Genomic DNA, 72,089 nt, shown 5'->3' on the forward strand with positions numbered 1-72,089 from the left:
GGAGGTAAGGAACACTTTTACCAGAAACATGAGGTATTCCTACATACTTTTGTTCACCATGTGGCATCCCTTTGTAGGTTTTACTGAGGGTACACATGGCACTGGACAGACCTTTTGTCTGATTAAGTGTAATTCTCAAGTTTTTCTTAAGTGCATTTAAGTGTCTTGTTTCACAGTTGTTTTCATCCTTGAATTTTGAGTTCAGTTTGGTAGATAGGGTTTTTTAGGTATCTGTCGGCTGCAAACCTGTCCTGAGACTCCAAAACTATAATGGTATTGTGTCTGGTGGCTACATTGAATGTTTATATGTAAAGTATTTTCCATGGTGTTTTGATTTCCAGGGGGAACAGGGGGAAGAAATTGTGGGTGTACAGCTTAAGAGGTCATTGAAAATAATGCCAGAATCCCTGTCATACACCTGCTGCTCAATCAGTAGATGTCTTTGGTCTCTGTTTTTTTTTTTTCAGTAGATGTTCAAAAAAGCTTCAGAATCACCAAAACTAGATGTTCGTTCCTTGAATTGGTTCCAATGAAATCATATTGATGTCTTCCATCCACCAAACAGATATTTGCTATCAATGTCAAACAGCACGAGCCATTAAAGACTGAATTTCTAAGCCACAAGGCATTCATTCTGACAGAATGTGGGGACAGATTTGGTTTAAGTTATAAAAATATGCGTTATAGATAGGAAGTTCTATTACACTGGTGGCACCTCACATTTGGCTTAGAAAAGACATGAGTAGCTCCAGCAAAATTGAGGAATTAACTCAACCTGTTTAATCTAGAATGTTTGCCTGTCTTTATTTTTTATGTTTTGCATTTTTACTCCAGGATTTGTAAATCTTCTCAGAGATCATTTGTTTGGCACAGCTGTGGCATGCTTCTACTCAATGCTCTCTTCATAAAACTGCCTTTGAACTGGGCTGGTGATATAATGCTTGGGAGTTTACATCTTGCCATCAGAATTTTATGCCTCAGACAAAGAGTATCTAATAAATGGCATCCATACATTTTAAAGTAAGTAGAGATCCTGTTACTTTTTTGAAATGAATTAAGTTTGATGCTATTTTGTTGACATAGATTCAGAGGTTGAATAATAGGTTGTCATGCAGTCCTTTTGAGGGGCTCTTACTCCTTGCTGTAGCAGAGATTCCCAAAAGATTCACCTCTTATCTATCTTTTGCAGGGAAACTTTTACTCTACAAAAGGAGCAATATGGAAAAGTTCTGTTTACACAGCAATCATTTCTGGGCTAATACAATAGTCTGGTATGTTTTTACTTCTGGCGCAGGTACAGTCCCTACAGGCAGCTGTGAGCAGTCAATTTTCTGCACATTTATTCACACTTTTCACATTTCCTGGAGTCCTTGGCTATTACACAGTCTTATCTTTAGTTTATGCAATATATCACATTGATAGCATTGGTTTTTTTTCAATTAACTAGGCCAAAGTCATAGCAATGCTGGGACCTCATTCACAGGAAGCAAGGCTGAGTGCTGTCCTCATTGGAGTGTGGGATGTGTCACTTCTTATGAACAGCTAAAATAATAATCATTCTTTGTCAGGGCTGCAGTCTTCAAAGAGATTAAATAAAATACATTATATGTGCTAAAAATACACTTAGCCTAGATGCATTCTCACCATATTAGATGCTGAGTGTAGATATTTCCTCTGTGACTGGACTTAAGGTTAATGCCTTTTCTTCATTAAGGATCATATCACTTAATATATGCATTCAAGAAATTACTATAAATCCGTGGTTTCAGAATAAGATAGAAATATTTGCTTACAAGATTCCTTAGTTACAGAAGCCTGGAGATAAAAGCCCTGTAGACATGGTGCTTGGTGACATGGCTTTGTGGTGGACTTGCTAGTGCTGGGTTAATGGTTAGACTCTAAGAATTTAAGAGTCTTTTCCAACATAAATGATTCTGTGATTCAAAAATAAGGCCAGGAATATATTGGCTAAATGCTCACATTTCATTTCCCACGATCCAAAATAGAGATTCACCAACAAAACTCCATTTAAAAAAATAATTACAAGGTGGTTTCATTAAATTTTCATTTATCTCTGGTGTGAGGGAAAACATGACTTCAATAAAATTTTTACAAAATTTTCATGTTTTCTATGTCTACATAAAAGACCAAACCTATTAAGTCTTTATGAATATGTCTTTTGACTCTATACTGCAATTATTAAGAAACATGAATTAATTATCTTTCATTATCAGCTGAGTTAATGCCTGGACATATCATCATACCTGGGAGAAATGAAAAATGAGAATTTGAGCAAATTCTCAGCTGATGATAGATGAGCCTATGATTGCAGAGTCCAGGCTATATCATAATTTGACTTCAAGGTTTGGATACTTCTTTTTATTTTTAACATGTCTGGACATTTTAATCCTGTACTAATTATAAAAACTTTTTGGGAAGCTTTTTTCATATTATCTGTCATCAGGGCACATTAAGTGCATGACATTCTCATAGCTTGTGGCAATTTTCTAGTGGTTATGAATAGCTCGGTTTTGATCCTGAAGGTGAGATGGGAACCATCAGTATAAAACTCTGGTAACTAAATTCTGCTTCCCTGTCATTTTACTAAAAATGCTGTTATAATAAAAGCTTGCATTAAATGGTTTTTCAATTAAGCCAAAAATGTTTATGGTGTTTACTATGTGTGTTCTGCACTTTTGGAATTCAAGATTACTTTTTGTGCAATAATACACATCTTCAAAATATCTGACTAACTTACAGTTAAAGTAGTGTGTCAATAAGGCTACAAAATGCTGGTATTTCAGTTTCCTGAGGCATTACACACGTTTTCTTAATTATTGTATTATGAGGAAAATAGATGGATCATTACAGTTATAAATTCTTGGCTGATTCTTCATTTCTAAAATTCAGATTGAACAGGGATATTATATTCTGTCATTTAAATTATATTTTCCCTTGCTCTTCAAATATTGTGTATTTTAATTCTTCCTAGCTTAGAAAGATGCATTTTATTTAAATGTTCATATCTTAGATTATTAGTACACTTATTGATTTTAAGGTTTTTTCTAAAATTATTTTATAACCAATAGTATCATATTGATGCTAATAAGGAATTAGTAATGATGCATGTAAAATTGTATGTAAATTTAACTAAAATGTAATTTATGTAAACTCAAAACTTTCAAGACAATTTTCTATCCAATTAGAAAGAACTATTTAATACACAAAATTCAGCTTTTATTTTGAATTTTATTATGTTTTTAAGATGAAGAGCTGGATAATTGAACTCTAGAAACAGCTGATCTAATAATTTGTCCCACATCTCTTATCTATCAATGAAGAAAATTTCCTAATTAGCATTTTGACCTTTATGAAGATAATTGAGTGAATCTTTCATTAGTAATAGACCAGGAAGGAATCATGGATTCAAACACTAACTTTTTCTGATGATGCAAAACTTACTTTGTAAAGTTTCTGGAAGTTCCCATATTTACTTTGGCGTTTGATTTACAGAAACCTATTTTAGGTCAAATTAGGATTTGCTGACAGAATGCAAGTTAACAGACCATGAGCAAAATTTCAACCTGATTTTTAAAGAGGGTATTTCAAATACCCTATCTCAGCTGGACTGGCATTGTTTCTTGTAATACTTTTAAAAATTTTATTAAGATCAAGATGATTAAGAATTAATGGAATCTGGTGAGTAGTCTGTGTAAAATTATTGTGCGGTCAAATTCTCAGAGGCTCCTCACTCAATCCACTTTTCCACAGAAACACTCTGACATTTTCTTGGAATGATTTTTCTACAATAATTTTGAAGCACAGTAAATAACTGACTACTTTGGGGCACTACTGTAGTTGACAATTCTCATTTTGTTTACTGCTGGAGCTTGGTGCTTGGTTGCTGTGCCAAGGGAATGCTAACAAAAGGGGGGCTTCTTCATCTGGCAATATTTGGTGCCTTTATGCACCTGTTCTATTCATACCAGTGAAGTGCATAGGAGTTTATACTCAAAGCATGCTAAATATACAGGGATATTTGCTTGTTTAGATCGTGCAATTATGATTGTTCAGAAAACAGTATAGATTTATTTTGTTTTTATAGGCTTACAAAGCTCTTTGTGCAAATTTTGCCATTTCTGAGCATTAGGGAGTCCTGGGAACTTCAGATCAACCTGGCTCCCACAGGTAAAATGGCACAGGCTGTCACGGGAGCTAAGAAAAATGAGTACATGGGAGTGCAGCATGCTGAAAAAGTGGCATTATGGCTTCTGTAATACTGACTCATACTGAAAATACTGGCTCAGCCTGAAAACACCAGGGCAGGGCAGTGGAATCTCCAAACAGGCAAGTTGCAGGGGTTTGCGAAGCCGTGATGCACCACTCAAACTGGATGTGGATTTCCTTTTCAACAGCCACAGCACAAAAGCTAGGAGGCACTTGGTGAGTGAGATTGCTTTGAGACAGATAGTTTACAAAACAGAAAATAAAGTTGTGAGACTTCCTGCCACAGGAAATTATTGGGGGAGTTGTAATTAGCAGGTTTGAGGGATTAGATAAATTCCTGGGTGGCAGGTCCAGAAATGAATAGCAGGATTAGGCAGAAACATACCAGGAACCCTCCCACCCTTATGGCTGCCCAGGAAGTGTGAGAACAAACCACAGAAGATGATTATTTTACATGCTCTGCATAGTTCTCAACAGCATTTCCTAATGCCAGCTGGAGAGATTAACTATATAGCCCATGGTTCTGAGATATTAGGACCTATCTTACATTCATATTTTGCAAGTTGCGCTGCTCTGAATTTTCTCATATGATGTTAAGATAGTTTGAAGTTCAATCTATTATTTCCTGAGTAACTCTGCTTTGCTGAAGGCCATTTTGTGCCACCTTCCAGAGAGCACTCATTACTTTAAGAAGCTTCACTGATTTTGGCCTTTAAAAATTTCTTTATTCTGATAGACTATGACACAACAGAGTCTCTGGAAATTTCTTTTTTTCACTTAAAATACAGAAAAACCTACTGAGTTAAAGGAAAAGCACTATAAGTGTCAACACATTTCCAGTGCAACGTCCTTGACTTTGTGTGCTTCTAGCTCTCTAGTCCTCAGGCAAGTGCAGTTCTTTTTTTACAGTGATGGAACATGACCTGTAATGCACATAAGCTAAAGATTTGGGTTCTCAATATACAGAAAAAAACCTGCATATTGACAAATCACACTGTGTTTTACACTGGAGCTGGGTAGTTTTTAGACATGGGTAAAGCCTTTACTCAGAAGGCTTATGGGCACTGGGTAGTGTGACTTACATGGTGGGAAAACTGAGAAAAGGGTAGAAACAGCCATTTGTATGTAGCTGGTGCACAATTTCTACAAAACTGGAACTGCCCACAGCAGTTTTTAATGAACACAATCATATTTCCCATGTAAAGACTTGCAGCCAGACATACTTTTCAGCAAGTAACCCGGTGCACACATTCTGACCGCTGATACATCCTGAAACATGAAAATGCTTGTTTATTTTCTTGCTAATTTATTTTAAATTTGCACTTCAGGGAAGGCAACCAAAGTGCAGTGTGTTGTGGGGACTGGTACAAATATTGTCAAAACACATCCTTGCTGCCTTGGTTGTGCCATGGATGTGCAATTCATGGTAATATCCCAACAGAAGGGCATATTACTTTTTCCTTTCAATTTGACTTGCAGCTAAACATAACATGTTTATAATTTTATGGGAATTCTTTATTAATAATGCCCAAAAGAGTACTCAAAAATGACAAAATGTGATTATGGGATACAGCATTAGATTTCAGAAAAAACAGAATCAAGCACCTTATGAAAAATGGTTTTCCTTTCTTTCTTATATGTTCCTGTGTGCATAAAAAAGCCTTGTGTTTGTGGAAATAGCTGAGTTCAGACAGTGATATTAAATTTTCTGGTTAATATTGGGAAAGGTCTGCTATTCAATTAGTTTTTTTGGACAGATTTCTACTCTCAGCTTTTTACCCATTCCTGCATTTTCTAATGGAGATGAGGGGTTTTAGACTTTTAAAAACAGAGTTCAGGGAGTCTTTACCAATTTCTTTCTTCTACCCACACTTTTTCTTCCCTTTTCTATTCCCTATATCCTCACATAACTCATATGGACAGAGTGACCAAATACAGGCATGATATCTTTATTAACCCAAGTAATGGAAAATGTGTTACAGAAAAGTTCCACAGTTAGAATAAACACTAAGAGAGTAAACTCTGCTTTAACTCAGCAAATCAATAAGGAAAAAAAAAAAGGAATTAACAAGGGGATCTTAGAAAACATTCCTTGTCAGTTTTTGCTGTTGTTTGGAAATGTTTAGACTGCTGTTAGACCATTACAGCAAGAAAGTGCAAGCAAGAAAAGAAGGATCTCATCTTTAAATTCTGGGCTAGTAAAAACTTGTTCTTGCTGTAGAAATGTTGCACAGAAATAATGATGTATTTTCTTCATACCAGTTAGGCTGCTTCAAGCAATAAGTCTAAGAGTAACAGTTCATACAAATATATTTTTCATATATATTTTTACATGTGTCATTAAAAATATTTTTAAATAAATAAATGAATGGAGATTGTTTTTGCAATATCTCTTATACTTCTTTTGCAATGGTTTGTGACTGGTTTATTTTACACCTGAAAGAACAGACTGAAAGGAAACCTGAGGAAAACTTCTGCATTATTGTCTCCATGCAGAAGGGAAGGTAAAGCCTGCAAATATCATATGTTGTAATGAACATCATTAATCCATTTTAGTGAAGCCTGGGAGAAATGGAGCAAGTTTTGATAAACAAACTCCAGATGGAGATAACAGGAAACGTGTAGAAAAATGGCACTCAGAGGGAACACCTCCAAAATATAATTAAGTGGGCAGAATGATTCAAACAAGATGAATGAAGCAGTATTTTAATTGCAGTTTTGAGAGACTGTTTGGATGTTTGGGGATACTGAGGATAAGAGGTTATATATTTCTCAAAATAAAATTTCACTGCTATTTTAACACTAGCATTTTGTTTTGAGATCTGTTGACACTGAAGTTCTAGTGTTACTTTATGACAGTATTTCTACATATTCCACTTTTTTATATTGATTAAGTAATACTGATTTGCATACCAACCCCTGCTCTCTCCAGTTACACCAGCAAAATTAGACTGTGAACCTTTGCATTGCCGTGGAATCTTTTGACTGTGCCTGCTGAATATGATGATGTTTACTGAAATAAGATCTATTAATGGTCTGCTCTGGCCATGGACACCTTCCCCTAGACCAAGCCTTGAACACTCACAGGGATGGGGCATCCAACACTTCTCTGTGCAAGTTGTGCCAGGGTCTCACCACCCTCACATGAAAGAATTCCTTCCTAATATTTAATCTAAACCACTTCTCTGTCAGTTTGAAGCCATTCCCCCTTGTCCTGTCACTCCAGACCCCTGTAAATTGTCTCTCTCCATCTTTCCTGTGGGCTCTTGCTGAAGACCACCCTCTAGGTCACGGGTGGCTCCCTGTGGTGGAAAAGTCTCTCCTCCAACCCGTGCTTCCAAAGAAAGGCTCAGCAGTCTCTTGTTGTTCGGTCTCAAGGCAGTTTATTGCAAGTTATCTAAAAGATTTTCTTCTGGGGCTGCTGTGGTTTGCTCACAGCTCAGGCAGAGGCACACACACACCCTGACATCCTCTCTGACCCCGACTGCTTCTTCTCTCCCACCCAGGGCTGCTGCTGTCTTTTATATGGTACATTACGTGTTACATGGTTACAGTTTTCCTCCAATACCTATTACCTATATTAAATGGTGCTTTTCTACTCTAAACCAATCTGTGAGTGCCAACATCACCAAGAACATGGAGGTAAGGAAGAAGAAAGAGGGAGGACAGGGCAGGCCAAAATCCCTCCATCTTAAACTTCTGACCCCCATTTACACAACCAAAACTCCCCTCTACAGGACTTTAAACCCCCCTGTACAGAACTCAAAAATTCTTCCCTCTACTTTGTGACTACTTCTACTCTAATATCTAAACTTTTGTGACTTCTTGTTCTTCCTGCAAGATTGGTAAATCATTCCATGGCTCAAACCCAAAATCACAGCTGTTTCCAGCTGCCTGCCAGGGTCTCAAATGCTTCTGGCTTGGACCCAGAACCTCCAAAAATGTCTGAGGGACTTTTCCAGTTCCAACAGGCTCTCTTCAGGTACTGGAAGGCCACAATTAGTTCACCCTGAAGCCTCCTCTGTTCCAGAAGAATCCTGACTCTCTCAGCCTTTCCTCATAGAGGAGGGTCTCCATTCCCCTGACCATTTTGGTGGCCTTTTGTGGATGATGGATATAAATCTTCCTTTTAAACCCATGTATTTTAAGCTCCTCAATGTTTATTTGCCACCTTTCAGCCCTTTTTGATCACTGTAGAACTTGCAGCTACAGCACATGAAAAATTTACAGCTGAACTTGAAAAAAATCTAATAGACAAATTCACAGATGTAGAACCCATTAAAGCTTATTATACACAAAGATATCACATTTGGCTCAGGAAGAGTCTAAGCCTCAGGGTGGCTGAAGTCGCATCTTACTGTAGCACTTTCTCTTGCTTGCACTCTTTTAAAGTATATCTTGCAGACCACAGGATTAGACTTTTGACCCAGTATGTCTATTCTAAAAATAGAAAAAAATCACTCCAAAATGTGTGTTCAGCTGAGAAAACTAGGATGGAGTTACTAAGGGTGAACTTTGTAGAGGGATTAGGAAGAGGCAGAATTTTTTTGCTGTCAGTTTCCTTCTGATTATGGTGCTCGTGAATAAACATAAATGCAGTCTCTCTGAAAAGTAGCATTTTTTGCAAGTGATTGGCCCATGTTGTAAGATCTTTCACCAACAGTGTCATAGCATGTATGCAATACAGAGGAAAAGTAATTTTGTGCACTTCGAGACAAACTGAGCTACTTCATTAGAATGAATCCTACACAGGAAAAAAAAAATAGTCACAGTCATAGCTTATTTCAATTTGTTTTAATAAATCAGTTGAATATTAGAAAAATAGAAACATTCCAAACCCCAAACAAGATGAAAAAAAAAAAAACAAAACCTCCAAGTAACATAATATAAGAGAAAAACAGCAGGTCCTAACAAAACCTTAAACCTCATTCTGCAGTTTTCAAATTTTCATTTTGATCCACAGACTAAGCAGGATAGCAGCTGTTTTAGAAGACAGGATCTACAATCAGAACAGTCTTGTTAAATTAGATAAACAAATTGAATTCTGAAAAATGAGCAGACATGCAGAAGAAAGTGGGAAGATTTAAGTAATGGGTTAGTTCCAAATGCACAATAGTAGAAGAGAGAAATCTAAATAATTATACCATAGAGTAATATTTATGCATTAAAATGAATGAAGAAGACATTTGTACAGACATGGTATATTAGGATTATCAAGTAAGAAAATGAAAGAAGATTGCTGTGATCTATTACTGAATCTGCCAGAAACTAGGTGTTTGATATATGTTTTATGTTCAGTACAGGTCAGAAGTCTTTTAAAATAAAACAGCAGAAGAGTTTGGGTAGCAAAGAACCTTTAAAGGTCAGATAGCCCAACCTCACTTGCAGTGAGCAGTGACATCTTCAGCTAGATCAGGTTGCTCAGCTGTGCAATCTGATCTTGAGCCAGCTTTGTGATGGATTTTTGCCACAAAATTAACCCTAGATCCAAATTTATATTTATTGTATTTAAATCAAGAATCTGAATTTATATTTCCACTGGAGTTCTTTTGTTGTTTTCTATTTATCTAAAATAGAAGATATGGACTGGCATTTCCCATTCTGGATTCAGTACCAAGAAAGCAAGAAAGAAAAAGGGAAAGCAAACTTCTCTCTCCCTTTTTTTTTTTTTTTTCAAACAACAAATGCCTGCAAGTTTTTTTATGTCCAACAGGAATGTCAGGTGAGCAGTGAAATAAAACACTCTGAATGCAATAAATGGTTCATTCACATTAAAAAGTGTGCAGATTAAAACAAGGGGGGCAGATGAGCATACCATGTGTGTTCAAAAGGTATGAAAAGTAAATACTGACTTCTGATTTTTGTAAAATATCTGATAAATCTGAAAATCTATGAAAATTACTTCTGGAAAATTTAAGGAGTGTTTTTGTGATTACTTTATTAAACAATAGCAGATATAGTACAGTTCTTTCTTTATTTGGATTGCATGTTTAACAACAGCCCGTGAGAGGCCAGTGAATTATAGACAGTAATGTAATCTTCCCTTTGGTACCTCAGCTTTCATATCTGAACAAAATACTTTTCTTTTTGACAGTTTTTGAGTAAATAAAACTTTTCTATAGCCTGAACTCTCCAGGGTGAATAAATGGAAGACCAGTAGTCTGCTGGATTTCATAGATTATTTAAACAGACTTTTTAGTATTCTCTTATATAACAAATATATATATATATATATGTATATATATATGTATATATATATATATAAATGTAATGAGGTGAAGATAGTGTACAGTGCAAATAAATAGCTATAATATTTATTCAGGAAAATGACATTTTTGAGATGGCTGTTTGTTCTGAAATAATACACTGGATACAATCTATGATCTTCTAGCTGCAGCCTTTTAAACAGTTTGAAAAAATAATATCTGAAATTCATTAATATTGGAAGTTTACCCACCCCCCCCCCCCCCGAAATTTTCTGCCATAAAATATGCACTTTTTAAAGAGCAAGTACTTAACTAATAAGGTTCATGGTCTTTTGAAGCTAGCTTTATGATGTACTTTCTCTAAAGAACAATTTAATTAGATATCAAAATGTCACCTGCAGTGAATAAAATCCCTAAATATTAAAGTTAGAGTTGTGTGTTGCCTGCAGAAGTGAAAGTCAGTGTTACTTCTATTTTGCCATATTGCTTTAGAGGCTGAGTGTAGGGGTCATAATATTTGTTTACAACCAGAAGAAACTTATTTTCTAACTTAGAATCTGAGTCATTATCTATTTACACATTAATTTGAACCAGGTTTTGCATTTAATATCAGGGCTTTTGCTTTTGGCAGAAAATACAACATATTTTTTCAGTAATTAATATTTTAATGATTAATAATGATGAATGAAGGGAATATAAGGCAATAATGAAAGGAATATCTTATAATATTTTAAGACTATGTGTAAATTTCTTTGAATATAAACAAGATTATAGTTTTCAGCCAATACTGATAATCCTAATATGAGAGAAAAGCCACTTCCACCTCTGTTAGCTCCTTCTGCAATAGTTAGATTTTTTTTAATTTTTGTATTTTGCATTACAGTAAATAATCATAGAATCATACACTATCCTGAGGTGGAAGGGACCCACAAGGATCATCGAAGTCCAACACCTGGCCTAAAATCCCACCATGGGCCTGAGAGTATTGTCCAAATCCTTCTTAAACACAGCCATATGTGGTGCTGTGACCACTTCCCTGAGGAGCCTCTTCCAGTGGCCAAGCACAGGATGAAAAATATTTTTGCTAATGAACATTTGTATCTGTTACTCTACATTGCAAGAACTGCACGAAATCAAAAGATTGTGGTGGATATTCATGTCAAAGTTGTTCTACAGCAAACCATCACAAAAAACTATTCAAATAGTGAAAGTGCTGAATGAACATACTTTTCTTTTATGCTTTAAAAAATTAAATTAGAAATCTTACTTTATTCAACTGAAGGGAGCAGGGAGAATCCAGATACCATTCCATCAGGGGTATTATTACTGGGTATTAAGCATGATGACTAAATAAACCAAAGTATTCTTTCCAATTATTTAGTACAGAAAAGGCAAACAACTCCTTTGAAAGCTGAAAATTATATAGAAACAAGTATTCAGTGTTTGCTCTTCTTTAGACAAGCTCTAGTGTCAAGACTAGTGAAATCAGGATATCTGTCTCAATAGAGCCTCAAGGTATAATTTAATAAAACAAAGAGTTTATAATAAAATGGATTAGAAATGTTATTTTAAATGCATGTTAAATTTTCTGACACTTCAAACAAATGCCGACATTTTTAATTTTATTCACATTTTCTGTGTATATTAATTATAGATGTAATTTAACAGCCACTAAGTATAGAATCCAATCGAATTTTAGTTGGGCTATGAGTGCAGAATTTCACTGCTAATTAGAGGACATAAAAGAAAATATTATTTTTTTTAAAGATCCAGGATCTCATTCTCCCTCTTGGAAGGTTCTGGCCTGTTTCAATTGCTTTTTTTCCTTCTTTTTCCTTCACATTCAGAAACTTTCCAGATAAAAGATCAAAACCTGCGGCCTAGCTTTCACATAGCTGAAGAGGAGACAGCAGGTAGTAAGAGCAAATCCATAGACACGTAAATCCTGTTGCATGGAGTGCAGCAGGAGTGTGAGGATTGGTGTGTCTGGTGCTGAACACCGAGGTCTCCCTTGCGGCAGAGCGAGCGACGCCTCCCGGCCACCACCGTGCCAGAGCCCACCCTGGGTCAGGGGTGGCTCCCTGTGGTGGAAAAGTCTCTCCTCCAACCCAAGCTACCAAAGAAAGGCTCAGCAGTCTCTTGTTGTTTGGTCTCAAGGTAGTTTATTGCAAGTTATCTAAAAGATTTTCTTCTCTGGCTGCTGTGGTTTGCTCACAGCTCAGGCAGAGCCACACACACCCTGACATCCTCTCTGACCCCGACTGCTTCTTCTCTCCCCGCCCAGGGCTGCTGCTCTCTTTTATATGGTACATTACGTGTTACATGGTTACAGTTTTTCCCCAATGCCTATTACCTATATTAAATGGTGCTTTTCTATCTTTTATATGGTACATTACGTGTTACATGTTTACAGTTTTTCCCAATGCCTGTTACCTATATTAAATGGTGCTTTTCTACTCTAAACCAACCTGTGAGTGCCAACATCACCAAGAACATGGAGGTAAGGAAGAAGAAAGAGGAGAACAGGGCAGGCCAAAATCCCTCCATCTTAAAACTTCTGACCCCCATTTACACAACCAAAACCCCCTGCACAGCACTCAAAAATTCTTCCCTTTACTTTGTGACTAATTCTACTGTAACATCTAAACTTTTGTGACTTCATGTACTTCCTGCAAGATTGGTAAATCATTCCATGGTTCAAACTCAAAATCACAGCTGTTTCCAGCTGCCTGCCAGGGTCTCAAATGCTTCTGACCTGGACCTGAAACCTCCAAAAATGTCTGAGGGACTTTTTCAGTTCCAACACCACCATGTAATTCAGTACAACTGGCCTGGAACAGGATGTAATTAGAAAAGTAGAAGTCCATCAAATCGTCTTGGAAACTCAGTGAGGAGGAGGCAGACATAACGCAGCCCAGAAGCCAGGAAAGGAGACTGAAGATGTGCTTCCCTCCTCTGATATATTTTCAATGTCCGTTTTCTCCTGCCATTTGCATTGGATTTATTGAAGCTGCTACATGGACACAACACATTTCCTGTGGCGTTTCCATTTTTTTGTTTTTCATTTTTCTTCGTCTAGAAGTCTAATTCACACATGGGCAGGCTCAAGCAGTGCTCCCAAATCCATTGTGTATTCCATGTCAGCTGAAGCCGAACAAGCGAGACCAAGAACTGATGTTCCCATCGCTTGTCTGTGATGTTCAACAACTTGAAATGCTGCCAAATCCGCTTACTTTCCCCTGCTCTCAGGAGCCAGTGAACCGCATTCCCATGGTAATCAACTGCAAGCTGCCAGGTGATTTCATTGGATATAGGACTGGACCCATAAAGTTAAAATGGGGGTGGATTATTCAGTGAAATTGCCTGTCAAAATCTATTTGTAAACAATCATTCAGTCTGTAGGGTGACTTTGCAACCCTTAGGCATGATTAAACAGATTGAGACCTTTGCTTGCATTTCATGCTGCTTTTTAAATTTTCCAGTAGTGGCTTTGTTTGGAGCTTGTGGCTTGTAACAAGGTTCTTTTTTTATCCTGTAATTTAATGTTAGCCTAAGTACAGAGAAACAATTTTCCTTTTGATGGTTGACTCTTCACAATGAATTACAAAGGGAGTTAATACCGTCAGAACATGTATGCAAAATCTTTAAAACGAAACACCCAATGTGTCTGTTTAGTTGATATTCTTTCCTCTCCATCAGTTTTGGGTATGTTTTACTTCTTTCTCAAACCATCTAACTGGCAATATTTTAATGAGGCTGTTTAGAGTTAAAAGAAAGCACAGATTAGACCAGATACTGCTGGAAGTTTGCACGCTCAAATGTTCTTACCCTTTGAAAAGTCTAATAGGTTGCAGTGAAAACCAGTTTCAGTTAAATAAAAATATTGACTTCTATTTAAGGCATAATGTTTCCTATCTATTTTGCACAAAACATTTAAACATTTTCTTTAACGAGCATGTGCCTATTGGTTACTATAAAGGAGATAATGGATGTAATTTAATGGAAATTTTTGTCTAGGGTTTTTTATTGACAAAGAGCTAAGAACCCCCAGTTGAGAGCACGTAAGGCTAAAAGAATGATGCAATCTGTATAGTGGTTTAATAGAGCTTGGCATTTTCAAAAGTGAAATAGCAAATATTTAATTGCTTTCATAATAGTGTCAGTGTATTTCTAGAAGGCTTGATCTGCATTTTCTTCAAGTAATCTGACATAACCCTCAATTCTTATAACTAATTTTAGAAAACAACAACATAAAAATTGTGAGAAATCCTCTTCTATTGTAAAAAGTTTGGTTTTCTTAAATGGATTTTTGACTTTGCATACTTTAAAATAGTTACTTGACAATTTTATATTAACCATCCAGGATAATGAAAGAGTAATTTGGCAAAGCTCAAGAAATTCTCAAAGCGACTCAAACTGTGAAATGCTAATGTTATTTCATAACATAAAGGGCCATTATAATTTTTAAAAAATCTGCTGCAAGAAAAATATAAAAGAAATAATTGAACATTTTATGGACAGGGAACAAGCTGAAATAGTAACACTGGAATGTGATTAAAAAACACATGGATTACATAATTCAGAAGTATTTTAACAAAATGTGGAGACAGAATAGAGTGTACTCATAACAGGGGAGGACATAGGAGAATAGACCCTCTTCACTTTTTTTTGTAATTTTGAAGTATACTTCTAATCTTTCCCATAATTTTCTCTATATTTTAAATATATTTCAAGTTTGTTTATATAAAATTAAACTTACAGGATGAAATAGACTTTTTAGAGGCAAAAAAACTAAGCACTCTCATCAAGTAAGTTAAATAAACATTTTGTAAAAGGAAATGTTGATAGAAGACATTTCATAATGCAGAATATCTCTTTAGAAGAACTTCCTTGTCAAAGTAGATTTTTAAAAAATAAATTCATTATCTTTTTTTTTATTTTGTTTCTTTGCTGTTTTTTTAATTTAAAAATTTTAACCATTTCAGAATCTGAAGTAAGATAATTTTTGATTCCTTTTAATGTTTGGTTTTAAAATTCTTTGTTTATATTTGAAATTTATCCGAAGTCTTAAAGCTAATGTCAGTGCTATGCTTTGCTTTTTGTTTCAATTAAGATACTTATATTTACTTTAAGAATGTTTTCTTCTAGAAATATCTGAGATAATTGCCTGTAAAAATAATGAAATCAGAAGACTGATTAGGGAAATTAGCTAGGCTGGATCTCAGAAACTGCATTTCTCTATTAACCTCCTAGAGGGATCCATCAGGAACCTTCGCATTTCTACTTAAAAAATATCTGACCCTCTCCTGAAGGGGCAACTCAGGTTCTTGTTAATAGATCCCTTGGGGACAACTAGAGCGACATGATACTAAAGGATCATATTAAAATATTTTCATAGATAGATAGAAATAGATATGTAGGGTTTATTTTAGAACAATTTGTTCCAATGGAAATTTTTATGTAGCCATTTTGGTTATTTTCAATAGTAATATATCAATACAGAAAGAATATTTCAGAAAATGCATAAAGAAAAGAAAGAAAGAGAAAGAAAGAATAAGAGCAGAAAGATATTGTCTGAGGATCCAGCAGTGAGACTTGATTGCTTCAATTTCTATGTCCAAAGTGATCAAAGTGATTGTTACAGCCTTGATCTGTTGAGGGTGAGGGAAAGCACACAGATCACAAAGTTCAATGAGTTAATAAAGCTCAGATTTATGTGAGAAAACCCAGGTGCCTCCCCTGGTGGAGCAGATTTACACTGTCTGCTGCAGCACTGCAGATGTGCTGCAACATTTTGGATTTTGTGCAAAAATCCAAAAGTCTGCCGGTGGAAGCCCCCAGAAATGAGTCTGGGGGTGCTTAATGCCTTTTGGTTATTTATAACCTCTTCTGAGATAAGACAGCTCCTCTCATGTCAGTATAGCTGAGCCAGTTTTGTTCCATCAGGAGGGACAAACACCTTCAGACCACCCGGTGAATGTCCCAGTGCCTTCTGCAGGGTGGGGCAGAGTTTTGCAGCTGATCAGTTCTGTGAGAGAGGAGATTGGCATGATAAAAACCAATATCCCACCTTGCAGTGTCTGCTTCTTTTTGGCCTTCTCCCTTACCTGGCTCAAAACCCAGCTTGTAACCACCAGTAGCAAGCACTCATATGAGAATCAGAGGTTTGAACAGCAGCACACCCAAATATTGTCCTGCTTCCCCTCGAGGGCTGCAAACCCAGCCCCAACTAAGCACTGGTGCCTTCACAGGGCAGACTGGTTTGAGTTATTAACCATTAATGTCCCAGTTTCTCACAATATGTAATTTGCTTCATGAGTTTTCTGCTACTGACTTTTATTGTTGAAATAACTGAAAGGAAAACAGGCATGTGAACATTTGGAAATTACAGATATTTACATACTTCATGCATACGGTAAACTGTTGATAGCAATCTTTAACATTCATTGAAGCTGTTTTAAAAGCAACTTACATGTAAAATGGAGCTATACGTTATTTAGGATATTGTTTTTTACTTAAGATATCAAATTAACTTATAAGAAATGCATTCAGTTCTATATCAAATCAATAGGCCTGTGGCAGATTCCACCTTTTTTTAAACTCTATATATTGAATGATGTGTTGGGTTAGCCTGTGGTACAGTTAACTTTTTTCACAGTGCCTGGTGTGGGGCTGTGTGCTGAAAACAGTGCTGTAACTCAGGGATGTTCTCATTATAACTGAGCAGTGTTTGCACAGAGTCAGAGCCTTTTCTGTCTCACACCATCCCAGCAGTGAGAGGGCTGAGGGTGCATAAGGGGTGGGAGATGTTCAGAGTGATGACATTTGTCACCTCAAGTCACCATTACAGGTGATAGGGCTCTGCCCTTCTGGGAATGGCCAAACACCTGCCTGCTCATGGGAAGTGATGAATGAATTCCTTGTTCTACTTTACTTTTGAGCAAGGCTTTTGGTTTCCCTGTTAAACTGTCTTTATCTTAATCCATGAGTTTTTTCACTTTTACCCTCCCCCAGTTCTTCTGCCCACCCCACTGATGGTGAGGGGGTGAATATCTGTGTGGAACTTGGTAAGGTTAAATTATAATCGATGGCTAAGGCAGAAGCCTTAAGATGCTTTTATCACACTCAGAAAAAAAAAAGATTTCACAATTTTTTTCTTTATTCATGACCACCAGATATTTTACTAGTAAGAAAATACAATTATCCTTTTGGTTATCTACTCCTCTCTCTGTTGCAAATTTGCTACCTGGGCTAACCATTTATTCATTCACTGGCTGGTTTTATTCTTTTTATAAGGTCATGTTCCATGTGAAATTGCTGAAGTCAGTCAGCCAAATCAAATGTAGCTCTTGGAGGATCAACGTTGTAATGCACCTAGCCTGACAGCATTAATCCTTTACTCTGTAACACCAAGAGTTCTACTTCACAAATTCAAACTTCCCAAAAATGACAAAACCTTTTGATCCTGTAAATCAGGAACAACTGCACTGAGGAGCTTTGTCTTTAATGATTGTGACAGGAAAGTGAAAGTCGTTGGATGTTATAAAACGCTTAATCTAATTCCCCTCTAACAGTTTGGAAATCAAATTAGTTACCCTCTACTTGCTTTCCTGAGACCTCAAGTTCTGTACAACACCAGGATATGGGGCAAGAGCTTAAACACTGATTTATGGCAGCTGGCAGAGCTGTGGAGAAGGAATAGAAGATCTCTGCCTGTGTATATGTGCACCCTGATGAAGTGATAAGTAAGGAGTGTAATATTCTTGATAAATTGAGCTGTACATCTACTACAAAAATAGGGTTAAGTGAGCATTGGTTTCAGCTCTGCACAGCTGTTTCTGCAGATTGGGTTCCTGCTCTTTAATATTCATTGCTAGCAAAAACTCATGCAGAGAAGTTTTTGTTCAACATGAATATTTAGGAAATTACTGCTCGATGTATGATTATTTAGTTTTGCATGCAAAAACCCCAGTATTCATGAACAATTTTATAGGTCTGTTATTCATCATTTACTGTTCTTCTCATTCATAAGTTTCATTCTTTTAGGAAAAAAAAACAATGAAACTATAATACTTAGGCAGTCACAAGAAAAGAAATGCAAAAGGTTAATCTTTGCCTAATCTTTTTAAATCATTGTTTATAACAAACTTATCTACAGTGCTACGATTTTTGCTTTGGAGAACAAATACAAAATACCACTTCAGTAAATACACTACGTTTATTTTAGTAATGAATGATAAGCACATGGAATATATAAAAATGAGGAATTTTCTGAGAGCTTTTAAGGCCGAAGGTAAGCATAAAAGTGCTCAATTAATCCATTTAAAAGGCAGAGGATTTAGAATTACTATGAAGAAATATCTCAAAGGTCAGATATTGATGGTAATTATCATTTGATAAAATTACCAGATTTTTTTCTCCATCAGGTGGGAATTCTAATGTCAAAAACAATATGGAAACACTCCACAGAATTATTGTGCCAATCATTATAATTAAGGTATGGAAAAAAAATAACCTAATCTTTTTCTATCTTCACTCTTTCAAACATATAATGCAAAGATAATTTTAGGAATGTCTTTAGACCAGGATATTAGACATCAAATACTACATCCTTTTGATTTTCATAGTTACATCTTGTTGATTTTCCAGGATCACCTCCTGCAAGCTGAAGAACAGCCTTTGCCTACATGCAAGAAACCAAACAAAGAAGATCTGCAGAGATGAGCAAGTAGTTTTTGATAAAACTCACACATGTAAAGAAAGCATACAGTAAGTGGAAGCAGGGGTAAGTGATCTAGGAATATAGTGTCCAGCCTTGCAGGAGTGGGATTAGGAAAACTACAGCCCTTGGTGTGTGAGTCACAGAGTGACACTGGGACCACTGCTGTTCAACATCTCAGTTAACAACCTGCATGATGAGACAGAATCCACCTTCAGCAAGTGTGCAGAAAAATGGTTGGAGGAACAGAAGGTTGTGTTGCTCTTCACAGGAACCTTGTCAAGGTGGAGAAAGGGAATTGAATCTCATATGTTATAGTGAATGGAAATGCAAAATCCTGTACCTGGGCCCCTCAGCGACACCAAGTTACCTGTGATCCAGCAGGGATCAAGGTCAGCAGTCTCCCAGGGTCATTAGAGAGAGTTTTACCAGCAGGTTGATGGAGATTCCTCTCTACTCAGCCCTGGTGAGACACACCAGGAGAGCTGGCCCAGTGCTGGGGCCTCTGTGCAAAAGACAGGGAGATACTGGGGTAATTCTTGCAAACAGCTACTTTGTGGTTAAGGGCTTGGATCCCATGACACATGAGGAATACAGAAGGCTTCGGGGGGATTTTATCAATGTGCATAAATACCTCATAAAGGAAGCACAAAGAATACACTGAAACATAGAAAAGCCATTTATTCATGAGGAAATAGTAACTGTGAGGGTAATTGATCCATGGAGATTGTTCCTCAGAGAGGTTATGGAGTCATTCTCCTAGACTGAAAACACAACAGGAGTGACTGCTCTGGCTCCTTAAAGGAGGGGTTGGACTGGATGATCTTCACATGTACCTTGCAGCCTCAGCAATGTTGAGAGAGCAGCAGCTTCTTCTTTCATAGGAATCAATCATCACTTCAGTTGTTAAGACTTGTCTAGCATGAAAAGTTTAAGATTAGACAATTTGAAGCTTCATCCTAATCCTTAAATTAATGCAGATTTCGATTAATTTTGATAAAAGTAATTAACTTTCCCATTGGACTAGAGAAGATCCAACATCAGTCTTGGTGACAAAACTGTTCACCATTGTAACTGTACCATGTGTTGTGGATGTTCCTGCAATGCTGGAGAGTGATGCTGAAAGTCCTTTCTGGAATTGCATCTCCTAGCATTCTGGTGGGTTCATCACTCTCATTTTAGTTGTGCATTTTCCTAAAACAGGGGTAAAACAGTATAAATGACACAGCAACCAAACACTACGGACCAACAACTGACAATCTGTTTGCTATTATTTTGCTCAATCAATCATTTTTAATACATTATTTGTAAGAAATTGATCGAATATATCTGTTTCTCTATGAATTCTTCCAAAAGGCTACTCTTTCCGAAAGATAAGAGAAGTGCATTTAAAAACGTGCTGGCATTGTGAACTCTCATTGTCAGGATTTTTTTCTACTATATTTCAACCACGAACTGGGAACAGGAGAGCAAAAAGCTCTAAATTTCAGACAGTGCATATATATTTATAAGTGGACAACTTCCCCAGTAGTGATGAGCACTGGTAGATTCTGATATAAGGAAAAATATACTAATGTTTATCTACACATATATATATATATATTTTTTTTTAAACAAATACTTTAAAAAGGTCTCAATTTCCCTCTCAGATTTAGTCCATATAAAAAGTTTGCATAAGCAAGTTGCATGACCTAGTTTGGCACTCACATCAACTACAAAATGTTGATATTTGGCATGTGAGCCACACATGAACATATGGCCAATGGGTGTATGCACATCAATGGGTGTATGCACATCATGCATTTAATACTCCATTGTCCTCAGCGTTTTAGGAAAGAAAACCCATACATGCTTTGAATTTCAAATTCTTGAAAGTATACTCTCACTGTGTGAGTATTTATCCAGCAGAGTGACACTATCACTAATGAGAATTTCTTGATTCACTGGTTATTCTGTTTGCTTTGAACCATGACAATCACTGTAGATGCAACCGGGTGGCCACTATTATCCTTCAGGAAACAGTAGTGTTGACATCCTACTTTGATACACCACTCTGCAAGGAAGAAAATAAAAATATCCAGAAATTAGATAATCTTAAAAAATAGCTGATGAAACAAGGAAAGCAAATGGATTAGCATGAATCTATACTTCAGCTAAATATAGAACTGAGACACAAGAATGAAACATAAGAAGTTCTATTTTACATTTTCTAGTTTTATAGATGTGCATGATCTCCTCTGGTTTACTGTTGTATGTGAAAGTTGCACCCCACAGAACAGAATATGTTGCCTCTTCTATCACATTTATAAATAACAAAAAATAACATGACAAGGATTATTAAGCAGTGTAAAGCAAGTAAAATAATAGAAGCAGAAATAACAAGGTTATCAACATTCTTCCTGAACAGTTATTTTTATGAATTATGCTGGTATAGCTCAGTACATCTCTACTCAGTAACAGGCAGAGACTAAAAAGTGTCTGAGATTTTACTTTTGCAAAATGGTTTCTGGGACAGAGCAAGAGTATCAAAATAATAATAATAATTATTATTATTATTATTATAGAAAATCCCTAAATAACCTCTCTTTAAACTATAATCCTACTCCTTTTACGACACTCTGAAATATTTATTAAGTTGAACTTCAATATATTATAGGCAAACATATTTCAGAATGGTACTTAAAATATTCAATTACTTTAAAAAGTAGTTCAAATAAAATTTTTAATCAAGAAAGGATTGTAACATTTTCCAAAATCAAAGTTGTCACAAAATCCTGGAAGAAAAAAACCCCAATATTTTATCACCATCCAGCTAAAAAGCAAGGAAAAACATAAATTGCATGCAGAAATGTTGAAGTGAATTCAAGAATTTTATCTCATATTCAGGATTCATTGCTCATTTTCCTGCCTCCCTTTGCAGACAGCTGTCACACTGACAGTCCCTCTTTCCAGAGGCGTGCAGACTGTCCAGAAAGTGCTTCCAGTTCAGCTTGGATCAAGATTAGGTGTAGTGGGTGGTCAGACCCAGCACTACAGAATTGTCAGAGAAGGTTTACTGCCAGTACAAAAATGAGGATGCCACGCACACCTGTCTGCAGTCTTGTATTAAAATATAGTTGGAGATTAGTTTGAGAGTAGAAAGACCATTGGGGAGTGTCTGAACCAGCCATATGTCAGGTTAAAGGAGGAGGTTGGTATGAGGGCTTGGTAGGGTAAGATCACTTTGGTAGGGATAAAGGTCACTTTTTAGGGACAACAAAAGGACTGAACAAGCATCCAAAGCCATGAGGAAATCACAACAGGCACCAGACATGGCAGGAGCAGGATGTCAGGGATGGGTTTGTTTCAGAGGTCAGCATGTTTGCAGCAGTTCCCTCCACTGGGAAGTGAGCTCCTGAGAAGACTGGAAGGAATTGCAAAGTAACCAGTTTCTGTCCGAGCTTGATCAGGTTCAGGGATGTGTATGAAGTATCCTCAACTCAACATACCTATCATGCTAAGGATTAGCATGTTAATTTAGGATTAATTAGGATAATTAGGATAAATTAGCATCCTCATTTAGGATGATCTCTTGTGAAAGAGGGTCATTCAAACTCATGTCATGAGTGCTGCTACTAAGTCACACTGCCATTGGCACATGGATCCCTGATTCCTTACAGTGACATCAGCTGTTCATCTACACCAGCCAGACCACATTTCCAGCATCCTGGGGAGATTAACCAGCACTCTCTGGAAAAGTATAAAAAACTTAACTCAGTTTTTGGTCATGTAAGCATTTGTGTGACCTTTGCTGTTCACAGGACCATCAACCATCATTATTATTTTATATCTATTATTTACATCTTAGGACTGTTGCTGTGGTTTGTATAAATATTATCCAATCACCTCTAAATGTATTCTTAGTTTCTGGAAAGTATTTTTATTGCCCCTCTCTTGTTCATCTCCTTTCCTGCTAAGGTAGGGGTGACGCAAACAGAGATAATTGCAAACAGCCTCAAAAGCACTCCAGTTTACACTTGCCAGGGGTACACTCACTCCTTGTCCAGCCCCTTCTGTCATCAGATCAAGGAATCACATCCTTGTCTCCTTGGTGGATGCAGACCAAGACACTTACAGAAGACTTAGTCCTGAGATTGAGACTGCCACAGCTGAAAATCCAAGCCCTGTTTCAGCCCTGGGCTGTTTGGTGATGGAGAGTCTGGCAGCACTAGGTGAACTTTTAAGTGAAATAAGTTTATTGTAATAAAATACAAAGACTAGGAAAAAATAAAAAGCAATTGCTTTCTTTTGAGGCAGACAAGAAAAACCCCCTCTAAGTATAGCATTCCTTCTCCTTTAGCTCTCACTCTAGCTTGGTTTCATTTTGTTTTCTCTGTTCTCCCCTGCCAGTGGAATAACAAGTCAGCTATCTCTAAAGTCAATTCAAACATCTCCCAGGAAATAAGCAGCAGTCTGTTAGATAAATTTCAGTCTTTTCTTGCTGAGGAGCATACTGCTCTAAGATGAAGTCTCTCATTATATCCTTTTTTCTTGGACGACTTCTGCTGAATGGAAGTTCAGCCCTGGGTGTTCCTATAATCTCCAACACTGAAAGTGATTTGATAGGGCATTATCTCTTCTCTCCTGCACTGCTCTGCTGCAGTCACAGTTTCAGTCACTTGCCATCGAGAGAAAATTCATTCCTATGGGGAAAGAGCCAGGTAGGTTTAACTGTTAATTGACTGCAGAGAGTACTGGAATTTCTCCCTGACAAAAAGGTAAGTAAGGAATGCTCCCAACATCTCTGAGTATTAAGTGTGGTGTATAAATTTTTAATAGTGGTAACTTCAGAACACTTGATATAGCCTTGATGTCATTAACACAAAAGTCCCTTGAAGGTCATTGTCCTAGTAGAGATGAGAGATGTAAGACTGTCTTTCAGGCTCTGTAAAACACAAATAATTGGGTTTGAGAATACTTTTTTAAACATTTGTATGAAAGCATAGGTGAGAAATGTTTTTATGATATTCTGAAGGGCTTTTTTCTGTATCCCTGATCATTCTAAGCATAACTTGCTCATGCTATTTCTTTACATCATTACTGCTGAAGGATTGGTACCATTTTACATAGTCATAGGGGCAAAATAGATGTGTGGCATGAAAGATAGGAAATACCATAATGATTTATTCACTTCACTGGTGACCAAAACCAGACTCTGTATTTAATACAGACTACTCAAAGTAGTCATCATGAGCTCATTTCTTTGCCACACTGAAAAATCTGATCTGTATATCTACTGAATTTTCATATATTTATCTCATTGAAAAGTTGTGTTAATGAAATAAATAACTGGAAACTGACATCTATATTTCAGTGAGAAGAATCATATCAGAGTTAAATTGGATGGCTTTGGTGCAGTTTCAAATGGTTGTTGCCATTTTTTGTTTGTTTTGGGTATTTATGAAGTTGATGCAAATCCATTTCAAAATGAAGAAAGAGTAAGACATTCCATATCAGCTGAAAGTTTGTTAAAACGTCTGATTCCATAGATTGTTCATGAGACCTAAAGAAGATGATGAATTGAATTTATACTTATTTTTCCTCACTTAATTATGATATTCTTGGCACAGTACCTGTTGTCAGAATCATGTCGACATAGGAAATGATTTGGCAGAATAAAATGAGCTGAGAGCAGCAAAGTTGCTTTCCTTTTCATTTATCAGAATATTCAATCCCTTCACTAGATCTTGTTATATACACAGTTTATGGATCAATAATTATCAGGACAAAGAGGATGTCTTGTCCCCTTGATACTGTCTCTGTCAATTAAACTGCTTTTTCTACTTAATAAAGAAAAATATTCAGAACATACATGTTTCAAAGGAGGAAAACTACAAAATTCTGAGCATAAGACACAGTAGAGCAACAGGTATTAGAGTCCTACTGGATATGAGTCACTTGTTAATTAGAAAGACTACAAAATCTCATACTAAAAAAAAAAAAAAGGTATTTTTGTTGTCTTATTCAAAATGAGAAAAGCAAATAAAATACCTGTGTACTAAATATTAAGTAGGTACTTAACACATTTGGGTGTCAATCTAAGGCAAATAGGCATAAACCCTGCCGTGTCAGGACCCCAAAGCAGCTGTGCTGAGTTCTGCATGCAGACAGCAGAGAATGACTGCAGCACAAAGGAAGGGGACATTCTCCAGGTGTTACTGTGGCAATGGGAACAGCATGGCCAAGGCATGAACCTATCCTCATAGAGGGGGCTTGGATCTGTCTTATATCCCAAACAATCAATATACTATCTATAATGGCATGACAAATAATACAACCAGGTAAGTGGACTGATTCTCTCTCTTTTTTATTTTTTAAATCTACATCTCTAGGAGCAATAGCATCCTTGCTCTTTTAAGTAATTGATTTCAGTGCAGGTCGGAAATCCATATTGTTTAGCAAGTAAATATTGTCAAGTAAATAATGGTGGTGAGGAATGTAAACAATGACATTTGCTATTTGACCTTAGTAAGCCCACAGGATCAATGAAAACTTGCTGAAGGAATCATCATTTTTGATTAACCAGCTAGGAAAAATCCTACTACAAACCAAACAAAAAGAATGAATGCAATAAAAATGACAGAAGAAAGGTAAAATCTTTTATAATTTATTCTTAAATTGATCTATTGTTTTCATTCAATGGTTGTAAATAAGAAGAAATAGATTCAGAATGTGATATTTGGTCAGCTTGTTTTTTTTCTTCACTCAAAGTAATTTTGGTTTTGGAGTACAAATTGATTTTATTTCATCTTGTTATTATACCTTCCTTCAATCGAAGAAAATATTTTGATAGCCAAATCCAAATTATAAGTCTGATTAGATGACTGACCATAGTTATAAAAGTAAAATTTAGGAATATTTTAAAAAACTATTTCAATATTCTACCTATCAAATGTGTGAAATATGTGTAGTTAATATTTTACTGTGAATTTGTACAGATGCACATTTGCATAAACTGCATCGATATGTATAATATTTACAAACAAACTTTCATTAAGAGAACACTGAAGTTGCAGTGTTAGAAGAATTTGAGAAAGGAAAATCATGAATTGTTATTTTATTAAAATTGTAGTCATACTTCCTTGCCTTTATTCACATAATAACGTGTCCTGATGTGTATACACAGCTTGGACATCCTCACAAATGAAGGTGGGATAGGTAAAGCTTCCTATGGAAATGGGAATACAATGAGGTTCGACTACCTGAGGAGACTCATGTACTGAGGCTCTAATGATCTTTACTTGGAGGTTGGCTGTCGGAACTCAAAATGACCTTCAGACATTTTTGGAGGTTCCCAGCCCAGGCCAGAAGCATTTGAGACCCTGGCAGGCAGCTGGACACAGCTGTGATTTTGGATTTGAACCATGGAATGATTTACCAATCTTGCAGGAAGAACAAGTTACAAAAGTTTAGATACTAGAGTAGAAGTAGTCACAAAGTAAAGGGAAGAATTTTTGAGTGCTGTACAGGGGGGTTTTGGTTTTGTGCACGGGGGGTCAGAAGTTTTAAGATGGAGGGATTTGGGCCTGCCCTGTCCTTCCTCTTTCTTCTTCCTTACCTCCATGTTCTTGGTGATGTTGGCACTCACAGGTTGGTTTAGAGTAGAAAATCACAATTTAATATAGGTAATAGGCATTGGGGAAAAACTATAAACATTTAATCCGTAATGTACCATATAAAAGAGAGCAGCAGCCCTGGGCAGGGGGAGAAGAAGCAGTCGGGGTCAGAGAGGATGTCAGGGTGTGTGTGTGCCTCTGCCTGAGCTGTGAGCAAACCACAGCAGCCCCAGAAGAAAATCTTTTAGATAACTTGCAATAAACAGCCTTGAGACCAAACAACAGAGACTGCTGAGCCTTTCTTTGGAAGCTCGGGTTGGAGGAGAGACTTTTCCACCACACAGAGCCACCCCTGACCTAGAGCTGAGCTCCGGCAGTTGGCCAAGTGTCTTTACATGTAAGTTGAAGCCATCTGCAAATATGTAATACATAGTAGGGTTATTTTGTACAGTTTTAGGTGCATCAACTTCCTAAGTGCTGCAATACCAGACCTTGTAGTCCCTGCCTGTCTTCCCTGGGGTACCACATCCCCAATTTCCATGCTTAATTTGTCTTTCTTCCTCATTTAGACCATACATCAAGAAAAAGATTACATGGGGATAAGCAATGTGTCGTCCCAACTTTGAGGGGGAACCAGCACTGGGTTTTATCAGGAATTTTTTCACAGCGCAGGGCAAGCAGGGAGACAGGTCAGACAGCCTGGCTGGGTGCTCTTGGCCCCTGCTGAGGAGAAGGGACTTCAGCTGTATTCCTAAGGCCTCCTGCTGGGATGGGATTTGCAGTACTTCTTGTGGAGAAGAGGGAAAGGACAGAGGGCCCAAAGAAAGCTAATCAAGTCACAGATCATGAAAGTGAGAATAAGATGAGGCTCTGCAGAATTGTGACTGGACCAAATCATGACCCAATAAAACCAGACTACAAAGGAAAACAGAGAGCCCTTGGCACCTGGGAGAGATTTTAGCCAAAATTTTTGCATGAGAGATCTTTACTTCTGCTGCATAGAAATTGTAAAGCATGTTTCCTCAGCCAGGGAAGATTTTTGTTGAAAGTCCCTTTCATGTCTGCAACTAAAAAAGATGACTATGCCAGAACCTGTAAAATGCATCCTTACTTGGATCAACCTAGTGAGACCAATTGCTTCTCTGAGTTGGTGAAGGGAAATTATGGAAAGAATAGATGTAACATAAAGCATAAATACAAGAAAAACATATTTGTAAAATATAAAAAATTGTTATTTTTAAAATGTATTACATAAATCAGGGTTACCTTATATCAACACATGTTGTTTATAAGAAAATTATGATTTTTCATTAAACATTTTTCTTCCTTTTTTTCATTTTTCTCTTCCTTATAATTTGAAAGCTGCACATTTTGAAGTATTTTATAGAGAAAGGTGGTATCTCACCATTTCCTATATTTGAGGATATATTTCAAATTAGAAAGGAATTTGAAGCCTGCTGGAAGCACACTAAAAGGGACCAAAGTCAATTATCACTTCCAATATTGACACTAGAGATAGCCATTAATCCTGAATGTGAAACTAGGGCCCAGGTTAGAAATAACAATAATTGATTGAACATTTAATGACTTTGAGAGGATTCGGGTTTTTTTTTCCTTCCACCAAAACTCTTCCCTTTTTTCACTTCTGATATAATCTTTAATCTTTAGTTCTCTTATCAATATAAAAAGTTGGATTTTAGTCCACACAAACCTATCTACAAGAAAATCCTAGACCTTACAAGAATGTGCCACTGGTTGAAGAAGCATTTAGTAGCATGGCAGAAAAAATAGAGTTACCCAAAAAATTAATCCAGATTATTTCTATATTTTATCTATATTCTATATAGAATATATAATATATATATCTATTATCTGTATTCTGTATACAGACAATCTCTATATTTTAGTTGAGCACTCAAAAATAATGTTTTTGACTCCATCATTTTATGTGGCAGTTTTTATGCCATTTGTGTGTGTTGAGACTTGATGCTAAGAATCAGCTAGCTAGCCTGTGTGTCTGAGATTTTTCTCCTATCTGCAGAAAAAGTTTATCTTTTAATAAGAATTCAAAAATAAAAAATGGCTTTCATTCAAGACCTGAATGCTTTAAACTTGTTTTGCAATCAATATATAACACAGCTGGCCTGCTGCAAGAAAATAGCACCTTGATGATAATTAATATGTTGTGCTATGGTGGTTTTAGCTCACTGAGATCAAGCACTTTACCTAGAAGAAACCCATGAGCTCTTTCTCTAATCAGTGCTTCTTTTAAAGTATTAATGCAATTTATCAGTTGGAAATTGTAGAGCAATATTATTAGGGAATTATAGGAATAACATTTTCAAGGCATTATTACTATATTTTTACTCTGATTTATAATTAAAACCCCTAGAATTATATAGAAATAATGTTAAAAGTCAGGCTTAGGCCACATAAGTGAATACATTTATGAAAAAAATATTTTTCAGAGACAGGGGAGCTGTGTAACCTCTGATTTGTGTTTCCAATAAGTGAAGAAGTGGCTTATATCCATTTGAAAATTGGTTAAAATGTAGGAGTGTACATGTTCATACATTCTTGTTCATAGAATATGGGACGTTCCTGAATAGCAGAAAATGTTTTATTTTGAAAATTGAAAATTGCTAGCTGGGAAAAACCTTATTGATACACATAATCTTTTAAAAAGCACTATAATCAACCTACACTTAGGATCACAAGACATCTAAATATGGTTTGCAGATATAGTTCACAAGTTCAAAACATTTCTAATATCTTAACAGAAAGCTTGTTTTTCTGTGAAGTGGTTTTGGGTTTGTCAAAAGAAGATATACAGATTACATACCTCTAAATATAAATATATGTATGTATATATATATATATGGTAATAACAACTTATTGAAGGGAAAATGTTCTGATTAATTCTGCTTTTTCTGAGGTTGAAGTTCTGAGTTGTACTGTTTAAACACTGTTAAATTATATTAACACCCACTTAATATGCAGGTGGTGACCTTGTTAGTAGTAATTTGGTAGAATGAACTGATTATATAAAAATACCTCATGTTCTAAGAAGTTGGCATCACACAAGCAGAAAATGGAAATATATATTAACATTGTTTGTGGGTAGCTAAGCAGTTTTCAAAATACAATTTTATAATGTGGTCCTTATTTTTTTATCCTCTTTAAAGTTTCCAATAAATATTTTTTCTTTATTATTAAAATATCTTTTCTGAAGAGTTTGTATGCTGGAAATAACTTATGTTGGTCTTCATCCTTATTAAAGCCAGTGGCTAACCACATTAGGCCCCTGTTCTCAAAACAGTCATGCCATATTGATCCTGCAGATATTGCATTATAAAGTGGACTGATATTATGATTAAATATTTGAAAGGTTACTCACAACCTAAATGTGAATTGTAAATTAGGGTGGTGGTTTTCTATTTTAAAGAAAATGGATGCTATAACAGTATGATGTTTGAAAAAAAGATCAAAATTGTTCAACTACAATTCTATTCAGTGACTGACAAAATTTGTAGCCTAGCAGAAGCTCTATAAATTACTGTGTGACTTCTTGAATGGGAATATTTTAATAATATGGTAAGAAAAGTTTATTGTATTAATTCAGAGCTTGTTAGGATTCCACTGCAAATAGGAACATTTATTTTTCTCTGTGTATCTAACTGAGTCTAAGCTCTGTTCTGTAGTGTTCTCAGTTCAGCAAGACTTAACAATCTCACCAAAATTAATGAAATTTTCATGTGGAAACCTCCCTTTTAATGGAAATCACAAGATTGGAAGTCAATTATGGAAAAAAATACAAGAAAACATAAATGAAGATATGAGTCACCAAGAACAGGTTTTGAGAGGAAAAGCAGAATTAGTAGCAGTTATAGTGAAAGTTATATCTATTTGTGTTTGCTTTTAACAGAAATATTCAAACTTTTTATGAGTTTAGTTACTTTTTGACAGCTTTTGAAGCTTGCTTTTCAAATAAGATATCTTTCAAAAAGATCCTTAAAATGTTCTATTTTTGCTGTCTTTAGAATGAAAATGGTTTATTCTGAGTTAATATTTATTTTAATTTGTAATTTGTTTTAATTTCACAATGTGTAGGAGAAAAAAGTGGCAACACATTCTCATGCTTCTGAAATGAATTTTTCTGGACTAAAATGCCATAAAAAGATTATTTTTTTTCCCCGAAATAGTATTGAATTATTTTTAAAGCATTTTATTCCAAAATAATAGGAATGTAATAATAATACATGTGCTTACAGAACTGTAAATACTAGGCCTAACCAGATATCTAGATGCATTTTTTAACTCGGTTACTTGCTAAGTAAATTTACAAACTAAGCAAAGTATACAGTCAAATTATGTCAGTGCCCTTTACCTGTGAATTCGCCGTGGTGATGTATTTAGTCTGCTGTTTCCTGTTCTTTTAGCAGCTGGAGGAGAGATGAAAAGTTGATTAATCAAGGTATGCTTCTTTTCCTTTCATGTTATCATTTTGATTAATTAGTAATTATCCAACTCTTTCCTACCTTTATTAGCTTCTCCTTGTGTACTGTCAGGTTTGGAAAACTTTTGAACTACGTGACTTGTCTCCTCAGACCACACTCTGATGTTTTTATAAACACTTTATCTTATGGCATTATATGCTGCAAAGTGTCAGAGAACTGTTTATGAGAACAGACAATTTGATTTAAGGTATATCATATATATATATATATATATATATATGCATTAAATGTATAGCTAGGTCTGTGTAATTAATATTCAAACCCATCAGTTGCAGTTGATGAGCTGCAGCCTGCAAAGAATTGCTAAATAAAGATTTTGAAGAAATAAAAGAAAAATAAACATATCTATCAACCTGTTTAAAACGCTAACTAAAAAGTTACAGCCTCACTAAAATGAAAATTTGTTAAATACTTGGGAGGTCTAGCTTACTCTAAAGAAAATGTTAGAAATATTTTACTAGTTATTCAATTTCTATCAAACATTATGTTGTTTATTCCAGGAGAATTCAATAACTATTTATGTATTAAATATAATTGCAAATTTCAGTGTCTTTTTTTCTAAGACAGAATTATTGAAATCAATCAGTTTGATAAAGTAATGAAATTACTTTGGCTTCAATGTATTTCAATTCAAAATATCAAGTGAATGAAAATAAATCCTAGTATTACAGGGATATTTTGATATGCTAATTGAATAGAGTTCTTACAATAAATGAATTACATAAAAAACATATTTGAGTATTTGTTAAGGTTTTTTCACTATCTATATATTAACTATAAATTTGCTATAGCAAAATTTCAGAATAGGAAGAGTTATTTTATGTATTTAGTTTTTAAAAGGATAAAATATCTGACACCACGATTTAAACTTGACTTCTGTATTGATGATAGATTACCAATAGCCTTCAGAAGATTTTGTGCAAGCTAATTTTGGAACATCTGAATTAAGAAACAAATGTTAACTATTAGTTGAACCATTTAAAATTAAGCATCAGTGTTAAATGTTTAAATGAAAATTCATGAACACTTCTTTAATATCAGTAAACTGAAGGAAAAAATAGTAGTTTGCAAGTTCAAACCAAATAAAACAAGACACTTCTTCATAGCTTTTAAGTCCGTTATGCCATTGACAATCTTTAAACAGGTCATAATTCTCTTAGAATAGAGGAAATCCTATGAATTTTTAAGTATTTAGCATAAATCTTTTTTAAATATACGCACTTTGCTGAAGACAAGGTGGATGATCTGTGGGTGTCTGTGGATGTCAGTGGTTCAAGTCCAAAAAAAGGTAATTTCAGAGGGGATCACACTGACACATTTCAGTGGCAGACTGCAGCTAGCTTTAGAAACGCCACACCCTGACACATAACCAACAGTTTTTTATTTCCTTTCATTTTATTTAAAAAAACCAACACAAATATTCCACAGCTTTGAATACAAACTAGGGTTATAGATGTTGTGTCTTGAATCAAATATTCTGCTCACTCATTTTTCAGTAGAATAAAGGAAACAGTAGTAATACCTTGGATTTATAGACTTATGATTTATACATATTAAAGGACTTTATAAAGAGGCAAATCTATTTTTTCTTCCTCTTTCAAGATAGGGAAAATGGAAACAGAAAGAAGAGTGACCTGCTTAAATTCATCTGGAAAACCATGACAAAATTTAAAACTGAACTCTTACCCTTGTTTCTTTGTTGAAGCTCAATCTGTTATAACACAGGGAACCAGAGAGAGCTGAAACTGTGCAGTGCTTGAAGTCTTGATAAAGAAAGGTTAAAGGCAACAGCAGCCTGTGAATGCTCCTCTGGTCCTGATTCAAGCTTACCCAGTGGGGGGAGGCTGGGTCACTGTGGACATGGCTGGAGGAAATCTAGGGGGAAGCTTGAACAAATCATCTCTGATCTATGAGTGAAAACGTGGAAGCTCAGTGTCTTTTATTTGCTTGGCTGCTCCCAATTCAGTTGCAAATAAAGGCACTTCTTTTACCCTGTGAGTTAATAAAGGAAATGGGTAAGATCATTCTCTAGACAGCAGTTCAGAGGAGTTGATGGCAACAAATGGTCACACCATTTAACCTGCTTAGGCAGAGGTCCAGGAATAAATATGTTACCTGCAATGAGCTCATTAATATCTACAAAGACACCCATTTTAAAAGCTCTACAAATAGATACAATACTTAGCTAATCAATATAATAAACATAATATAAAGGAAAGTATGTCTTACTTGTGCTTATTAAAATTAATTCCAAATGTATCTAAATTTATTTAATCATATTTAAAACTTTAAAACATAAACTCTTAATCACATTTACTTTCATTTAATTCTTATATCATCCTCACATATATCAAAGGTATGTCTCTGTAAAATTAGGTTGGTTTAACTCTACCTTTCTTTTTGGGTTTTTTTTTGGTTTTGGTTTTGGTTTTGTTTTTGGTTTTGGGTTTTTTTTTGCTGAAGAGCATTCATCCACCATTAGATCTGATTTCATAAATCATAATAATAAAAAGCAATGCTTTTCTGGCCTGACTTTTGACAAAATTAATACTGAATAATTTTAAAAAATATTGCATGAACCATCTCGACTTTTAACTTTAACGACATTCTTCTGTTTTATTCTTCAAGTTTTCTTTTCACATATTTCTAAATAAATGCAATTAGATAAAAACCTACTGCCAAAAATCAAGTTTTGGATGTAACAGAGGAAACACATAGATCCTGCAGAAACGTTGAAATGCAGAATTAGCCACAAAGACTAGTTCTTTTTTCTGCATCTCTCATTTTTTCATACCAGAAATTTATCCTAGTAAAACAAGATGTTATTAGATGATGGAAAGTCAAGGAAGTAGACAATGTATTTGTGATTTGTCTCTCTCTCTCTCTGAGGATTGCTTGTTCACAAGACTAGGAGTCCTCTTCCAAAACAGAGAGATTGGTGCTATGGCAGTACCGAATGGCACAGTGACAGCAGCAGCTTGACTCCACTGACATTAGCTCTTCACATTGCTAATGTCAGTGGATTAATTAGCACTGCACTGCTGTACTTTGGAAGCTAATGTCCTGGTCATCCCCACATTACAGCTGAAGCATGACGGAGTCACTTGGTGGGGAAGGGACTTTGGGAGGTCTGTAGTCACACCTCCTGCCCAAACCAGCAGAGGAAGCTCTGGGGTCAGACCAGGCTGCTTAGGGCTTTCTCCAATCATGTCTTGAAAACCTCAAGGGATGACATTTGAAACAGTTAACTCCCATGCTTGAGTGCCCTTGAGACAAAACACCAGTTTAATCTTATGCCCAGCCTTAAGCATCTCATTTCAGTTGATGCCTGGTTTTTGTGGGTTTTTTTTTGTTTTCTTGGTTTTTTTTTTCTTTTTTTTTTTTCCCCACATCTTCTTCCCTGCAGCCATCTCTTCTCCTGGATGAAATCCAGCCCCCTCAGCCAAGTACCCAAGAATTTCCTGGTTTGACATATATATATCCGTACCTTTCTTCAACTTCTAGATGCCTTTGTTTTACTTGGTGGTCCAAACTGCAGCTCTATGTGATCTAATGAGTGATAAATAGAAAGGATGGAGCAAATAATAAGATGGTTTATGGATAAAAGGTTATTTCCTAATGTATTACTTGAATTGCTCAATATTATCGAGTGTGTGCTTCAAAAGGCTCCTGCCCTTGTTAATGAAGTCCAGGAAATATTTATGGTTTCATAAGCAAATGATGTGGGCAAAGGTCCCATTAAGTGCCATCATTCAGTGTATTTGTTTGGACAGTCAACAGATAAATTGCACAGAATGGTGAAAAATAGGTGATTATTAGTTTGCATTAAGAAATTCAAAATGAAAATGAATATAGTAAGAAGCAGGTCTTCCTTTCTGAGAGTGAAGTGGGAAATCAGAAGTAAAAATATACTATATTCTTCTTATTGTGGTAGCAACTCCATTTAAAATTGGACTAAATATGAGACGTGTAAAAGTCTAATTTCCAAGAAAAATGCTTGATCTATATTTCTGAAGACTTCATTCTTCTGCTAAGTCTAAACCATAGGTTCAACCTGAGGAGCAGCTGCAAAAAATGCTCATCCCATGGTGTGTTTCTGAAAAGACAGAAGAGATGTAGCTTTTTGACCATTCAGTGCCTGCCAAGTGTGATGGCACTTTCTGCCAGGGTGCTAATTACTCTCCCCTGAGGCCATGGTTTTATTGATCTGGACTCTTGGCTTCTGGCAACTGGATCGAGGTCACAAAACTCATTTCATGTAGTTCTTGAACTCTGAATTAAAGGTGTATGTGTACAAGTGCTATTTGTAACTCATTACTCTGCTAAAACTGCACTAAGTCAGTGCAGTGTTAAGACAATTTAAAGCTGCTGCCTGTGTGCTAACCATTCTCTTAACCCCTGGGTATTAACTTTTGGAAACTGGAGGAATGCTGTGTCACTGCCTCACTATGGAAGCAGCACCTTAAAGATGTGTCATTTCTGAGAATGACATCTTGGTGTCAGCACATACTAGTTACATGCTGTGTCATTTCAAAAAGTACAGTCTTCAAAGAGAGGTCTCTCAGGAAATCAATGAAGGTCATAAATAAAAACTTTGATGTTACTTGGGTAGGCAAGTCACTACAGTGACCACAATTTTCAGCTGGGAAATTGTTCATGCTGTCATTTGGTCATGATCTGATTTTCACAGTCACTGATAGTAACAGTTAAGTTTATTGTTCTACATTTGTATATATTATATATTATATGTTATATATTATATGTTATATATTATATGTTATATGTTATATGTTATATGTTATATGTTATATGTTATATGTTATATGTTATATATTATATATTATATATTATATATTATATATTATATATATTAAAATCTATTTTGTATTATTTGTTACTTAATATAGCTTGCTTTACTGTTTATTTCCCATCCTTGCTTTAAATCCTATTTAATGAAATCCTATTTTGTTTTGGTTGGTGTTTTTTTTTTTTCCTCTGTGCCTCTTGGGCTTCATTGTTTTCTCTTATTTGTTACCCTGTTTTTCCATTTCTCTTCATCCACTAATATTTTTTTCAAGTACAATAATTTCCACCTCTGTAGGAACATAGATAAGAGACTATGCTTATACCTGTGATGGGCTGGGAAAACCCTGTTTCCATATTTATATGGACAACTCATCTTCTTTTCCAGTTCTTTCCATCTGCACTTATGGCTTGCACTGCAGCTGCTTTGCAGAGAGCAGCCAGACTGATGGGATGAGCTGGAGAAGGTCTGACACTGGTAGAACTTTCTGTAACACTTGTAGAAACTCTGAGGAAACTAGTACTCAAAAAATTAAGCTAAAATTCAGGTGTGACTAGAATGTCATGGGTCTAGAAAGCCTCTGGTTGCTTTTTATTTTCATTAGCAAAGAAATTAGGGATGTTTTGAATGAGTGAAATAATGTTTTGTTAGGTTTTTGAAGTAATGTATGTATATATTTCTTATAATTTCTGATATCTTCCAAATTTTAAGTATGAAGAGAGCTGAACAGAATAAAATTTAAATAAAAAAAAACCTCACAGTAAGTAAAGAGAGTAGAGGATTTCAAGGGAAAAAACCAGTTCTGGAACGAACTTACAGGAAAAAATATTTGAAAAAATATGGTTTTACACCTACACATAGTTGTACAGGAAAATAGAACTACATAAGTAAAAGACATGGAACTTCTAGTTAAGGGATTTATTTGGCTTGGAAATTTTGGTCTATAAAATAAGGGTTTAATTAATCTACCTTTATATGTTCACAATACCATTATGAATTGGTCATCTAGATTCTTGTATGGTTAATTGTGAGAAATATATTTTGCATGTGGTTCTTCTGTCTTGTCTTACATGTCTTAGGATAAGAATAATGGTACTGTAGAATTGTTTGGGGTTTTTATCCTACAGACAATAAAGGCTTCTGAAAAGAGGCTCTCAAGTGAAGGATATTGTGATATTACTCTTAAAAGAAGAATGTGATTAATAAATAAATATTTTACAGTGATGCCGTAAAACAGACATTTCCCTAACTACTACATTTTTATATTTTGGTATGTAAGCATGAAATTTTAGAAATCTTGACAGTAACTTAAATTTTTTAAATGTTATGGTCATATCAGTGAACCTGGACTAATAAAAATTTTCCTGAGCTGCCTGTAAAATAGATGGTCCCAGCTTTGACCTGCTGGAAACCAAAAGTGTTTAGTTGCTCATCATGAAAACAGCATGGCTTCTCTTGGTGAAAGTTCAGCATGCCTAGCTGGAGTTTACAGAATTAGTTTTGTCAGAAAGCTACTGCCAAGTGCTGCCCATAACACGCTGCTTTCTGTCCCCAGACTGCCCTCACACTGGCCCTACATTCTGAAGCCCATGAGGAGAGATGCCAGAGGGCAAAGCACATTGCTTTGTGCAGAAAAAAAGTATAAAATGTTGCTAAACCACAGTAAGTTAAACCAATTTTTCTTTTAAAGGTTGTAGAAATACTAACAGCATATAAATAGTGTGAGCTCCAGTGCATTGTACATGTCCTGTACTCCTTGGGATCATTCTGTATTGATGCCACTATGATCTTACTATCCATCATTATAGAATATGAAAATAAATTTACATGAAAATGTCCTCTTTTTTTTCCTTACTTGTGAAAATCTGTGAAATTCCTAACTTTCTATCTTCATTGATGTACAAGTCTTTTTCTTTACTCTTGATGATGCAATGATGAGGAAGCATATAACTGCTCTTCAGGAATTGCCAAAAATAACACTTTTTCTAATGAGGCAATACATACTTCTAAAACACATGGTGGCAATTATTATCATCTTTGAAACTTCTCTGTCTTGACCAGAACAAAAAGAAATGTCATGTTTCAGAAAGTAGACAATACCTCTTCCTCATAAAGCAAACACAACTTTCAATGTATCATTTCTGGCCTTGAAATGTCTGTGATGCCTGTCAGTGTATTGCATCCAAAATAATTTTCACAGTGTTGTTTAAATAAGTGATTCTGTTGATTTTATGTTGCACTTCTGCCAATCTTACACTACAGCATCACCAGTTATTAACATCAGCCATTAACTGTGCAATATCGTGAAAAGGACGGCCTGGCAACTGACCTTGATGATGAAATATCTAATAACTGGTAGTAAAAACACCCTACCATATATATTACAAGGATTTCAAACACATTCTGTGATTGTCTTAAAAGGATAAATGTTTTATCTACATCATTACTACAAACTAATATTTTTATTTTTACTCTTATGACTTCACGTGAATACTTCCAAGGACTCATGTATCTCCTGCATCATGCACTTTGATGCATGTTATATGCAAGTAATATTACTTTAATAAGGGAAATCAAAATCTCAGTAGGTTTCTTTTACTTATATTTAATCAGATATACCTCTAAGAGTTTTAATAAACAGGGAACATCGTAATATGATCAATAACAATTACTCCTAAAAGTAGGACTGAACTTATTATTCCAATACTTGCTGATTTTATGAATAAGGCTGTCGGGGTCTGGAGGATTATTCATATGCATGAGTTAGAAATATACAAAAGTATCAACAGAATGAAGGTCAGAACTTACTGAATGAGTCTTTTCCTCAGTTATTTTTGAACCGCAAGCACATTTTCCTAAAGCTTGAGTTGTGTCTACTGCATCTTCTCATGGCCTTGAAGCCAAAATTTGCTAAAATTGCAAAACTGGCTCAGTTTGCCTTGTACATTCAGCTGAAAGTCTACAATAGTTCTTAGATTATCTGAAAAGACTGTCCTTAACACAGGGATTAAAGTAACACACCTTATTGCACAATTTGCAATATTATGTTTGAAGTCTCTCCAGGATAACTCAACCCACTGAGCATAATTTCAGAACTTAGTAGTACCATTAAAAATAAATATCCTATTGACTATTCAAGCAAATTGCCATTACAAAAAAAGTCAAGGCTCTCTGCTCTACCCTAAAATGTCTGATCTTTGTCACACCATACAGTGATTCCGTACTAAGCTTCCTGGTGTTTGAAGACTGTGAAAGAAAACACGAACAAAAAAACCTTCCTGCATTTAAATCTTTGGAATGAATGCTCAGGCAGTGAAAAGAAAATATGCTACTCTGCTTTGCTTTACCAAGTCATATTACTTCTCTGCTTAACAACACTAATAAAATAATGCAACCATGATAACCTAGAGAGAGCTCTAGTGTTAAATGCATGTCTGAGTCTTTCTCATGGTATGATTTCTTGACCTTCTTCCAGGTCTCTCATATATGGTGTGTCACTAATTATTTACATCTTTTCCAGACTGTCTGTTCCACAGACTATCAAGTTAGTGAAGTGTTTATTTTTGTTCACTCTATGAGCCATTGATATATGGGATTGGTACCTAGTGATATATAAATGCCTGGAGTTCAAATCCATTTTTGTGTTTGACCTTCATAATGTGAACAAGTAGATACAGTTAAAGTTGATGAACTATACTGAATGAATTATATTTAGACAAGTAAATAGGTCTAGAAAACGCTTCATTTTCCTTGGATTTTATGGCTATGGTTGTGTGCTCTTTATGCTTATAATTCTCAGCAGTTTTGAGAACTGAATGTATCTACAGCCATATTTTTGAATTATTCAGCTCATCTAACTGAGGGTAGAAATACACGAGGACCTAAGAAGCAAGAGTGATTTTTCTGCAGAAGTGGTGTTCTCCACAGTACAACAACAGCCCACTGAAGTCTTCATTTCACTTTTCTCTCCTCTCTTTATGTTACAGATGCAGCAGTGCAGCTTTGCTGGAAGGGCTTGATAACATTGACTTACTCTGTTCAATATCTCCAGAATGAATTGGGCCAAATTTGCAGAAGATATCTGTGGCTCAGATTCCCAATGGGAATTGGGAACATCTATCTTGAGAGATTTCCTCTTAGAAGAATGCTGCCCAAGGATCAAGATATTTTCATTTCAGGAAATCTGCTGTTTAGAAGGACACATTGAAGTAGCACAACAAATCCTTTCTTAACATAAATTAAGGAAGTCTCTCATTGCTACATTTTGTGTGGCTGCCATTATTTTCCAGTGCCTTAGGTACCATTTAGGCTCTAGGTGTTTGAGCTGCAAATTTGGATTCTCAACATTGCCAGCTTCTCACAATTGTCCTGAAGTACTGAACTTTGACAATTCTATTTCGGCATCTAAATACCCCTTTTTTGGACACGTGTGGTAGAGCCCCAGTATTGAAATAACAGTTCCTTTCCTGCAGTGTGCCAGGCCTTGTGGATTGAGCAAAAGGAAGGCTCAGAGAGGCCACAAAACAGCCCCTGAGAGTTTCTGGACACTGAGAAACATTTAAATGCTTTTTTTCTGAAACCTGTTTGTGCCTAAATCAATGTGTTAAATTTATACTCTTAAACTTGTGTTCCTCTGCTAAACTTAAAGCCGGGCTTAAAGGAAACAAATGAAATGTAATGTTTTTTTAATGTTTTTTAACTGGTACTGTTGCTCTTCTGACTTGCATCTGCAGTCTCTGTTCCAGCTTCATCTGGTGACAGGGAACTTGTTTTGCATGGAAAAAGAAATAATGCCAGTCAAAATAGACTTAATTATCAGTGATTTGGCTTTCTTAACCTGGTGCTTCTGCCCAAAGTGGTTTGGAACTGGCACCAGGAGCTCTGTATTCACCCAGAGTGCTCCATGCAGGAGGAATGAAGTGGTCTCCAGTGATCTAAGCATGAAATCTGCAGTGGAAGATATTGCCATGCAGCCCTCACCGCATCATCTCTGTTCCCTCATGGTCAGTTCTCTGCTGCTGCCTCCACTCTCCAGAAGCTCTCTTAATAGGCCTGTTTTTCTTGATATCTCAAGAGAAATACAGAGGAATTATAGAATATGCTCTTTCAAATCTAGAAAATATCCCTACCTTAACTGATACATCTCACCTCCAGTCTCATTCAATTCATTTCTCTTTTCCATGGTGTCTTTAAAAGAGATCTCCACAGGTGTTTTAGTAAGCAGTGACTGCCTTTAGGATGATTTGTACAAGTGACTTGTCCTTGCTCATTATGATATCACTAACTTTTTTCAGATGCTGAGATAGGTGTCTCCCTGTCTTGCAAAGTGCAGGGGCATACAAATATTTTTAAAATACACTGATAAAAAAATACTATTGTAAGATATGATTATATTTCTTGAGGCTTTTTATCTGATATAATGTCTTAATGCATTATCACGCATTGATCTGAAGAGGCTCTGTGATGCAAACCCACCACCTCTTTCAGTTATGCAGTAAAATTACCCATTATACTATTTTTTTGTTGTATAACTGAAAATAACTGAAAAGTTAATTGTGACTTTGCAATTCTGGATTGCTTGTTTCCCTTGTAAACTCTTTTTGGTTTTCAGAAGTCATATTAATCATTTTATCCTTGCTTGTGACAAATAAATGCATATTTAATCTTCATGTATAAATAATGTGCTCTTCTGAACGTGCCAAACAAAATGTGATGAATGGTAGGGCCATTTTCCGTCTCTCCTTTAGATTTCCTTGTGATGCCAGTAGACAGAAGGAGAATTGAGTCTCAGTTCCCTAGGGATGTCTTACTGTTGTAATGGAATTAATAGAGCTGATAAAATGAATAATTCATGATGCAGTATTTGTTGACAAAGCTTCTTAAAAGTCCAGTACAGACCAGGAAACCTGTGGTTAGGAAGTAGCAATCATTGTTCCACCTCATTTTTGTTGTTGTTTTTCCCTCCATTAAACTGCTGTTATTAATCATAAAATAATGGATAATAACCGTCCTTCTGTGTCCTCCCCTCTAACAAAATATACCTTAGGAGAGATTGTGGAGTAAAACCAAACAAACCAAAGAAGCTACATATGAAAAGCACAATAGATTTCTCATTGAACAGAGGGATTTAACTTTCCTCAGTAAATTGGAATATACATTTGTGTTACATACACTAGGACCTTCACATTTAGAGACCATTATCAGTACCTGCATGCTTTTTAAGCATTCCACCCCTCTCTGCTCCCAGCACTTTGAGCACAATCTGCTTTTCCACAGCTCAGATATGTCTCAACAAAGTTAGTTACCTGTGCACTTGGGTTTTTCAGGATTGCAATTTCCAGATGGTTCTGGGTAAATAAACCCTCTGTTTCTCAGAAAATTTGCACCTCCCATAGAACCAAGAAAACTTACCATGGAGACTGAGGAAAAGGCAAGTCACTGCTTCCTAAGGATTAGATGTACATCCCTATCTCAGTTCAGCACTATTTGTTACTTTATATTGTCTACTAACATGGCATTCTCCCTCTGGAAAGTGTTGAATCAGTCAGTGAAAACACAAAATGAGGCAAGGATGTGTTTTAAAAAATGATCATACAGGAATCTGGATATCAAACTGTTAAAGGCATGATGGAGCACATGCCAGAATTACAACCTGCAGTTAAAAGAACCCAACTCTATTATAATTGCATTTGTGATTTTACTTTGACTTCCCATGATAGCCTACTGGTCAAAAATCAAGGGTGAAGTTGATTTCCAGATATTATAGATTAAATGACACTAAATGATATAATCTTGTTTTTAAGTTAGTTTAATTTAAAACTCTTTTGAAGACAGCAGAGCTTCAGAGGTAATGAAAAAAACTATTAAAAATATACAGCATTTTAGATGAAATGTATTAGATACATTAAATTATTCTGAGCTGCATGCATTTAGATAATGTCTGAATGGGAGAACTATGCAATTCTGGACCACTTCATCTGATTAGAAAATTTACATTATACAGAGTAGAGCTAATGAGAGGCATGAAGGTGGAGTTATATCTCCCTTAAGCCATCTGGCCAACCTACATGTGTTTCTAACATTTACTGTTCTGCTAGTTTATCCAGAAGAAGGTTAAAAAGGTAATTTAGTAGACTCATCAGTAATTTAGAATGTTTCTAATGGAACAGGATGCTTGAACTAACTAAATTAATAAGTACAAAGAATTTCAGTAGCTAAAATTCAAATCTATATAACATAAGACTTTAAAAGCCACATACATTATTAACCATGAAGATAAGAAACAGCTGGAAAAATTTGTATAGATATGATGGTCACTTCTAGTCTTTAAAGTAGGGTTGTGTTCTTTTGGAAAATAAATGCCTTGGCTCATGATTGCTAATTAGTCACCAGAAAGGCCTAAGTTTTCTGTGTAGGTATCTCAACATATTAGTTGTAAGAAATAAATAATTTATAAATACAATTTGGCAGAAGTGGTGAAGAATATTCTAGCAAAATTGAAAATATATTTACCAACAGTATTACAAATGTGCAGCCTCCTACCTCTCCTCCTGTGCTCAAGAGAGTGTTTGAATCCATATCTTCTTCATTACCCTCCTGCTGTACACTTCCATGTAGTCACAGTCTGGATCAAGTTCCTGCAAAGCCTGATAATCAGGAATTTGTTCCCTCTGCCCACTCTTCGAGACAAGTTTGGTCTAATTTAGCTATGTTTTTGCTGACAGTCACATGGATTCTTAGCACAATGGATGTGAGTCATTAATTAAAATGAATTCAGAGTAGACAAAATCACACAAATACTTTTTTTGATTTCTGTGGTCCCTGACAGTATCTTTCTCTTAAATTGCAAAGACATGGGTTTGATGGGTGGACTCTGAGATGGATAAAAAATTGGTTAGATAGTGCCATCCAGAGGGTTGCAGTTAACATCTCAGAGTCCTGATGGACATCCATGACCTGTGGTGTCCCTCAGGTGTCTGTTTTGGGACCAGTGTTATTTAATGTCTTCATTAATTGGCATAGACAAAGGGATCTAATGCATCCTTCAGTGAGTTTCCTGATGACACTGAGCTGAGTGGTGTGGCTGACACATGTGATGGAAAGGGTGATCCAGAGGGACCTGGGCAAGCTCAAGAAGTGCCCATGGGAATCTCACGAGGTTTAACAGACCAAGTCCAAGCTGCTGCTCCTGGGTCAGGGCAGCCCCAGTACCAATCCAGGCTGGGCATGGACAGACCCAGAGCAGCCCTTGGGGAAGGACTGGGGGTGCTGGTGGGGAGAGGCTGGCCATGCCCTGGCCATTGGCAGCCCAGAACCCGCCGTGTGCTGGGCTCATGCCAAGCCCCGTGGGCAGCAGGGCAGGGAGGGGATTCTGCCCCTCTGCCCCGCTCTGCTGAGACCCCACCTGCAGGGCTGCATCAGCTCTGGGCTCCAGCACAGCAAGGACAGGGACCTGCTGCAGCCAGGCCAGAGGAGCACCGAGGGGAGCAGAGGGATGGAGAGATCTGCTGGGAGGAGAGGCTGGGAGAACTGGGATTGTTCAGCCTGGAAAAGAGAAGGATCTGGGTTGTTCTAATTGCAGCCTTCCAATACCTGAAGGAGCTTACAGGAAAGACTGAGACTACTTATAGAGTCCTGGAATGACAGGATAAGGGGGAATGGCTTCAAACCGACAGTAGGTTTAAATGAGACATTAGGAAGAAATTCTTTACTATGAGGGTGGTGAAACACTGACACAGGTTGCCCAGTTAATCTGTAGATACCCCATCCCTGGGAATGTTTAAGACCAGGTTGGACGGAGCTCTGAGCAACCTGGGATAATGGAAGGTGTCCCTGCCCATGGCAGGGGATTGGAATGTGATAATCTTTAAGGTCCCTTAGAACCAAGGCTGTTCTATTATTTTATTAATCTATGAACTAATTACTTTAGAAATTACAATTGTAAGAATGTGTGGTCATATTAGTAAGATTGCAAGTTCTCTGCCTTAATTTTGTTGATAAATTGTTCTTGAGCTAAAATCAGTCATTTTCTAAGGACAGAAATATTACTTTTCTTCTCTTATATTGCATGGGACTAGAAGTTGTTTTGCTCGTGGGCAATTCATTCAACAAGGTTGTCCTTTCACTGCCTTTTCTCCTCATGACACAGATGTGTCAGTTGTCATCCCTCCTCAAATAACACAAGTGAAACTTGAAGCTCTTCATAGGCTAAGTGAGATATGGTGGGGGGGTTTATCCATCAGTTATCATGGCAAAGTAAAAGTTGTGTAGTTCATTACCGACTGAAGAAGAGTGAACAAGGCAGCAGTAACAGCTGTGATTTGGGTGTGTGAGAAATGACACTGAGGAGTACAAAAAGCATTGACAGCCTGAGACTCTCTGCAGTAGCCCACCATTTCCCTGTAGCACTGCAGGAGATGCTGTCAGTCAAGCTATCTAAAAATCTTATCCCTCTTAGATCCTGAACATTGCCAAAGCTGGATTTTCTTAGTGTAATCTATATGAGAGGGCAGGACCTGAAATGATGATAGCCATATCTGGTAGGGTGCCCTTGCTTGGGTGACAGTAGCTTTGATGGGCATGGGAGAATTAGGCTTTTTTTTTTTTTTTTAATCTGAGGCTAGCAAGCCAATCAAATCTGGTAGGTTTAAATTCATATATAAATTGCCAGATGCATTATCCAATATTAAAGGTCTCTTTGGAGTAGTATATAAACACCCATCATCTGCTTTTTTGGCACTGACAAACCAACTTTTAAATTTAATTTTTTTTCCCAGTAAGTTCATTTCTTGTACTTTGCCCTGGAGATCACAGAAATATGAGGTATTTCCCTTGAGGAATCACCTTGAAATATTTAAAAATCTTCCTCCCTCAGAAACCCTTGCTACTGTAAGAACATTTCTTGTTACCCTATTGCTTCAGGCTTTTAGCTTATTTTTAGGAAGACATTTTATGGCTATTACTTATTCTCTGTTTCTGAGTTAGAAGAAACATAAAATATGTATTTTTAAAAGCCGTTTCAGGTTTTGTTCATATGCTGCAACAAAACCATGACTGTGTTCATAATTTTTGCCAATAATTGACTATGGTTGAGACATCTGGGTGAAGAACTGCCCTTCTGCACTCAATCAGAGAAAAACTATCCAGATAATAGTTTAAGAGACAGTGATGCAATTAGACAACCATTTCTGTCTATCTAAGGTTTAGATTTTGATTTTTCTTCTCTCTTCCTTTTCTGCAACTGTTAGACTTCCACACCAAATCCTGTAGTAGGTTATACTTAACAAAGACATGGGGAAGGTATGGGAAGATGTGATAGCTCTAATAACCTTTTTGTCATGTTTTCTAAAGTTCACAGTCTGAAAAGCATATGCAGTCATCCCCAAACCATTACTGCCAGACTGCATGCATGGAGGATGAAAAATTTTACTCTAAATTACTTATTTTAAAATCAGGTCTTCTCAACCATGTGTAATGATTGATACTTGATAGAATTCTTAACAAGTCTGAAAAATACCTAAATATCATTCCCGTTGTTAAAATTAACATTTTGAATCCTGATCTTCCTTAGTGAGTCTTGTCCTGTGAACCCTCAGAAAAAAATTTCCTTTTAATTATTATGATGCATTTCTTCAGTCTTATTGTAGCCCTCGAATCCTTTTTCAGACCCACCTCAATGGCATTTAAAGGGTTATGTATTTCCATGAAAGAAGTGTTGCTTCCACAACACCCATAATAGAAAAATCATAGTTTTTCTATAACCCAGACTTGTTTAATGTAATATCTAAATATGTTTTATTTCATAAATTGTTCAGCTGTAATTAGCATCCTGGCCATCATGATTCATGGAGAATATTCATGAGGATATTCATGAGTGTTCTCTCTTAGGGTCCAAGATATATAGCCATATTGTTTCATTTACAAGGGGATTGTTTGTTATCTTTGAAAAATCATAGAAAATTGTAGAATGGTCTGGATTTAAACAGACCTTAAAATTCACCTCATTCCAATCTGCTTGATGTGGGCAGGGAGATCTTCCACTAGACCTGGTTGCTCAGAGATCCATTCCACCGGGCCGTGTACATTTCCAGGGATGGGGCATCCAACACTTCTCTGGGCAACCTGTGCCAGGGCCTCATCACTCTCAACATAAAGAATTTCTTCCTAATATCTAGGTAAACTTATTGTCTTTCAGTGTGGCATGATCAGATACATTATGGTACTGTCCGTGTTGTAGAAAAATTGCTCATGACCAACAGATATTCAAATTGCCCAACCTCTGTTGTATAACATCAAGAATTTAACTCAGAACACAATTCTAATAAAAGTTTCTGAGATGGTATTTTTGACCTCTTTTTCCCCCTGTTTTCATTAAATTTAATCATTAATATGGTAAAAAAAAGTTCCAGACAATCACCCTTTTAAATGCTTGGCTTGTCTTTGCTGTCTTGCTCTAGGCAGTAGTTGAAAAATTAAAGCACAAGGTCTTCTGAGGAATTTTGATTTGTAATGATTTCTGTGAACAGGTAACATGAGTTTACAGAGAATATTGAAATTCAGAACCTGGTTTGCTAAATCAAAGGTGGAAAAAACCCCTAGGAGTTGGTACTAGTAAAGGGCTTACAAGAAAAAAAGATTGTGTCCCCTTCTCTCAAATAATGTGGAAGCTCTTTTGCCATATTTTATATTCAACTAAACCAACATGTCTGTGATTTTTTGGCTGGGTTTTTTGTATGCTAAATTTTGACTTTGCTTTATATGTTTGTATTAGTGTCTGTCAGCAACCCATAAACTTAGTTTTCTTATATGGATGTAAGATTTTGAATGAAAATTGATTTAAATGAACCTTTGGAACATATGAATGTGCCTATTGAACATTGTTAAGTTTTAGAAGAGCAGAAAGAGTAGACTGGGAATGAGTTGGCTTAAGGAAAAAGAATAGCCAACTTAGTATTTTCCACTTTTATAAAGACACCTGGATGGATCCCTCTGTCAAACTTCCTCTGTCAAATAAAGTCCTTCCAAAATTTATTACAAAAACTATAGTTTTTACAGGAGGAGTTATCTAAGGACTCATAATGTAAGATCACAGATGACTATGATGCACTTTTTAACAAGATACATTTCATCCTGGCCAACTGTTCCCTGTAGGAAGTGCACTGCCGCATTCAAGAGAAAGTCTGAGTTTGGCTCAAGCTGTTTTGTTACCCAGTGTTTTTACTTTTTGGATCATCTGTTGCCCTTTGTGTGACTTAAGATTCTGTTCACTGATCAGTGTTTATGTGTAGCTGTTCCTCAGCAGATGTCTTGGACTCTAAGGTCCCCCCTGAGTACAGTATTTGTTTGCATGTGCAGCCATTCCCAATTGCAGAAGTAAACTTGCTCTGAAATATGAGGCAAATCGACACTAACTCCACCTGTGCACACTAAGAAAACATTGCACTCATTCTGTATGAAACATACAAGTTAACCAAATGACACAAAGAAAGATGAATGACAAGTAAGAATATTTTCTTTAGAAGAATATATCTATTAGGAATAAGAAATTGGAAGTTTTTCTCAATTTTTTTTTTTTTTTTTTTTTACCAATAAAAAGGCTACACCAGTTTAGGGAAAAGGCAACATGAGCATGAAGCATCAGTCTTGCAAGTATAAGCTTCACACAGTAAAGGATCTTCAGTTCACTTCTGCAGTTCCTAGAGAAATATGTACTAACTTAAAATCTCATTAGATTTAATTCTGAGCTTCTTCAGATTTACCGGCCTAAACAAAGAAATTAATTACTTGAGGTTGTTTTTTTTTTTTGTGATTAAAAGAAAATGATATCTTCCACTAAATGAAAGAAATGGAGAACTGCAACTAATTCTCTGTATTGTAATGGTTTTTTGAGGTTCTAATTTCATGTAAACACTAAATGTGGGAAGGTGAGTACTATGTAGTTTTCCAACTGTTATTCATCCAGTCAAACTAATTGACCATGAATTTGTTGGTAGTTGAGCTTTGAACTGGTACAAAACCAGAGCACAAGTACATATAATTTTAATGAACAGTGATGTGTGAAACAAATTATAGCCTTGTCAACAAGATAATAGTGAATTATATTGCAGCCATGGTTAAGGGAAGCTATAGCAAACATACTGAATGTAGCTTCCAAAAGCTGCTAAGGGTTTGTCAATTACAATATTGCTCTGTGAAAACTGTAAAACAAAGAAACTCTACAAGTGTTCATTAATCAGGCATAAGAAATAAGATTCTACACAATATTCACGCACTTGTGAGTTTTTTGTGAACACAAGGCAAGCCTTCTACTTTTTTTTAATAATTGCTCAGCCAATTCTTTCTATGATACATGTTTCTACTAATAAATTTTTCATTAACATATGGAAACAGGATGGAAATATCTAAATGAAAAATGAGGAGTATCATTGCCTAATTTGGAGATTTTTTTATTTTATTTTTTTAAATATTTGCTTAGTAATTCTGGTAGTTTCTTTTGGGAATGTTTAATGTTAAAACATAAAGCTATTGCTTTACCATTCATAGAATCATAGAGTTATAAAATACCCTGAGGTAGAAGGGATACATCAAGATCTCCTGGCCCGGTGCAGGACAGTCCCAGGAATCCAACAATGTGCCTGAGAGTATTGTCCAAATGCTTCTTGAACTCTATCAGGTTTGATGCTGTGATCATTTTCCTGGGGAGCCTGCTCCAGTGCCCAACCACTCTCTGGGTGAAAAACCTTTTCCTGGTACCCATTTCCAGCCTACACCTTCCCTGACACAGCCTCATACAGCTCCCTTGGGTCCTGTCTCTGGTCACTACGGAGGAGATCCGTGCCTGCCTCTCCTCTTCCCCTTCTGAGGATGCTGCCAGGTCTCCCCTCAGTCTCCTCTCCTCCAGGCTGAACAACTTCAACTCCCTCAGCTATTCTTTGTATGTCTTCCCACTACACTTTTCACCCCGTGTCCCTCCTCTAACAGCTTTATATCTTTCATTATGACACCTGAAATTGCCCCCAGGATTTGAGGTGAGGCCACCCCAGTGCAGAGCAGAATGGGACAATCCCCTTCCTTGCCCAGCTGGTGAAGATGTGCCTGATGCACCCCTTAAAACAATTGCTCTCCTGTCTGTCTCAGTGGTACAGTTGTAACCTGAAAATAGCAAAAATACAGGATTGAACATCAGAGAGACTCAATTGACACATATTTGTAGGATGTTGATTTGGTTCTTTACTCAGTTGATTCAGTGATATAGTGCCTTCAGACTTTAAATTACCAACCTTCCTCTTTAAAATTATAGTCCTGAAAACCTGCTTGATCATATTTATTCAGTAATGCTTTGTAAAGGAACATAGATTTAGACAAGCTTTTGAAAATAGAAATAGGAAAAGCTCCCATCCTGTCTACACCCAAGAAAAGTCTGCAAACTTTGGCTATCTATTGACAGAACAGATAAACAAATCTCCCCCCAGCTGTTATATATGCAGCTCTGTTTTATTCTTGGGAAAATAAATTATGGTAGATATTGAGAATGCTAACCTTTAAATAAAATATTAGGTACAGGCAGCTTATTGAAAAACATTTGGTTACAAGTGGATTTTTATAACTGCTTAGAATTTATATATTTTAATTTCTTATGCTGTCACACCCTCTTAAAATGATTATTTTGAAGCATTCACTTTTATGTTAGCCATGACCTACTTTCTGTTAAGATGAGTACTTTGGGTGTATATATCTGGTGCCTATTTCACAAACCTTATTCTCATAGAATAATAGACGTTATCTAGATGCTTTCAACAAAGCTTTTCCATTTTGCTTTACTCTGCCCAAGTGAATAAAAGATTTTATTATATTTTTCAGGGAGATGAGTGAAGTGGGGGAGGAAGGACTTATTAGGGAATTCATACTGTTCTTCAGTGAGATAATTATTCCCTATAATTCTTGGGTGTTTTTCTTCATTGGATCATTAAATATCTTCTGCACTGCAATAGCAGAAAAGAAACAGTAACAGAATCATCAATGTACTGCACAGAATATGAACAGGAACATAAATAATAAAACGTTAGTAGCTGCTACAATGGAGATTTGAAACACATTGCGGAACTTGCAATCCCTCTTGTTAGTAAGGAAATACAGAAGTCTTGACATTTAAAACAGTGACTATGTGTCACATCCAGGTACACTTTTCAATACAGGGTTGTATAGGGTTGTGCTTAAGAAGATGAACAGGGATATAATCACTAACAACACTGCAGAGGGTTGGCACTTTGTTTTGCTGATTGCTGCTTAAATATATAGCATGTTTATTATCCCAAAGACCTGCTGGCATGCTCTCATGTAGGCACAAGTTAACTAAGCTGAGAACAAGATTTGATGGACTTAGATAAGTGAGGTTTCTGTATAGAAAGCTCAGCAGGCTTAAGAGAAATCCAACAGCCATTCTGAGGCCGTGCCATCATTACAATTTCTGAATTTTCGGGTTTCCCTCTCCTCCTCCCTTTGCTGAAATAAGACACCTGATGGTTTGGCTCTCCTTCTTGGGGACCCTCTTGGCTGCCTTTGTTCACACTCTGGCACCACTTCCATTGAATGCCTCTGCTGAAAGTGTATTTTTACTTCTTGAGTATGCCTTGTATCAGGTGCAGCTTCTCTTTTCCTCTCTGATGCCTTCATACACTGTCTCCTCTACACTCCACTCTTGAATTCTTTTTCTGGGCTTCAAGCACAGCCACAAATCAAACCTAAAGCAAGCAAGGCAGTTGCTATGAATAATAAAGGAGTTTGCAGCATGACCTAAAGCATATTGAATAATACCTTTGGATCAGAAGTTCCTCCTGGATTACTGCTTTAACAGTAGGCTGATTTTCTGAAAAAGCAGGAACTGCCTTCAGCAAAACCCCATAGTGGGTAAATAACAATTTTAATTTTATCTCTTATCAGGTGAATGTTAATTTAGCTTCATAGCTTTTTCTAGTCTTCACAGCACCAATCAATGATGATTTAGAAGCATTAAGGTGAATGTAGATGAGGACAAAAAAAAGAAAACAAGTGGCATGTGATAAAGAAGAAGTGAATTGGCATGATTCAAACTAGTTTGTTTTTTTCAGTGTATAGGGACTGTTTATATTAGGAGAGGTGTGTAACGTGGCGGGGGTAGGTTGGAGACAGAGAAAACCTGATTTTCATGTGGCAACAGAGAGCATTTATTGGTTGAGCCCCTCTTTGTAAAAGGGATCTACTTGGATCACTCATTGGTCTGATCTTTGATACCGCCCAGCTCCCGGACTCGCGGGATGTCTGCAGTTTGGGATGGGATGTGATTTGTTGAGGTTCCTGTCAGTCAGCCCAGGGGCAGGTTTATGGAACCAGCGGGTTTTCTTAGCCAAATAAATTGCCCAGTACAAGCCAGCTTGTACAACGACATACCGCGACAGAGGTGCTACTTTTTTAGTTCACAGTAAAAAAGGAACTATGAATGCTGTGACTTCTTTTGTAGAAAAGAAGATTTTGAAAACATACAGAGTGGCACATTTGATCTATTCACCAGAACTGCAAACACACAAATCTCTTGGCACATATTTTCCAGAGGGTTTTTTTGATTGAGGCAGTTAGGTAATTTCAAACAGAGATGAAAGAATTTCTGAACTGCAAGAAAGCTTTATTTCTGTATTATTTTAAATCCACAGATGAGCTGTCAGAATAAAAAGAAATGTACCCTTCAAAAGAGTATGTATTTGATGAATTTGGGACTAAAAAGGAAGAAAACTTTTTAAATAAATTTGACATTATAGCATAATAACTTTAACTTGAATACAAATTTCTTGTATTCTCAGTTTGAAAGACAGGTGTCTGCTAAGGTGTTGAGGTGTGGTTTTATTTAGTCAGTTGTTTTTATTAATGTTAGTTATCCTTTGTAGTCCCCCATTTGTCCCCACACAGTTGGTTTGATCCAAGTTGTTTACCCCAAAAGTTTCCACCACTTGGCACCCAGTTATCTATCAATCTTCTCACCTCTCCCCGCTTTCTTCTTATTTAGTTCCATCAATCTGAGTTTGTTTATACCCTTTTGGCTGTCAATCCTGTAACCGTGCCCAGTTTCTTCGAGAAAGTTCTGTATCAGTCACCCCAGTTTAGCTTGTTTATTTGTCCCCTGACCTCGTGCCCACCCCTGTTATGTTATCATAGGTTGTTATAATTGATGTCATACCTCTCTGGTTTATCCCCATTGGGCAAGACAGGTTTGCACCCCTGTCCACCCACCCCCTATTTAGGTTGCTGTAATCTTTGATTTCTTCGACATTTGTTCCTGCATCCACTCAGAGAGCATCTTTGTTCTTGCCCCACCTGGGGAAATAAAGGACTCTTTGAGCTCATATAGAAATACAAGTGTCCTTCTTTCCTCTTTTTCAAAGGCCTGTGATTTCACAAGGTAAGGAAAAATACAAACAAAATCTCTTCAGCAATTGCCGCATTTTCCCTTTACATTCTATGACAAAAATGAGATTTTGTAGACTTAGCTCAGAGTGCACCATACATGCAATGTATTTCTTTTCCCCTTGTTTTTGGCAGGCAAGAGAAGAGCAAATGAGAAAGACATTTAAATCATGGGGTACAAGATGTGTCTGAAAGTCCTAGCTCAAGTTAAAGTTTGATGCAGCCTTACTACTGTTCATTCTCACAACCTTTAGCCTAGAATTTACATTAAAAAGAGAAACAATGATATATAAAATAGTGCTGGGTCAAGATAACTTTTTTTGCATTACGCTAATACTAAAGATTAAAACCAATTTTTACTGCACTTCTAGCATGAACCATGGATCTAAGGAATACATTGTGTCATGAAATTTCTCTGCCTGGGTGTTTAAGTAGGACTACATTTCGTGCTAGAAAAGGACATAGCCATCTGTGTAGGAAAAAGAAGCTTCACAGAGGGAGGCACTTCAGCAGAAGGGATGCTTCTACAATGAGCTTCAGGGGCAGCTGAAAAAAAAGAGGTGTGTGTCATCCCCGACGTGGTAATAACTAGCATTGTCTCCATTATTCCAGAAGGCTGATCAATCACTTTATTACACAATACTTATTAAGAAACTCATCACCCTTACAGACAGTCCAATAGAGTTTTTCCTAAATGGTCCTTTATTCTAAAACACCATCACCATTTGCTGACTAAGAAATCACCCTTTGTTTAACAAATCTCCATAACACATTCCACATAATCACAACAACAGGTGCAGCAAGTGGAGATAAGAATTGTTTCTCATTCTTTTCTCTGATCTTCTCACAGCCTCCCCAGGACAATGCCTGGGAAAGTTGTGCATTGCTCTCTATGCCACGGGGGTGTTTTTCATCCAGGAGACAGATTCAGCTTAGAAAGGATGAGTGATTCATTAAAAAACTGTTTTCATGTAGGAACAGAACAGCAAAGTAGTTCTGGGCCTAGTGTGACTGCAGAAGCTGAGTAGCTGTCAATTTACGTTTAGAGTAAGGTCAAGATCTGCACAGAGGAACAAAGTATTTTGGTGAATGTTGCTTTGTGAATCAGTAAAACACAAGAAGTAAAGTGGGGAAAAAAGATCATCATACAATAGACAGTAATTGCTTACAAAGGTAAGGACTACCCTATAAACTCCTTTGCATTGCTGAAGCATTCAGCAGCTACTGTATGTACTTTGTGATACAGGAAATGAACTTGAATCAGCTCTATTTCAATTCCAATCACCTCTTTATAGAAAATTAAATAAATATGAAAGATATTGGAGAACATGAACAGAATTAAATTCTTGTGAATCAACATAATCTTATAATAGCAAATTTGTTTCAAGAATTTCTCAGAATACTTGAACTGTTTTCCACAGGTCTCCTTGTTTAGTCACTAGAGAAATGAAAATTACCCATGGCATATGGAATTCATTAAAGAAAAAAAAAAAAGGAAAATAAAAAGAAAAATTAGAAAATCCAACAATATTTTATGCTGAAGTAGGTATTTAACACAGTGGAATGGTGTCTCAGCTAAAAAAATATGTGGAAACAAAGTAGATCAACTATGTAAATATTCAGTTAGCTTTGTTTACAGTTAAATTACAGTGTGAGAACTATTCCTGGTTATTTCTGAGTAGTATTGACAGTAAATCACTTAGGACATAACGAGAAAAGTGGCAGTGTAATTTTCTAAGTTGCCTGAGTCTGCACAATAACTGATGCAAATTCTGCAGCACTCCACATTTGCCCAAATGTAAGGATCTTTTGAAATAACGTTACAGAAATCTCATTTTGCAGAAGAGGGACTTGGCTTTTACTTGTTGAAAGAAAATTTCAAGAATTCCGTTGACTGAAGAAGGGCAAGTCTTTGAGCTTACAGACAGTTTTATTGAAAAGGACTGCAAATGGAGTCTTGGAATTCTTTCTTTAAATCAAGCAGATGTGTTTATTAACATATATTGCACATATATAAGAGTCAGGGAAAATCTTCATACTTCAGCTTTTCTTTCAGCTTGATAATACCATTTCAATTAGATACATAATTGATATTTTCATTGTTTACCTAATGTTAAGTGAAATTAAAAGTAAACAGAGTAGTGTATAACATCAGCTTTATGCAAGAATAGCCTGCAAGAAATTGTGTAGCTACAGCAAGATCCTCATCACAGCAAACAAGATTTGTGTATTGCAGACTTCTCTGTCCCATCCCAAAGACACAGTCAATATACCTGTCATTTCAGTGGTCACCAGGACACATCCCATTTGATCTGAGATCTCATCTTTAGAAAATCACTGTAGTTGTTTTGATTAAATCAAATTCCTATCTGAAGCAGTTAGCTGTGCCACTAATTACCTTATTTGTTATATCTTTTATTTGATTGCAGCAATCTAAAATTTCCTTTGAATGTATAATCTTTTTTGTTTGATTTTTGCTTTTATTTTGTCTTTCTTTGATGATACTCCCTTCTACAACCCCATCATTCAGAGTATCTTCTCTTTCCTTGCCATTTTCCTTGCAGTAACATTGCTTCATTCTTTTCTGTCATTTCCTGTTATTTCATTGTACCTAGGTAACTTAGCTGGGTATTTCCTACTGACATTACCAGCCAGTGTCACAGCTTACTCAAGGTTCAGTGTTGAACAACTCTCTGTGTAAAAATTCCTATGTTTTATCAGAATTTCTTGCTTTGCAAGTTGTGCCCATTGCACAATTTCTTCTTTTCAATCTGCACCTCTCAGAAAAGTCTGGCACAATTTTTTTCCCATAATCTCCTGCTGGATAACTGAAAAGATGCTTGATCAAAATTAACCAATGCCTGAAGCAATGGATATTTTCAAAAAACTATGTGTGAGCAATTCACAAATGTGCTTTAAGGAATATTTTTAGCAATAAAATATTTATAGAAGTAATCTTATCCTTTCTTGAATTTATTTCCCCCCTAATGTTTGGAGAATGTATTGAATGTTTTGTTTAAATGATTTGGTCTATGAATTTTGTAAGCATTTCTGTAGGATTGCTGCTTTTACAGCAGGAAGAGATCATATGTTAACAACTTGCAGCTGCTGAATGCTAGTGCTCATCCTAAACACCATTTTAGAATTTCAATGCTGAAATGAAAACAAAGCTTAAGACATGAAATGTGAGTGACAAGCAGTCCTTTAGATATGAGTATCACAGCTTAAGCAGCTCACAGTATTTAGTTTTGCAAACAGCATGGTTTGCAAACTTGTTTTACACCATTTCTGGCCTCCCTCCTCTGACATGTCCAGAAAATGGCAATAGAGCTGGGAGGGTCGGGAAGGTAAATCCTACAAGGAGCATCTGGGGAAACTGGGGGGTCTTTAGCTTGGAGAAAAGGAGGCTCAGGGAAGACCTTATCACTCTGGTGTACCCAGGTGGGGGTCAGGTAACAAGTAATAGGCTTCTATCTGTGCCAGAGAAGGTTCAGGTTAAGTACCAGAAATAATTTCCTCCCAGAAAGGGTTGTTAAACATTGGAATGGACTGTTCAGGGAGGTGGTGTCTCGGGGTCCATGGTGTTAAGGTGACTCCAAGATTGTAAAAGTCCTTGAGTCCTTGTTTCCCAGCCCGTGCAGCCAAAGAAGGAGTCTGAAATGCATAAGATCAGCTTCTCAAGGTTGTTTATTTTTCCTTATCTATAGCATTCTATCTCAGACCTTCTGAGCTCTGTCTAGCAAGTCAGAACTCTAGGGTGGTGGTTACATTTTATGCTAAAAACTATGTGTACTATGTTTACAATAATGTGCCAATATCTATCATTTATGTTGGACAGTGTATCTCTACCTTAAACCTATAGAAAAGTGTCACCATTACAGCAAGACATGAAGGACAAGAAGGAGAAGAAGGTCAAGACACGCCCAAATCCCTCCATCTTGTTCCCCTGAACCACATTCTAAAATCCCCAAAATTATATTTTATCACCCTGTGTTAATTCAACTCTCACACTACTCAAACCCTTGTGGCTTGTAATTCCTCATACAAAGTTGGCAGCTTATTCCATGGATTAAATGGAAGCCACAGCTGTTTTTGACTTCATGCCAGGGTCTCTGAGCTCCCTGCCAGGGTCTCGAGACTGCCAGGGCAGCCAGAAGGATGTCCTGGACTCTGACAGTGGTGAAGTCACCATCCCTGGAGGTATTCAAGAAACAACTGGATGTGGCACTCAGTGCCATGGTCTGGTTGACAAAAGTTTGGACCAAATGATCTCAGTGTTCTTTTCCAACCTAAATAATTTTGTAATTATGGGACTCTCCTGCTATAGCAGATAGCTTTCCAATCTCACCAGGGTGAACACTGGACTAGAACCTCCAGGGATGCTGCTCCTTAGTTCACTAGTGAGATAACTAGCCCTGTGAACTATACAACATATCTATGAAGAATATGTTTCTACCTGAAAGAAAAGAATATGAATAGCCAACATCATATTACTTCAGTTAATTCCTCAAGGGATGTGTCAGAGAGCAGCTTGCATGCTGCTCTCCCTACTTTCCTGAATAATTGCAGAAATGAATCTTGGAACTCACTTAATGGCAATTCACAGCTTTAGATTACACTTCCTTGTGGAGTTTCCTCACCTTCATGAACTGAGCTGATTTTTGTCTCAGTAACATATAGGAAGTACTAAAATGTATTTTCACTTTTCAGGAATATAATTTAAAGAAATGACAGACATTATTTTCTTGATCATTCCCCATATGAAGAAATGAGTATATATACATATTAAGTATAACATGTAGTAGGTTTGTTTTTTTTAGTTTTGCTCAAGTAAAATTATATTATCAGATACAGATGAGCACATTTCAAATTTAAAAAAATGAACATATTGAGGTCCATAATCCTGTAATTTGCATTTTCTTGACATTTTCTATATTGTGGTTGCTAATTTCAGCAGTTCTAATTCATACAGAAATTAATTTTCATTTTGATTTACACATACAGACATTAGCATTAGACTGTGCTGTTATCATGCAGTCATTCAAAAGATGATAGGTTCAATGGTGTCACATTATCTACCTTTCTAAATTACTGTGATACAGGTCTTATTCTTTCCCAGCATATTTTTTCTCATTCCTCTTCCTTTGCTTCTCTTAAATCCTTATATGTCCCTTATCATAGGAATATTTATGAATTAACATCTATAGTCTCTTCCTTTTCATAGTTTGTACTTCTAACTTCATAATTTTTAAGATTGTTTCTTAAATGCTTCCAATTTGATCAATTGCCCACCAAGTATAAGTTTGTGCTGAGCAACGGAAGACACCACAGGCATAAAAAAATATGAACAATCTTACAAAACTAAGTTATTTTGTTTGAAATTTAATAGATTAAATATGTTGGTTTACCGGCTAGAAACTTCGTTAGATGAGAATTGACTCTACCAGAGGGAACAGAATATACCTAGAGGCATCTGGGATAAAGGAAATCTGACAGTGCAACGGTTGCTGTAGTACAAGGTATCATTCCCCTCCACTAGGAAATTCAATGTACTCTCTGAGGCACTTCTGGTTTGGCTGGATAAATTGTACCAAAGAATATTTCATTTTGTGTCAATTTATATCATCATGATCCAAATTTTAAACAATGTGTAATACTTGAAGTGATGGCATTTTCCCGGGATGCAAGAGATATCACTGATCACTGAAAGAGAGGAAAAGCTCTGTCTCCTTTAAGGTATATCACAAAATTACAGAATGTTTGAGATTGAAAGGGGCATCTGGAGGTCCAACCCTATTGCTCAAGCAGGGCCACCAAGAGGGAGTAGCCCAACCACAGAGTTTCCAGAAAATTCTTTGGTGTCTATAAGGAGAGACACTTCACAACTTTGAACAAGTTATGCCTGTGCTCAGTCATCTGCAGAGTAAAATTTCCTGATGTTTAGAGGGAACATCTGTTTAATTTTGCGCCCATTGCCTCTTGTCCTGACACTGAGCAGCCCTAAATAAAGCCTGGTTCCATCCTCTACACACTCTCTTCAGGAATTTTTAATTATTTATAGGGTAATTGTTGAACCTTCTTTTCACTATGTTTTGTTCCTTCTCATAGCTGATACATAGAAAATTGGTTGTATTAACTGTAATAGTTTTATTATCTTTTTTTTTCTGCCCAAAGTTCAGCTTAACAGTTTTTTCCTGTATTAGGCACTACATAAGTGAAGGCTGACAGGGGAAGGTGTAATACTCCTGAGGTGACTATCAGATGACAGACTGACATCTTCTGCTGTTTGCCTGAAGGTGCTAATGATGACTGAACATCATTGCCATGCTAAGGCTTGTATGTGAACTCATGAATGCTCAGCAGCCAGGTCGCTTGGCATTTTTACAATAAATATTGTAAGAATATTTGTAACTATCAAAATAATGCAACATAGATAACAATACCAGGCAGCCTGTATTCTACATGGATATTAATTTTTCTTTTAAATGAAAGTGTCATTGATAGCAGCAATGGTACAATTTACCACTTCCTTTTCTGTAAACTGTTCTGGTTTGCTACAGGATGACATTTTGATTAAGAAGCCAGGTGATATAAAATCAATAGAAGAGTTCATACTGATTAAACATTGTCTTTCTTACTGATGTTTGTGAGGTCTTTAAGAAACAGTTTCTGACCTTTTGCTATTTAATATTTTTATCAATGACTTGGAAGAAAACAAAACTGTTATTGATTGATTTTATAGCAAATGCACACAAAAAGAAATTAATGTAAAAAAAAAAGAGGTAAAATTCAGCAGGGATATGTAGGTGGTTTAGTAAGTGTAGTATAAATATACAATTTGCAACTCAGCCAAGTTACATTTTGGTGTAGTGAATTGTGAATAGAAGCCACATTTTGCAGCTACAAATGTCTTGAAGAGAAGATGCTTTTAAAAAGGTGCAAGAAGTCACGCCAAGCATGAACACTCAATACACTTACACATTAAAAAGGTGAATGTGAGACAAAAACATGAGAATATTGAGTAGAAATTAATTGTACTATTTCCCCTTGGTGGATGCTGCTTCTGTTCTGAAATCCAGAGTTCAAAAATTGCACTGATAGATTGGAAAAGATTTATTAAAGGACTGGGAAGGATTCAGGGAGCTCAAAACATGAATTTAGCAAAGGAAATTGTGTCTGTTGTACTTCTAGTGCTTCACAGCTTGATGCTCAGAAGAGTAGACTGTTGTCCTGTCAAGCTTTCCTTGTTTTGTGATGGGATGTCCCACCAATTCTCTGTCCTTGGTACTGGCATTGGTGTCCCTGTCCATTTATGTCCTTTGTGTGTGGTGTCATGCTACTCATCCCTTTCTAATTTATATAGTACAGCTGTACCTCTTCTTGCTCATGTTTGGGGGTTTTGCAGGGAGAAATGCAAGTTTTGGACATAGCTTTAGGTGTCTGATGCACCCAGCCTTTAATTCCCTCTATCAAAACCAGTCAAGGGCAATGGACTTATGGCAGGGTCACAGAGCAGTTAAAAGTTTCACTGATGTTGCAGGTGCAGCAATTCCTAACAAAAAGCCAAACCCTCATCCACACATATAGCCTCTCACAAGGATGACAATTCTTGGTTTTCTCCTCTTTCCCACTGTTTGACTATTCTGGGATCCAACAGAACTGTGACATTCCCATGGGGCTCTTTAAGGTTCCTGTGTCCCACAAAAGCTTACAGAACAAACCAAGTCCTCTTGGGTGTTGCTGCTGCTATTCTTCCCTGGGTCATCCCTGCACATCCCCTCATGTTGTTCCTGGTTGTCTGGATTGTCCCAGAAAATTGGGATCAATCTGGCCAACCATTAGCTCTAGTTTCTGGGCAGATTCTAGGTGGCTTTTCCCTGGTGTCATCTAAACAATGAAACAATTTTGTGACATTCAGGCACATGGTTCTGTCAAGGAGGTTGTGAGAATGGGGATTGGGATTGAGAATTCAATATTTAAAGAATTACTTCTTAAAACTGACTGAGTGATGAGATCGTCTGGCCCAATAGACTAGTGGATCTCTTATTAATTTGACAGTTTGCATAGATAGATTGTTTTTAGTTTCTGCTTTGTTAGTTTGCTTCCATTTTTAAATGTTTTCCTAATTTGTTATTTTTAATTCTGTGGCATTTCATCTCAGAATTTCCTCTCAAAACTGAGGTGCAAAATTTGTAGAGAAGTAGAAAAGCTTAATAGTGAGGTGAAATTTGTCTATACGTAAAGATTCCATAGCAAAAAAGAGAATTCACAAACTCAGCACTGATTCGCCCACTCACTAAGTGAGATTTGATTACAGTTAATAGGAAATTATATAACAAAAATTATTAAGAGGATTCTCAAATAGTGCAGGAAACTTTATAATGAATTATGGCATATGGAAGTTGTAGATAGACATATTTCATTTAGGAATAATTCATATTTTAAAATATTACAACAATTTCTATTTCAGTTCACCTGCAGAAGTTAAATCAAGAAAGTTGTATGACTTACTTAATAGAAACAGGCATATGATGTGGTTATAATTGTCTCCCTCTGCCCTCTAAAGTCCATGAATACATGAAATAAATGAAAGATATTGGAATTTTTTGTCATATTTCCAGTTTCATCAATAATGTCAGGTTCGATTTTTCACAATTGATGCTTTACTAGCCGTAGTGTCAGCAGAAACGAACCATCCCCACAGTTACTGGCCCACTCTTTTCCCTCCCTCTCCAATTCATATCCCTAGATCTATAAATGGAACAATTTGGTTTGAAAAGATAAGGTTAAATTACCTATATGTATTCAAGTAAGTTTAATTTTTTAAATTAAATATTTTTCTTTGGTATTTAAAAAGCATTTTTAGATATGTTAGAATAACTTGCACTGGGTTCCAGCCTATTTCACACCTCCAAAACTTCAAAGCTGGTACTTACTCAATTCACTTAATTCCTTGTGTTGGGCTGCAGAACCTCCCCATCCTCATGTCAGGAGCAGCAACATCAGGAGGAAGGGCTATCCTTTGACCAAATACTTGTCTGATGTTTATTATTATGTAGCTTTTCTTTGGCCCAAAGCAGCAGCCCCTCATTCATGTCTTTGATACAGGATCCAAGGACGGAATAGAGGCTGCAGTCACCCTCCAGGAATAAATGCTTCTCCAGAAATCAAATTCCAAACAGGGGTCTGCTAAATAAATCCCATGGAGGAAGCAGGAGAGCTGACAGATTTCCCTCCTGCCTTACAGAGCTTTTAGTTCTGCTTGTCTCGACCTGCTGAATGATTGGCAATTGCTCCTTTGCTGTTTTAGAATTTCGTTTTTTTCATCTGTCAGCTGTAAGGGATCACAGCCCTCCAACAGGTGTTCTTGTCCCTAACCTGTTTCATGGAAAACTATGTTTTGGGGATAAAATCAACAAAGTGTTTAGAGCTATTAAAAGAGTTCCTTTCGTAAAATGATTAAATAAATTCTTAGCAACTTCTGTATGTTTTAATTGGAAGTAAAAACATATTTTCAAATTAGATTTTACAATTATACAATGAATTCAGATTTTTTCTACAATTATTTACTTTAATTGATAAATTAACCTAATAATCACATAACTGAAGTACATAGTAAAGCTAAAACATTAAATAAAACTAATTAAGAACCTCATCTTCAGTACAAATAAATCCAAGGATTTATTTTTCTTTCATTTTGAAGTTTCCATAAGGGATAATCTAATCTAACTTAATGCCTAAATTTTCATTGCTGTCAATAGACCTTAATTTTGCAAATATATTCCAGAAAATATATAGAATTTAGAGACTTCCTACCACTTTTAATTGAATTTCCATGGAAAAAAAAAAAAAAAAAAAAAAAAAAAAAAAAAAAGGATTGACCATTTTCTGATTTTCAGCCCACTTGCAGGGCACACATTGATTTAGGCCTGTGTTCTGGTTGCTCTTGCTTTTCAAATCTCAGTGGGAATCGTTTTAATCTATTGTTAAGAATGATTAAATCACGGAAACTTAGCATACCAAAATGTGTTAAATTAGCAAGAAGAACAAAGTTGTCGTTGTTAAACAGATAACCTGTGAGCTCTGTGGCACTCTTTTATTTATGGACTTTGTTACTCACAGTATGACTGTACAATACAAAAAGGGTTTTCTCTAAAGACTAAATTTCAAAGACTTATATTTCTGTGACTGAGGAAAAATATTTCTTCTCTCCAGGTACACATTCCTAAGAAAGATTAATAATAATAATAAAGCAGGAAAAAAGATCCTCTTCATAAGAGACCACACTCTAAGCATCTTTTATATTATCACAGTGTTGTGTTTCAGAGGAATGGGAAGGAAATAAAATCCTGTCCCTAGAAATTGATGTATAAACAGTAACTGTCAAGAGTCTCAAGAAGCATAAATAAATGTGCTAATCTTTGCTGGAGATAGTGGCACCATGACTGTTTAGGCTGACTGTGGATCTGATCCCTTGGCAAAATAAGGCACCTCCAGTTATTGAAGAGAAACCTAAAGAACTCTCCACAGAAAAAAGATCCTTTAATCTCTCCATGTAGCTCTCATTAATATCCTTTGCAGCTCTAAAAAAGTTGTTTATGATGTTAGAATACATTGATCTTTGAAAGAATATATTTAGCATTATCTTTCCATTTGTCAGAATCAAAACTCATTTGACACATCAGGTAACAAAACCGCAACAAGAAATCAGAAACTCTGTGATAAAAGTGTCAGAAGATGGATGGTTTGTATATGAGATGATCCTTCTAACCTCATAACATTTATCTGAAAACATCTTTAAATCTATTTTTATACTTCCTTTTTTTTTAAGGTTTACTGCTACTTGTTAGCATTCCACATGAATAGACTCCTAGAACACCCTACTCTTTTGTTTGTGTATGCTTTTATAAAATACTACATTCATAGAAGAACCTTCATTTTATGTTTGGGTCAGAAAGTAAATAATATTTGTTTTGGATTTTTTCCAATTTTAGTTTTCTTTACCAGAAATCTTGTCCCTGAATAAGCATCTTAGCTGTTAGGTTTTTTTAAAAAGCATAAGAAAGCAAACCTTTCAAAAATGTCTGTAAATAGAGTCAATTATCTAAAAAGGTATTTAGGAAAAATTCACAGATGTAAACTTCTGAACCTATTCTTATATGCTATTTATTTGTGAAGCTACCCAGATCCTACAGATTTCTTTTTGTTCACTGCCCCAGAACTAAATAAATATATTACTTCTGCTACTACAATGGAGGGCAACTTGAAGCACAGGAAATATTTTGGGGGTGTGTGTTCAGTCTGTGTGGGCACTGCTGAGTCTGTCATGCTCCTGGAAATGTATGGGAAGAGGAAACAAGGAAAGGATGGAAATAGGGAAAAGTTCTAAGGAAATGGAACTTTACTGCAAATTGCTGCACTGACCAAAGGGAGCTCTAGATCATGCTGAAGAGTTCCATCCAATGAAAACTCAGTGCCAAATAAAGGAACAGAACTAAGAGTCATATCCTTCTTTGTCTTTTATTTATTTTTTTTTTTCCCAATAGGCTTGAGGAATTTTAAATTTTGGAATTAGATGATCTTTTAAGTCCCTTCCAACCCAAACCATTCTATGATTGTAAATACCCTTTTACACAGAGTTGCTGCTTTGGGACAAATAAATCTGTGTTTCCTTCTACCTCCAGATTTGCAGCCTGGTGAACCCATCATTTTAGAATGGCTTCCCTTAAGGACAGATCTTGAGATGATAGAATTGATGCTGCACAAAAAAAAAAAAGAAATCCTTTTGTTTTGCAAGTCCTGTAAGAAGCAGCTGAGGGATCTGGGTTGTTTAGCCTGGAGAAAAGAAGGCTCAGGTGAGACCTTATCACTCTCCACAACAATCTGAAAAGAGGGTGTAGCCAGGTGCGGGTTTGACTCTTCTCCCAGGTAACCAGTGACAGGAGGAGTGTTCCAAGGGATGTTTCTAATTATCCTGCTCTGTTTCAAAATGAATTGAATTGAATAGAATTGAATTCCCCAATTCAAGTCTGGTTTTCTTATGGTAATAATTAGTGAGCAATCTCCCTTTCCTTATCTTTTCCAAGAGCTTTTTCACTGTATTTTCTCTTCTCCTCCTGATGAGAGGACCTGAGTAAGGGTGACAGTGGCATGGTGGGCATCAGGTAGCCTGCAAATGTTAACTCACAGTTAATACCAGGGATTTTGCCTGCATTGGAAATTCTATTTTTTTTTAATAGTAGGCACTGTACTTTAACCATCTATCACAGGATTACAAACAAACATAAATCTATATGTGTGAGGAATTATAAAGTGGCAGACAGTGGTATAAATCTGGCAATTTCAAAAGGTCAGAAGTGCTTTGGTGCAATTACACAGAACTAACATACCCCAGGCTGACAGAAAAATTCCTGACAGCGTATTGTGTCTCACTATTCAAATATTATGTCAAGTCACACAAGACATAAAGAGGATTGTAACTCCTTCTGGTTAATGTGTCAAGACTTGTGTCAACACATGCTGTGTTATTTCCTAATGCAAGAAACTTATTGAAAAGAAAAAGATATAACTGTGCTGTGACAGGCTTGATTCTTTTCTAATGCTCATCCAGTGACCTTTGAATGACTAAACCATTGGAAATATCCCTTGTTCTGTTCTACTCAACAGTGTTTTTAACATCAAAACAGTTTTATTTTGAGGCACCAGATATTTTTGCAGCTGGTTAAAATGGAGATTTTCACATGGAGGAAGTTGTTGAGAAGTAGTTTGTGATTTTGAAGTGCAGATGGAAATAGGGATATTTAGCCTAGGGGGCAAAAGCAAACTCTAACACCAATCACACTGGCAAAGCTGAAAAGGAAATTTAAATATTTGAGTCAAGCTAGATTTCTTCCTCTTATATCATGCATTGCAAAGTGCAGCTGTGCTGTCCACCACAACCTTCAAATGAGCAGCTGGATAGTTCTGCAAAAAGAACCGTAAGTAATCAGTGATCATCTCGGTTTTTATAGAGTGGAAATTCTCATTTCTTTAAAGCTCTTGTGTGATTATTGCATTATTTTCAAAGGTTTTTTCACATCTCTGCATTTGGTAACTAAGTGTAGTTGCATTTTAAGAAGAGAAAACAAGAATATACAGGCATTCTAACTTGACTTTGTAAATCCTTAAACCTTTAGAAACATTCACATGAAGACTTTATGTGGAACAAATTCCAGGAAGAATTTCTTCCCTGAAAGGTTTACCAAGCACTGCCCTAGAAGTATTCAAGAATCAACTTGATGTGACACAGTGCTGGGGTTTAGTTGATATGATGGTGTTTGTAAACAGGTTGGACTCAATGATCTTGGAGGTCTATCCCAGCCTTAATCATTCTATGATTTTCTTTATTGCCTCTGGAAATTGGGAGAGATAAAAATTTGCCCCTTTTATGCCATTGCATGAATCCAAATGATTCTAGGATTAAATTGCCATGTTTAAAGGAACAGGCTTATCCTCTTTGCTCCAAGATGGTGTTTGTGCTTTCATACATGCATACAGAAATTTACAGGTGGATTTTTAACACTGGACAGTGCCATGTCCTAGTCATCTCCGAAGCCTAAGCCACTGATGCCTCTTGGTGCTGGAACAACTTATCCCAAACCAATTTCATCCTCCTTCAGTGTGCCTCTAGAATATATTGGTCAACATGAAACATCTTTTCTGTATGTTATACCTTCAACTTCTGTCAACACTATTCTCAGCCATATACCCATAACACAGATAATTTATTTTTCAGGTACAAATAACTACATATTTTCTCCCTGGTGTTCCTTAAAAGTCACAAACTATTGAAGCTGCCCAAACATTGTGTATGGTCTTTTCTAAGTTAATCACCTGGTTTTTCTCTGTAGGCCACAGTAAGGATTACAGTCTTCTTGAAGCCAATTAAACCAAACTGTCTTGGACACTTGTCTTACATGAGGACAACTGTCCTCTTTGCTTCTCCATTGATTTTATGGGTACATAGCAGACTGGTTTATACCAGGGTTGTATCTTTTAATTATCTTGAGTTCAGTGTCAAGGATTTTGCCTTTACTAAGAAGAAAACCGACACAAGCTGTCAACGAATTTATCCAGTCATAGTCTGCTCCATCAGCATATCCCCTGTTAGTAACTTTCTGCACAGAGCAATTTATAGATTATTTTTAAAATTATGATTCTTGAAAATAATCAATCTTCCATAACTATGAAGAATGTTTATATGTGTGGTGCTAAAATTTGCTTTTGTTTTCTTAGAACAGTGCACACTTAAGAAAATGACTGGTTTGCTTGTCACAAAGAGATGCTTTTCATAATCACATTTTTATCACAGTAATCAGTCAATATATTGAAAACCATCTTGTCAAAATGTTTAAATGAACTGCTTATTTAATATGGGAGTGCTGTGAGTAGGAAGAATATATCGTGACTGTTCAGTCTCACTTGTTTAGTTTTTAGCTGTATCTGCTCTCAGTGAAGTACCGTCCTGAGATTTATTGAGACAAATATAATCACATAAGGGTGGTTATTTTTGTTATTTTCTATTTACCTGCCTCAGTGAAAACATCACCTTTAATTAATTATATTTTCATTCCTTCTAAAATTTTCTTCTTAGAAATTTATGATAAAATAAATTAGGTGATTTCTTTAGTCCTGGAGATGACAAGTGTTGCTTTTTTTTTTAAAAAATAAAATTTATTATTATTTATTTCCAAAGGGCTCTGTAAGGCTAGGATAAACACTTGCCCTTTCCCCATGGAAGCTGTTGGCATTTCCTACTGCCATGCCTGTTGCCAGGCTCAAGGGAGATGGTGGAAGCAATACTGAAACAGTGGCAGAAGTGTTTGGCAGAAGCAATGCACAATAAAATACAGTATGATTTTCAGCAGTTTACTCTTTCTAATTAATCAAACAACAAAATCAACTTCATGCTTACTTAATCTTTTCCTCTTTCAATTTATTTTTCCTTCTACAACAAAGTATGCACTCAGCTCCCAAGAAATCTCCTGAAGGGAGGAAGCAGCAAATGAGCTGGTGACAACAGCAGCTGGCTGGGTGAGGAGTAGGAGTTTCCTGTGTTTGATAAAAGGCATCGGCAGGCATTCATTCTGATCCAGAGCTCAAAAAATGTTGTGAATAAGACTCAATGGCTTCCTACAGCTGACTGGAAACAACCTTTCACACAGACAGACAGACAGACACACACACACATGGCGTGTAATATCTTTGGGGCTAATGATTTACTGTTAACTGGGTTTGCATTTTAGCAATTTTCTTGGAATGCAAAATTTAATTTACTAATTTTAGTTTAAGAGGTGTGTTTTGAGGACCTCTCCTAACTCAAGAGCAACCACTTATCCTGGCTGTTCAGAGACTAATTTGCTGCTGATGGGTGACTGCTGCTTGTCTGGTAAAAGAATATTCCTCTCTTACCTATGGGTCCTTTCTCAGGCTGCAGGTGTGGGCAGATTTCATCCTGTGCCACACACTGACAAACATTCCTGGCCAACAAAGCTCCTGATTTGCTTTTCTTGCTGTACAAAACAGGAACAAGATGTATTAGGTGGTTCAATGGTAGAGGAATTACTTTGCTGGGATTAAAGAACATGTGATTAGGGCTAATTTTGTTGACTTTGAGTAGTTTTCCCTTTGCCAGTGATCATGGAGAAGACAGACCAGATGATTTGGAAATACATTTCAATTCTGATAGGAAAACAAAACTGCTTTTACAGCTAAATTGTGAGTGCAGCATTTTCACCAAGAGAAGAGGAAAGGAGCCCCATGCTTCCACCATGTGTTTTACCCCCAGCAATACTGTGACAGAAATGTTGGCACTAGTCACGAATCATGAAGAGGGGTTTAAATTTTGTTTTGTCTAATTCTGGAATGGGTTTTTCACACTTAGTGGATGCTTTTCATCATAGCTCTAAACAAACCAACCATGAGGCTAGAGTTCCTAAATTATACCTATCCATATTTGCAAATTTTCTCTAAGCCACCTGTTTTGCATCAAAATCCTTGGAATAGGTCATGTTCCTTTTATCTCTTGATGAAAAATCCATCTCCAGTTGATAAATTAGTTCATCTAAAGGTCTGAAACCTGTGAATAAAGAATGCTATATAAATCTCGCATATTTCTCTCATTATAGTTTTAGGTATGTGATTTAAGTGGATGCAACAGCAATTTGTTTTAAAAAGAGACAGCCTCCACAAACTCACTGACAGCAAGGTTTCACTCATGAAGATTGTCAGTCTCCCCATAACTCCTTGTGTTAGTGCATGTTTTTATAAATGGCTCAGTGTAGGTTCAAAGCCTTAGTGCTACTCAGTCTGGTTATTGCATATCACTTGTCTATATTTTTACATCACCTGTGCCTTTAAAACAAGTTAATTTAAAGGTTCCCAAATTGGTAGAGCATTACTGCCTTTCCTCCACATAAGGAAAGTCTGTTTCTGTTGTAGAGTTCTAGACTGGTCATTCTAGGGTGCATTTTGCTTTGGTGTTATGGCAACAACTATTTTAGATCTGTTTTAGATTACTTAAACAATAGCTGAAACCGTGTTTGATTCTATTCTCACCTTTTATCTTCACCAACCTTAATTTGCTTTGAAAAATGTGTATCTGAGCATTCTTTTTCAAAGTGGTTTTTTTTTTCCTTCTGTTACATATTAAATTGTTAAAGTGGGGAAAAAAAATATTTTTTCTACTAAATTAGTTATCAGCCTTTTTGCCCAATTGAGTGAAATAACGTGACATGCCTAAACACAATTCTCAGTTTTCTTTCATTGTTTATTTTTAAGATGCCTTCTGTGCAATATTTTACAACATATTGTTGAATATCCAGCAAATATATTCCTTTGGTATTTGTTTGGTTTTTTCCCTAATTTTTCTAATCCTTATCTGGGATGCATGACCACATCTAGTCATCTACTACTCACATTTTTTAGAATACCTTTAAATGTGTCCTAAAAGTATGTGACAAATATTTAAAACCAGTCAAAACTTTGCATATAGTGGTGGCAATTCAGTCTTTCAGTTGTTTTTTCAGTCCATGGATCAATCTATTTGGGACACATATCCCTACGTCAACTAAAAGTGGTGCACTGGTTACTTGATAAAATTCTTGCTATTACATATTTAGAAACAGGACAAACTTTGGACCAGAAATCAGTTTAATTATAAAGAATCATAAACTTTTTTTCCACATAAATTTTATGAACTTTTGTAAACAGGAAACATCTGACATAATAGAATGTTTTTGCCAAAGTAGAAAAAACGCAATTAACTAGCATGAAAGTCTGCAACAGTGAAAAGGTAACATGTTTCTTATCATCAAAGGTACATGTTTGGAAACTTTTCTGAAAGGGAGTGGAAAGTAAAAGGTATTTATACTAAGAGGATGAGCTGACAACCAAACACAAATGGAATAATCTCTTCCTGTGGGAGGATGGATTGTAAGAGAATAGGGATAGTGCTGGAGGCAATCCTCCCCAAAGAAATGTAGCTGTGCTAATTACCAAAGAGTGGGAACAGCCTTGCCCTTAACAGGTCACAGTTATGTCCAATGTGTTATAAAAGAGTGGGTTAGCTGGTGGAGAGTTGGTGCTGTGAGGAGGAAGCGTCAGTGGTTGTGCGAGGGACAGAAAAGGTAAAATGCTGTAGGAGGGACAACCAGCATTAGGGGGTCATGTAAGGTGCAGGAAGGAGCTGGATGATGCTGCAGAACAAAGACTAGGGAGGGAAGAACAGAACTCTGTTTTGTGTTATATGGAGCTGCCTGTAGGAAAGGGTGCAGAGAAAAGATATGAAGGTTTTTACCATAGAATAACTGACTGCCAGTAGCAGTCTGAATCCACCATCATCTTCCTCCTAAGTAGCTGAGGGCAAAGGTTAATTCAGGACAGCTGCATGAATGATTTTACATATTTCTGAATATTTTTTGGGTGCTTTCATTAGTATTTTTCTATGTTGCTATTATATATATGACAACGGATTATGATTGTAACTGTGTTCATGAAAAGATGCCAGGATTGTGTTGTGAAGTGCATGAGTCATATGCTCGCTTAACAGTTTGTGAATTGATTTGGGAAAGAAAATCAAAGTTATTTTAAAAAAAAGTGGTGAGACAGCAAATTCTGTATCTTAGGAGCAAGGACTCTGTCAAAAGATCTCTCCTTTTTTGCTCTATGTTCATGTATCTGAGTCTAACCTTTGTGGCAGTAAAAATGTGACTTCCCATCAAAGATTCTTTTGAATTACTGTGACACAGAAATGACTTCATAACAAGGCATGAAGGCTTGCAGCCTCTGGGCACAGGTGTACTACACAAGAAAGAACATAATTGTCAGCTGAGCTAGAGGGCTGTTTTCTTCTCAAACTCTTATGAGCATTTGCTGATCCAATTCAGGTTAAATAGGCCACTACAAGACATGTCCTGTTTCATCTAAGCCAATACAGGCAAGCAGTTGAGGATGTCCAGAGTTTATGATTTCTGCAACACAATGTACAAAGATACATGTGCACATCCATATTTATGGAATAGATCACTCTTCTCAAAGAGAAAAGTGATA

The 72,089-nt window shown here is 36.3% G+C and overlaps 1 long non-coding RNA gene across 1 annotated transcript; it reads left to right on the forward strand.

The window, feature by feature from the left end:
* The first annotated feature begins 2,164 nt into the window (after positions 1-2,164).
* LOC146768580 (uncharacterized) lies at positions 2,165-57,637 on the forward strand. The gene is made up of 4 exons (XR_014958631.1): positions 2,165-9,949; positions 12,281-13,728; positions 19,083-37,730; positions 40,055-57,637. It is a non-coding gene; the product is annotated as an uncharacterized LOC146768580 (long non-coding RNA).
* Positions 57,638-72,089: the final 14,452 nt, after the last annotated feature.

The sequence above is a fragment of the Lonchura striata genome, chromosome 1 (assembly GCF_050655825.1).
Source record: "Lonchura striata isolate lonStrDom1 chromosome 1, ASM5065582v1, whole genome shotgun sequence".
NCBI lineage: Eukaryota > Metazoa > Chordata > Aves > Passeriformes > Estrildidae > Lonchura > Lonchura striata.